The sequence below is a fragment of the Cupressus sempervirens genome, chromosome 3, assembly GCF_028749045.1.
Source record: "Cupressus sempervirens isolate cs-2001-9-10 chromosome 3, ASM2874904v1, whole genome shotgun sequence".
Classification (NCBI taxonomy): Eukaryota; Viridiplantae; Streptophyta; class Pinopsida; order Cupressales; family Cupressaceae; genus Cupressus; species Cupressus sempervirens.
In genome coordinates this window covers 792,110,873-792,182,961 of record NC_143120.1, presented here as the reverse complement: position 1 = coordinate 792,182,961, position 72,089 = coordinate 792,110,873, and the positions used below count along the sequence as shown (strand labels likewise).

Sequence of the window (72,089 nt, the reverse complement as noted above, 5' to 3'; positions counted from 1 at the left end):
TACCTGTGGACCCTTGAATATCCCCACACAATCTCATTCGAGAAATATCCTCCCTGCCCTAGAATTAGGCCTAGGACACCACTAACCATTCACTAAGCAACCTAGCATCAAAGTAACGAACCACCACTTGACTTGGCAAGAAGAATCCTTACAAGGATTTCCATGAGTTATTTTATATTTTTTTTTCCAAATGTTTATATTGATTCTATTTCCTTTTTACATTGCAGGCTTTTCCCAATTCTTCCTCCTTTAGCTCAACCATGATGGTCCTTGATACTTGGAGGGAATTTACTATTAATCATAGGAATTCATGGTCTCATATTCCTTTGTCATACATCTTGCCTATAACGGCCTATTGCATAATAAGACAAGAAATTTTAAGTTCAGATATTTTACCACATAAGAGAGAGACTTCCATATCAATGATATATCGGCTATGCCCTTGTATGGTACTCTTTGACTCAGAACAAAAGATATGAAAGGAATTTAACCCAATATCACACAAGCAAACTATATTGATGAAATGAAAAGGCATTATCAAGAATCCAAAGGTGTTTGACTATGAACTTGCAAACAATAAGTAAAACTCAATAATAATGCTCATATAATTGGTACATATAAAAGAAAGACATTGTAATTTGTAAGGGTTTCGCAATACATGACCTAAACTCTGGTAATGATCTATAGATATGGAATCACAATAGAATCTTGCACCACAACTCGAAATTAAATGATGAATAACCATTTCCCGGCCATGAACTTCAACTCCAGCAATAAATATTGGATGATATCACTACACTATGGTGTACAGACTTATTAAAGGCTCGAAAGGAAAGAGAAAAATGGTAGAAGAGAGTCGCAGTGTGTCCTTCACGACATGCATATAAGGCATTAATAAGACAAGTATCAACCAAGATGGAAATATGGCCTTCTGTGGCATGTTTCAGTTACCACGATTGAGGTGGCACGAACGTTGCAAAGATATTTTAAAAATTCAAAAGAAATATGCATGTTCAAAAATGAATGCCCAATGCCACAAGGTGGCAGATGAAATAAAGTTGATCAAGCTAAAATAATAGATGATCATGCCCTAGCAAGGAAGAATATAGAAACTAGGAAAAAAAGAAAGTGATCATCACTTATTTTGGTACAAGATTATCAGTTCCCATATATTCATGCTTTTTTGAGTCTTACAATATATATATATGTGTGTGTGTGTGTGTGTGTGTGTGTGTGTGTGTGTGTGCGCGCACGCATGTAGGTGTGTGCATTTGCATGTGATAAGTTGCATGCACACACACACACAAATATGTAGATGTATATGTCTATACACACATATTTCATACCTACACAAGTATGAGTATAGACAAGATGTTATGGTACCAAGGTAAGATAACTTACACAATGAACGGGAAATGGTATATAGAGATAAGATAAGATAAATTTATTAATGTCCAAAAAAAGACCACAACTTGGGTCTATGGGACTAGAAGCTTACAACCAAGAAGTTAGCGAACAAACGGAGCACCAAATGGTGTCCACAAAAGAACAAGCACAATAAATGAAGATGAATGCATGAGACATCATGGAAAAGATTAGGTATATGTCTTCAAAGGGAAAAAGTCCAACAACGACCGATATGGCCAGTGGCTACTAGAAGCCATGTGATGTGGTTGAGTGCCACGAGAGGAGTGTTGCTGGCAAAGAGGTCCACTGCAGGGTCTCGCTGATCTGGAATGACTCATGTTAGGGAAACTGCATGGTCACTTCACACCCTAAGCGAGAGCTAAGGGAAAGAAAAAGGTCATAATAAGTTGTGCCTAGGTCTAACTCATGGGAAATTATAGTTGTAAAGTATGGTCACGAAGCTGTAAGGACTCACTGAGATAGAGTGCAATGCAACACTAATCTGTGTACCTGAAGAAATCCGAGAGGGATCTACAATCTCCAAATAGATGATAAAATATCCCTCTAATCTCATAGTATATGGAGCATCTAAAAAGGAAATGGATCTCAGATTCTGCCTTTGCTAAAGTAAAAAGTCTACAAACCCGATCCTCTCTAGCAATATGGTGATCAACCTGGATTCAGAGTCGATGCGAGCTCATCCTAAAGGAACCAAGGGAGATACACAGGGTGCATGTCCAATATCTATGTAAGTATTCAAGGCATACAACAATCCCATCCAAATATCTAAGAAGTGTTAAGCATAGAATGCCATCCTCGGACGTAGTCCCCCTAGAAGATCAACCTAGGTCTGTATAGTATACTGCCTGTAGATATCAAGTTTGACATGCCTATTCAACTCCTACCGAGAGAGAAGGAGATGAGCAAGAGCATCCAATGAGAACTAGTAAGGAGGGAGATGGTCAATGTCAATCCCAATTGATCTCAATAGGATAGTAGCCTGAGCATACCAACAATGGGCTCTAGTGGTAGGATTGGAGTCTGCAATAGCAACTGAAGACCAGTTGGCTAAGTAAGAGGAGAAGATAATGTTCTTTCTTTTTATTTTTTTATTGAAATAGCTCATGGTCATCCTTTATTCTTCTTTCTTGTCTAGTCATTTCATCCTTGGTCATGGTGGTTTAGGAATCCCACCTATTTGCTCAATGGTAGGTGATGCCCCTTGTGCCAAACTGCTTTCTAGCAATGCTTCGCCCCCTTTGACGTGATCCTACAGGGAAGATATTCTCCATGATAATATCATATTCCTCAATATAACTATAATTATCAAAACAGTTATTATTCATAAACCATCAAAATGACTAACCACCATTTCACTTCCCATGAATCTATATTGAATAACCAACCCTCAAAGTTTTCAATATAATAAATTCATAACAATTAACTAGCAATATAATAGCTTCATAACAATTAACTAACATGTCATCTTTGTTTATCGGTAAAATCCATATTGTAGCTGACGAGTAGAATTGTAACCAAAACAATGTGTGACTTTTGAGTCACCCCTACAGGAAAGTATATGTACATCGTTCGAATGTACTATTGGATTAGCATTATCATTATAATCGTGTTTGCATATTGCTTATATGAATAAAGTATCATGTTCTATGTTACATTCTAGCTAATACCTTAATGCAATAACAATCCATTTATCCTATATGGTAAACATTTTGCGTCATTGCCTGTCAAACCTGATATACAAGAGGTGTTATGAAGATTAGCGTCAAATCTTCTTAATAAAGATAGGAATAAAATAAAAGACAAGGATGATATATGCACAACACAGGAAGCATTAATTTTAACACAACAAGCAAAGTGTAGACAAAAGTTTTAGTAGCTTACTGATAGGTACCAAAGGGGTGAAGGCGCACTGACAGAGGAAGTGCACTCACCTAGCAAATTGAGGAGTGTTGAGGACTTTATTGAAGAAATGCACTAGAGATTGAATTTGGTGGAAGAGACAAGGGAGGAGTTCCTAAACTTGTATACGCCAAGGGTAGAGAATTTGAACGGAAAGGAAGGAACACGCATGGCTCAAAGTGTCAAACAAGCACAAGTGTGGGGTGAACTCTTCATTCTCAATACACCTAATGAGCAGGTACAAGTAGAGAATTGAACAACTTTGCTTGAAGATCTCTTTACACCAAACAATGTGGTTGTTCATAGTACAATTGTTCGAAGTAACACGATTGTGCAGAACACAGGTACTTAGAACAACGTGGGTACTTAGAACAATGCGGGTACTCAAAATAGCATGGGTGTGCAACAAGAACCACAGACTCAAGAAATTAACAATGGCACGACCAAAGGAAAAATTGTTGAAGTTTAATGGTGATGGGATGGTCGATCCAGTGAGACACTATAAAACATGTGAAACAATCTAGATGATGAACGGTGTAACAAACTAGGATGACTGGATCCGACAATTTTTGATGACCCTATGGGGTGTAGTGATTGATTGGTTTTTGGATGTTGATCCTTAGAAATTAACTACACGGCCAAAAGTCAGGAAGGAATTCATAGCAAAGTTCCAACTACTGAGGGATGACAATGAAATAGTAGCGAAAATGTACAGTACAAAAAAAAAAGAGAATGAAACAATCTGTGTATATGCAAGAAGACTAAAGGAGCTAGTGGGGAAAATGAAAAGCCAACTAGCTAACAGGTTAAAGAAAAGGTGGTTTGTTGAAGGGTTGCAACCAATATTGAAGAAAAAGATGAAAATTGTACCTTTGGTGTCATACATAGATATATATAATTGGGCAATGGATCTAGAGAGTGAGCAGAAAATGAGCAAAAAGAAGAAAAACAAATCGTTGGACTCAAGGGATCCATGTTTGAGAAGCAACAGTAGTGATGAAGAGTCAAGTAAGAAGGTTTGGGCATTGCAAAAGGACATGTTACGGATGATTAAGGAGTTCAAAAATCTAAAAAATAATTTTAACTCAGAGAAAGGAGGGGAACTATGGTGTACAGATTGTAAGGAGGGCCACACAAAGGGCCCCTAATCAAAAAAAAAAATTGCAATATCTACCAAATTGCAAGAAATTTCACCAAGGAATGTTTGTTCAATATGAAAATGAAGGGACACCAACAAGTATTGCTAATACAAGAAGTTTCCACCTCAGGAGTAGTAATGAACACGAACAATGATGCAGCCTCAGGACAATACCGTAACAATAACCGGTGCAGACGAGGCAGTAACAATAATAACAATGATGGGGGCCAAAGTCGGATGCAGTACAACTCGACTGGACGGCCAATGATACAATGTCGTGCATGCAACCTTTGGGGACACTTTGCCAGAGACTATACAACGAAGGAAACACCACAACTGTTGTGTAGATGTTGTGGTCCAAGAGACAACGAGGGTTCGAAATGCCCTATGCAAAGGGTGAACTTGTTACATATAGAAACATATGAAGAGGAGACATTAGTCATCACTTGCAAGCAAGCAAAGAAGGCAACATAACCAAATGTAAAAGAGGAAAAGAAAAGGTTGCAACAAGCGTAAGCGGAGTTAGAAAAACAAATGGAAGCCAAAAATCACAAACAAAAGACATTGTCGGCACCTCAAAGAGGAACCTGGTAGAACAAAATATTATACAAGTAATGCAAATGGAAGTTCCTATGAAACTGAATGACCTTCTTCTTACATTGCCTCAGCTACGGACTACAATACTGAACATGACACCACCCTCGAAAGCAATAGAAGAGACAGGAAAAGATGGCAACGAAATGACTACAACAGACTTAATGCTACTGGCACTCACTATGGGAAGACATCTTGCAGTAATAGAGATGAGTATCCTAGAAATCATCCTTACAGACACAATTGTAGATAGAGGATAAGGAGTGAATGTACTACCAGAAGATATATGGAAGACTCACTGTCAATCAACATGGGATCAAGCCTTTAGGGACCTTGATGACACAACTTGTAACTATTGGGACATAATCATTCTTATTGGATTTCGTGTTCATACCATTAAAAAGAAAAGGGTAGGACACCATCCTCAGACAAGGCTAGTTGGTACAAAAGAAGGTGAAACATAATTGGAAATAGAATACTATAAACATGGAAGGCAAAGGCCAACGATTTGTAATCGACCTACACACACAAATGGTAGGAGAGGAGGCAACATCATTGGATTTTGAAGGCGAAGGTGGAGGCGATGATGAGGGGATGAAAAGAATGGAACCTGATGAAGAGGGAATATTGACATTGGAAGGAGGGTCTAACGATGACGACCTAGACTCAGTGAATGGCCTACTCCTTTGGTAGATGGAGCACTATGAGCTCTTCTCGAGTTGTAACATGTTAGGAGTCAAGGATGGAAATAAAGAAGAGGAGAGTGAGTTCCCAAAGGAGTATAGAGAATTAAAGGAAAGAGAAGCACAGATGGATGAAACACCTACACATACGTTTAGTGAAGACAAACCTATTAAGTACGAAGAGCCTACTGTAAAGACAATGAACTTAGGGGACGAAGCTAACCCAAAGAATATATTTGTGGGAGATGACTAGAATCTAGTCTTGAAAGTGACAGCATTTACAATATTTATGGAATATAAGGATGTGTTCACATGGACGTATAAGGATTTGAAAGGAGTAGCGCCGGAATTATGCATCCATCATATACCACTAATAGAAGGAGAAATACCCATATAAAAGTGACCATACCAGATGAACAAAAATTATGTTACATAGGTCACTGACGAGGTCAATCGAATGCTTGAAGCAAGCACTATTTTAAAGGTGCAAATGAGTGAGTGGGTATCTCTAATTGTGATATCTCTGAAGAAGGACACCACTCAAATAAAGATATGTGTGGACTTTCGATGCTTGAACGTAGTAATGATCAAGGATTTGTTCCCAATACCATTCACCGATAATATTATGGAAGAAGTTGTGGTGATATGTACGGATTCTCTGGATACAACTAGATATCCATCGCAGAAGAAGATAGGCTTAAAACAACATTCATAGTTGAAGATGGAGTATATGAATACAATAGAATTCATTCGGACTGTGCAATGTCCCAGAAACATTTCAGAAGATTATCTTGCACATCTTTGATAAGATGTCAATCAGGAACTTCAAGGCATTTTTGGACGATTGGTCAATTTTTAGTGTGGAGGACAACCATCTGATGACACTCAGAGAATGGATGGAAAGATACATACAAGTGAGACTGGCATTGAACCTAAAAAAGTGCAGATTCATGGTACCACAAGGGAAGCTATTAGGACACAGTATACAAAGCCAGATTAAAAATTGATCTTGACAAAGTCTGGATAATCTTGGAAATGCCACCATCGACGGATGTAATGGAGGTGAAATTGTTCCTTGGACACATTGGATACTATGGGAGGTTCATAAAGGGCTTTGCAAAAATATCCTACCCACTGGACAAACTAACCTACAAGGGAGAACCCTACAAATGGGATACAGAGTAGAATGAAGCCTTCAAAGGACTGCAAACAAGACCAGCTACAGTGTTTATCTTGGCTTACCCAAACTGGGATAAGGAGTTTCATGTTCATGTTGACATGTCGAACTATGCAATTGGAGCAACATTGGCACAGACAAGTGACCATGGATTGGATCATCTGGTGTACTTTGTGAGTAGGCTACTATCTAAAGCAGAGAAGAATTACAGTACAACAAAGTGAGAGGCACTTGGAATGGTATACATCGTACAAAAATTTAGACATTATCTACTAGTGACATCGTTCATATTTTATGTGGATCATCAAGCATTGTTATATCTCGTGAACAAGTTGATCATCTAGGGACGAATAAGAAGATTGCTATTACTATTACAGGAATTTACATTCAAAATTATGGTAGTCAAGAAAAAGCCATGAAAGTGTGGACCATTTGTCAAGGATCAAATCAAGAGAACCACGGGAGGAAGTTAATGATGATTTTCCTAAGGCACAACTATTCTAGATTGTCGTACTACCAGCTAGGTACACAAGTTTTGGGGAATATCTTTCCACGTGACAATTTCCTAGGGAAATGTCATTGAACAAGAGGAGGAAACTAGTGTTGAGGAGTCGAACATTTCAATTGATCAATGGGTTACTGTATAAGATGGGTCCTGGCCAAATTTTAAGATGGTGTGTTCTAGAAGAGGAAATACCAAAGGTGTTGAAGGAAGCACATGAAGCACTAGCGAAGGACACATGGGGCCGGATACAACTATGCAGAAGATACTTCTAGTAAGGTTATGATGGTCAATTGTGCATAATGATGCCAGGGAGTGGGTCGTTGCGTGTGATACATATCAGAGGGTTGGGAATCCAATAAAGAGGAATTTCATGCCTTTGAACCCTTCACATGCATAGGAATTATTTGACGATGGGGGTTGGACTTTGTCGGACCCCTCAAGGTAAGTAGAACTAGGAGATGCAAGTACATTGTGGTAGTAATGGAGTACCTTACCAAGTGGGTAGAAGCACGGGTCTTACCAAAAAACTCTGCAGTAAGCACAACGAAATTTATTTACGAGCAAATCATCACAAGGTACAGAATCTCGCTATAGTTGACAAGCAACCATAGGGGACATTTTGTCAATCACACCATCTGACTATTCACCACAAAGTTCAAGATATACCATTCCCTATCGAGCCCATACTAATCGAGAGCCAATGGGCAAGCAGAAGCTACGAATAAAATCTTAGTCGGAGTAATATATAAATCTTGCACAGTGGAAGGAGAGGATTGGGAAGAAAAGTTACCATTGGCATTACAAGTGTACTGTACTTCATACAAGGTAACCATGGGACACATCTGTTTCAGTTAATGTATGGATAGGAAGTCGTGGTACTGATGGAATTCATAGTACCAAGTTTGAGGATCACAATTGAAAAACAAATTACAAGATATGGAAAGTCTAAGGGGAAGACTATATAATTTAAATAGAATCGATGCACAATGACTGCCAACACAATAGGCCACTGAATTTACAATGTAGGCGTAAGGCATGGCATGAACAACACTTGAAGTTGAACAAGTTTCAACTGGGCCAACTAGTGTTGAAGTATAATGGGTGAAATGAGATCAAACCAAGCAAATTTAAAGTGAAATGGGTCGGGCCAAACAAGATCCGTGAAGTTGGTGATAATGGATCAATAAAACTATGGACACTCGACGAGAAGGAAGTGTCTGATGCAATGAATGGGTCAAAACTGAAAGTCTATCATGAAAGAAATGAGGTGCCTCCGCAGACGAATAACTCAGAGAGAGTATAAAAATAATAATAAATATATGTAAAATAAATAAATGTAAGTAATAAGAAGAATGTATAAGTAAACCACATTAAAAATTCTAATTATCGTACAGTCATAGAGAAACAAGCCAAAAGGGGATATCGTACAGCCTTACACCACATAAGATTTCACAGTGAATATCATGCAGCCAGTAGACTGGAAAAAGGGAGAAGTCCATATGGCATATATCGTATGGTTTAAAAGGCAAGCTCACGACCTAAAAGGTCATACAGCATAAGGGAACCACTACAAGAGAAGCAAATGATCACCGTACGGCCTTCATATAAGCAAAGTGTCAATGGATGCAAAACACCACACCAAACGGGTATAGGAGAGAGGAAGCCCATTGTATGGTAAAATGGGAGAGGAGATCACCGCACGAAAGAAGAGGGGCAACATGAGAAGTTGATACTATACAAAACTATGTATGGACATGAAGGCAAGCTAAGGTAAAAAGACCACCGTACGGCTTAGTATGGTAAGCAAGCACATAGGGAAAGCAAGTGTGGTTATATCGTACAGTATTAAAGCAATACAGTCAAAGAGTATGTACTATACAATATTGTAGGTTGATTGAAGTAGTACAAGCCCTCTTGAGCATAAAAGAAACTAAGCAGATTTTTGTATGTACACCATACGGTAGAGACAAAGAAGTATAGAGCATCACTGCATATTGTACGGTAGAAACAGGAGATATTGACCACCACCGAACATCATACGGCCAAGAGAACCAAGTTATAGAAAGGCTTAAAACCATATGGTAGAGGGAATGAGATAGAGGTTCATACCACTCATACGCAGCACAAGTAAAAGCATAACGTACGACTAGACTCGCACAAGGGATTGGTAGTTGTGAAATAGGGGCACCAATTGCAACCATCTCAACCATTTTTGACAAAGCAAAAAGGACAAAAGAAATGGCAATTATGTATTCAACCAAAAAGAGGGCTTGGAAAAAGAAGTTGGAGGAAGATACAGCAACGACTGCAACCATGAACAGAAACATGAAGACCTTGTCGTCAGGAGTATGTGTTGCAGGAGGCACAAGTACGAGAGCAAGTAAAAAGAAAGGCAAGCAAACAGCACAGCCAATTGTAACTGATCATCTCACACCATAGAATGTCTCGTTTGAGGGTTTGAATGGAGCAGGATGAAAGAAATGGTGGCAGGAGACACCTGATAACCATCTGGTGAAAACCAGCATTCGAAAGGCACAGGTTGAATGTGCAATACAAATGCCTGTATTTTGCATTCGAGACTATGAAGGGTTCATGTACACAATGATAGAGACGTATGATAGGTTCTCTTGAACCAATTAGTTCACCTATCTTAGACGCGACCTTGTAATATTATTCAGAGCACCAAACTTCACACGTGTATTCCTAATACCTAGTCATGTACAAGGTGGAAGGAAAATCGACAACAAACCGAAAAAATTGAGTCGCAAAGTGAAGGCGCAACTGGTACAGTTGGTATGTGGGGATTCGACACAAATGGAGAAAGAAGCCTCATGGACACATCAAAGGGTAGAGTGCTAAAGAAGTCCAATGTTCAAGAAGGGCACTGGGTTTGTCTTATGGACTTAGTAAAAAGTCGCCTCACAAGATCTAGCCACACTTCAAACATTTCATTCTCGCAGGTTGCGATGATGAACAAGATCATATAGGGAAGAGTGTATGATTGGGTTGCATTGTTGGCAGAAAGGATGTATGAATTTATGACACTACAGCATAAGACGTTCTACATGCCGCACTATGCAATTGAGCTATTCTTGGAGGCAACGACGCGGATGATTTCCCACAATAGACTTGAGGCCAAGCCTGGAGCACTCGCGCCAGGCGAACCCCCTATCATGCAGTGGAGACACCTCAACACACTTGGCAACAAGACCGCGATTAGACAAAAATGACCGAGACTGGATGGAGGAGACACTGACAATGGTTGGTAGGAGACTTCTTCCGATGAGAGTGAAACCGATAGGGAGGACAAAGAAGATGATGAGGAGGTGGAAGTGGTTACAACAACACCATTACTATTTCCACAGCCTACACTCTTGATGACAACACACTTGGTTCCAATGGGTACACTTGGCATGCACATTCCAGAATTTGGCCAGTTTAGACAGCTAGTGATGATGACTCCAGCTACCATTGCAATTCAACCAGCTACAAAGGCACTACCCATTCTGGAGGCCATAGTCATAGGGGGGATAGAGTCGCATCTGTCACCGACGGCAATAATCATTTTGGAGGTAACGATGGAGCTTGTTCGAGAGGTTTTTGTCAGTCGTACCAAAGGCAGGGGCTAAGGTACTTGTACCTGATGATGAGAGACACTCACGAAGGAGTGATGGAGATAGAAATGAGTGAGGCTTTGAGGACACCTCATGCCCACTTGGATGTGGTAGGTTCGAACGCAATGGTTACAATCGATGCAGCAACATTAGCAATGTCAGTGGACGAGTTGAATAGAGAAAGCAAATTTTAAAGGTTGAGCATGAACTTAAGTACGAGGTTTAGCCGCACACTAGCACCATGGGCGATAAAACATTCTCACACCTACACAGGAAGTAGCCCTTGAAGGAGATCTTGTAGGCACGTAGGTGGAGAGTCACCTGACACGAATTGATGAGATATCACACTTCTCCATGGAGAGCACTACTTGATGAGATATCACACTTCTCCATGGAGAGCACTACTGAGTGGATGGTAGAAGCAATGAAGACGGCTATGGGCACCAAGCAACCTACAATAGGGCTAGATGCATTGATGAGAGATGGTGTGGAGGTATTTATTGTTGATATGGCGACTCGTGCTCATCGAGCAATGGCCTCTACATAGACACAAGCCTTGGATTCAGTGGTAAAGGAGCTGGAGCATGACATATCCCTTATGAAAGTAGGGTGCCCAGTTGCCTTTTTAGTCTTCTTTTAGGAGCATGGGTGGCCCAAAGTCGAGACTTTAGAGATGTGTGAGGATTGGGCCACTACAAGAGAGCCGGTGGGGGAGAGTCCCATAGAGGCTCTAACTCAGGAGATAGTCTAGATATATAGGGATGCTTATTAAGCCCTTAGAAGGAGCCAGGCAGACCAAGCAACGGCAGAGAGGGCTAAGGAGGAGTCAACTACCATGTTAGCAACGATGAAGGCAGAACCAGCTACAAAGAAAGCAGCTCGAGAATCGGAGACAACAACTTGACAAGCCGAGAGGACAGCATTTTTGGCCCAGCAAAGCCAACTACAACAAGTGGCGACGGAGAAGGAGACGGAACTTGGAGAGGATACTGGGATGATGCAAACAACTTTGGAGATTCAAATGGAGGCTGAAGTAGATTTGAAGGTATGGATTGGGCAAGTGCATGAGCTACGAGCACAGATGTCTACCACACCAAGGACGCATCCCTCTTCCTAGTTGTCTAAATCTTGATGTAGTTAGTGTTTGAGTTATGTTTTGAGTTTTTTTATTTTGTCATTCGGAGACAACTTTACATTTTGGGGGGGATGATGTTGTTAGTAAAATCCATATTGTAGCCAACAAGTAGAATTGTATCTAAAAAGGTGCATGACAGTTGAGTCACCCCTTTGGGAAAGTATATGTACATCGTTCTAATGGACTATTGGATCAGCATTATCATTGTAATTGTGTTTGCATACTACTTATATGAATAAAGTATATTGTTTTGTGTTACATTCTAATACCTTAATGCGATAAGAATCTATTTACCCTGTATGGTAAACAATCTTCACACAAATCGTAACTAATTTTACTTGTCAACTAACTTCACGTAAAACTATAATAGCTATATGAAGATTTTTAAATTGCACCAAATATTGGGATGTAACAAGAAATGTGTTGCTAAAGTGGACGTCGTTGTTAGAGACAGTTTATATTATCTCCTTGTGTAGATGGGCATGGAAGAGGTGTCTGCTCACAGGATCAGAATGCAACAAGACATGGGGAACTGCCACTTTTGAGAACTTTGAGCCTGTACCCAGAATGTATAGACTTAATTTAGCTATGAATGAGGAGGATTTAGATAATCCTCTATGGTTTGCAACTGCAGGGTATCAAATTGACACTACGTTGTAAGGAGGTTAGGTAACCTTGAAACTTATGGGATGGCACCTCAATATCTTATTTATGTTGACCAAAATGCCACATATATCATCCTTGATTTTAGGGGTTGAGTTGTCAGCATGAATGCTAATGATACTACTTTGGGGAGTATCCTACGCATTGGCAAGTATTGATATGTTGCATTCATGACTGTGTTTGTCATTGATGTGAAAATAGCATAGTTTATGTAAAGACTGGTTGAGTAGCCGATAGAGATCTTGATGGTACGGATGATGGTTTGATTGTCTGGTGATGCGCAATTATGGACATGTCCAACACAGTGTTTTGATGATGTGCTCAAGTGCGCAGAGTCTAAGTCGAAGAAGTACGGAAGATGTACCTGATTTACAAAGAGCAGTTCAGAGACAGAGTATTGGGAAAGCAGTTCTTGATAGTTGTTGGCTATCTTACATCTAAGGTGTAATGAAGAGATGTGTAGTCAAGTAGTGACAGAGCACAGTCAGCTAATGATGTCAACAAGTGCACAAGCTTTAGTATCACACATGTAAAGTTTTGTATAGACTGTGAGCCAACGGTGCTATTGTAATTAATTGGGAAAGCCTCAAGGCCGACTCAAGGAATTATTGTGAAGATATGGTGTAAAGGAAAGATGTTTTCCTTGATTATAAAGCATATGATGTGTATCTATTGTCGTATGAAGTGTGAAGTGCGAAAAGGAGCCGAGTGTTTGAGGAATGCATATAAGCGATCCAAGGAATTATTGGATGCTAGATTTGTAATCTGATTACAAGATCGAAAGGAGCAGAAGTTCAGTTGACAAGACAGAGAAAGAGTAAAGAACAATACAGTACCATTCTATTATTCTGCAAGGAATAATATAGAGATTATTTGGACAATGGGTTCATTGGTCTTGCTCTTGAAGTTCTTTGTGCAATAGGTCTAGCTGTCTTCCACAACTACTAACAGGGTTGGAATCTCCTAACAAGGATTCAAAGTCTTCTAATAGGGACTCATATGTACTGAATGTTATAACAGACTACTCATAGGATCTTTCCTCTAACAAGGAATATTTATATTAGTACATCATCTTCTAGGTACCATCCCCATCAGGGTTTTCCCTTTGATCAAGAGTTTGCCTAGTTAACATATTTGGTGTTATTGTGTATGAGTATCTTGTTGTGGTTTTAGTTTATATTACTCATATGGTTAAGATTGTTTAAGGTTGATAATTGTGATATTAGTTGGATAATTGATTCTCACCCCACCCCCCGCACCCCCCACCCCCATTTATATTAGTGGACTATATATTCTAACATGAGTATGGTGAGAGACAATGATTATGTAGTTCTTTTAGCGAACAAGTTAGGGCAGGAATTTTTACAAGGTGCATACGTTCATCACGACCTTCTCAAGTCAGCAGTAATAAAGCCTTGATTATTATCTCCATTGAACATCAAATACCATTTACCCAAACATGTAATTGTAACACCAATTTCATAAAGAGGTGTTCAAAAAATGAGGCATGGCAAAAAAAGAATGAATGCCAAAAATACTATTGAAAATGATGATCACTGCAGAAGCCTAAAACAACTAATTGGTTCCCAATGCTACAAGCATTATAATTTATAAGAGAATTATGCAGAGAAAATAATTGACCTTACTGATTAGACCATCATCAATCACAACACTATTGATCTTCTTAAAGAGCTCGTACATAGTTTCAACTTCACTCAAAAAGCTTCTCTCAAAAAGTTGTGTGCAGTGTTTACTTCTATAGGAATTTAATATTGCCTCTTAAAACTGATATCAGCAATTCAGAAATGCTAGTACATGCACATTAACATTAGAAAGTTCTTCCCAAAGAAAATTTTTGACAATCATAGTGCAATGGCAGCCAAGCATAACACAGGAGTCTTATTTCACATTAAATTTCAAAAACTATGCTGGGAATATAAGCATACATATTTTCAGAATAATACTTTTTATAGGTTAAAGCACCGAGTCATGTGCAATGGAATTGAACACATCCAAGGCATAAAAGAATGTGACTTAATCAAATAAATAAGGGCACATAGGAGAAAGCGTGTGTAATGAGAAAACCGATAAAAAGTAGTTTGTCTAATTTAGAACAAGGTGCAAGATGTGTAAACCTGCAAAAACCTCTAACCAATCCATAAGAATTTTCTATCTCATGCAATTTCTCAAAAATTAGGAATAAGATTCATATATGGATACATAAGCATCCATATTTGGCAAATAAGAATTTTACAAATTGTGTGATCTGGAGGAGAAGCCTGGACATGAGAGGAATAGTATGTGAGCAGATGTCACAATACACTTGATGCATTGGTAAAGATTGATCCCTGCTAATGCTTGTAAGAAGGGTAAGATTTCACCTCCGCCCATCCCATTAATTCCTCTCAAGATGTGTGGTACATAAAGAAAATCCTCTCTAATGCAAAAGGTGGAAACATGAACAAGGCACAGTAACTGTGTGAAAACAAAGCCTCTGCAAAAGGTGGAAGCATGAACAAGGCATGTGAATTGTTTGATGGAAAGCCTTTGCAAAATGTACTTGAGCATGAACATGGACAACAACTAGTTCACAGAAATCCTCTGCAATGTTTTTAAGTGTAATAGTTTGAAAAAAAATGAATGTCCATGGCAGCCACAGGAATATATTGTGTATTCATAAGTCATATCATGCAGAAAAAATAAATGAATGCTAACTTCCTCAAATTATGGTTTCTAGTGCTTGTGCTCTATTCACATTCTCAGAATTTTATAGCGTGAATGCCCTCTCAGATCAAAGAGTAGAGGTCAATAACAGATACAATGTAAAATGCTCTAAGCATTATAACCTATACACTGATTTATAAAAATTAGAATAGACACCATTTCAGGATAAAAACAAAGTGCTTCAATTTGGAGTGCACCACTTTTAGGCTTGACCAAATTGTCAAGATAAGATTCTTTTGAGAAATTTAAACCCTAATGTTCGTAATGTTGTATTTTTTCAGTTTTCCCCAAAGATGGACACTAGGTTCTGTAAATACTGTTCATATATATAAGCTGATTACCCAGAATTCACTTCTAGTTGCATTTTTAATTAAGAAAATACATGGCACGTTCAATTTTCCATTAGCAAACAGTTCTCGCTAAAGTTTCTTCATTGCTTGGAAAGTTCTGAGCTGTGGTGTCTAGTAGTAATATGGGGTCAAGAAGTTGTTTGCATAATTGATATATCATGGTAGGCTGAAGCTAACATCCTATTGTAATTAAAATGTGACAAGTGCAGTCTTAGTCTTTTGAAGGAATTGAGGGCACATATCTAGCAAATTTGGAGATAACTAAAATAGTGCACAATGACTACATAAATTCTGACGTGGGAGAATTAATATGACAAGTGTGGTAAGATAAATGAGCATGAATTGATGTAATAAAATTCATATGGTACAACTGTGTACATTTGATTTCAGCTCCAATTCTTGACCCGCACATTTGGTTTACAATTTTCCCACCCAAGCTTCTGGTGTAATTTCAGCACTCTCATTTGAGTGCCCATTCTTCCATATAGCAAGGGGAGGATCTAGGTTAATATGAAATATGCGCCAGCTCATTCTGGGCGTAACTGGGCTATTATAACAGCCCACCTTAACTCACGGAGAAATACAACAACTGCCTGAATCTCTAAATCCCTAAATCACTTTGTAACTACCAAATCCCCAATCACATGCTCAGTCCAGCATGTACTGGAAGTTGCTAGAGCCAGGAACTTCTCTGAGTATGCCTTTCCTAAAATGTGCTGGGTTCATGTGTCTCTTTGGTTCATTTGTTTCCTACACCTACGTGTGGTGAAGGAATCATTCCTATTACCACACAAAAGATTTTCCACCTAAGGGAAACAACCTTTTTTTTTTTTGAGGAACTCCTTCCTACCTGACTCAACAACTCAGAAAATTCTAAAATAGCAATGTCATAGGTAGTTTCTCAAGACCCTCCTATGTTTTGTGTATCTCCATAGTCAAACCCCTATTTCAGAGACATGTTAATTGTTAAACTTTCTTTACACTTCTTAGACAGTTGTATAATACAAAAAACACCCCGGCTTTACTACTTTAATATTCTCACCATACTCATGTTTCATGCTAAGGCACCTAGCAGGGACTTTCACTATTTGTAGATTCAGATAATTTTACATCAAGAACTAAAATATGTAAGCCTTAATTAAATAATTAATATTAAAAACCACTAATCACAAAATTATCTTCAGAACTAAGTATGCAACCAATAAACAACTGTTATCACAACTAGGTGATAATATGATTTCACAGCCACTGATATTATGAGATTTTTTCCTAGTTTTACATCTATAAACAAAGTTCCTACAGAATTCAACTAAAATTTTACTATCCAAGATTTTACATATTTTATCAACAAATGATGGGATAGGCCCAGCACTACAACAGAACATATAAAATGTCTACGACAAAGTGTAATATAAACCTTTCAATGCCACGGGTCTCCCTCCTCCCCCAAGTGTTGTCGTATTAAACAATATATCTGCCTTCTAGTCTGCAACATATAAAAAAAGGTAAAAGGAGGTTAAAGAAAACTAAGTTTAGAACAATCTGTATGGTAAAGCCATTATCAATAATGGTGCTAGAAAATGAGGCTAGAAAGGGAATTTGTCACAGAAAGCAATTATGAACTATAAATTTATATGTTTCCTTCACTGAGTAATTTGCTAGACTAATTAGACTCCGCTATCTCTTGCTGGGTACTCTTACATCGTTTCCCAGTCAACAAATAACACTTTGAAAACAACCTGATTGGACACAGAGACTTTCGAGGACCACTACTATCAAATATATAACTCACACAATGACACCTACAATCTACTATCCCTTGTATGGGCATTTTGTTATTCGCTGATGTATAATTCTTCTTTGAGATTCATGTAACAATCAACAGAAGCCTTAGAATCTATTTATAGATCAGGCCTGTCCTTAAGCCTTGTGGATCACTACACATGTTCAACACATGCCATGCTCTAGTGTAACTAGCATTGGACCATACACATGCACCACATGACATCAACTCCATATTGCATCTTGCAGCTGGCAGATCCTGTGCAATATGTACACATCATCTAACAATGCTTATACCATACAAAATGATGCCATTGATGTTTGAAACCTGCCATTGTCCTCTTTGCAATTGCCATATGACCATACACAGGAAAACATAGGTGGGGCACTTAATTATAATCTTACTTTGACTTCAGCGATAATATTCGCACTGTACATCCTGCATATGTGTGCTGAGAGAGGGGAACATGTCATATTTACTCCATGGTATCAATCCCATCACAATCCTGGGAAATACAAAGAATGAGTCACCTCTCTTCTGGTCACAAGAGTTCATATTCTCAACCTTGTCATGCTTTTACACATTTATTTTATCTTATTCTATTCAAATTGATGCCTCTATAATGGTGGATAGCTTGAAATTCCCTATTTCCTAATGGGAAATTTGGGCCAGGTGCCAAACACACTGCAACTATTTATTTTCTATTGTAAAGGAATTTTTATGGAACTCAATTGGCAGACACAACTACCTTACTCCCACTTCAAGTGCCTTATTCCAACTAAAGAACATGAAAAACTACACTTCTGTTATTTTATCATTCATATGGATGACACGCGGTTCTTATATAAGTGCTCACACCACAGTCTTTCTCTATGCTACAATGGGAACTTAGGAGGCCCCTGAATCTCAATGGGACCTTCTGTTTGTCAGAGAAGAAACACTATTCTTTCAGGCTGAATCTATACCTCAACCATAACAAATTTTAGGAGTGGGTTGGTGGACTCTGTCAGAGACGATAATCTTAAGAAGACAACGACATAAATTTAGAGGGATTGTTAAAAAGATAGTGGCCCAAGGGTTGCAGGTGAAGGGTAATGCTGACCAAAGGTGAGAGAACATATAAAAGTAGTTCATTGGACAATGAGATCATAAAATTCAAAGAAGTGTCCTCCAACAGAGAGCCAATTCAAAGTAAAAAATGATTGATGACAACTCACCTAAGATAGTGCAAAGATTGAATCCCAAGTTATATGGATAGGAATCATAAAACGAAGGAAGTTAGCATTTGACATGGTCAGTAAGCTGGTTTTGTGGCTTGCCCAATTGATATTTTTGTTGTGTAAGAGCTGCACATATAGCCAATGTGATGTGGATAGGTGCCCAAAGGTTTGGAGCTTCCATACGCAACAGAGAGTATAATAATTTGAATTAAAAAAAGGAAGAAGGATAGTTGCACTTTTTGTGTGGAATTTGAAGAAAAGAGGAAGAGATGTTGCATGGAAAATAATGGAGCAGTAGAGAGCTGAATTTTTTATCACTGGTGAGAAAAGTTACTATCGTTGTACTATATCTGGACAAGACGGTGAACGATAGTAACCAATCCACATCATCATCAGTATTGGATATTGGCAGATGTATGAAGATTTCACTACACTCCTGCTCTTGGAGTTGGTCTTCCTGTGCAAGAAGATTAAGAGTCTTGGAGGTGGATGGTCGTCGCTTGGACTGGCAGGCCTGTATAATAATGTAAGGTCCAGATTAAGCCCCTGAATGCTAGCTCTCTCGAAGCACATGCATTTCTATAACTGTTATGGGCTTGTTCACGAGTTAAGACATGGTGGCCTGTGAATGAGGGATCAGCAGAGGATATGCTAGCTGACAATAAGAAGACAGAGGATTGTAAGGTTGAAAAATAACAAAATATATTTGGACTGTGAATGCTAAGGTTAAGAAATGGAAAATCTTGCGGAGTAGGATGAGGGGTACGAAGAAAATGCCAGAACAATGGAAGAAAGCACCAAGGATGGGAGAAGCAAAGCGAGAAAAAGCAGAAGAAAAGGAAAATGAGTTCTACAGGAGGTCGAGGTTGAAGGACAAAGACCTGTGAATGGAGGCTATGATGGTGGCTCATGGAAAACGGCTCAATTTCCAAAATGTGGGAATGTTCACAACACATTTAGCTGGAATTCTTCTTATCATCCAGACACAGAAACATGGGTACATGCATACATAGTTACTCCATTGGTACGGCAACTCTATTTTCGGAAGTATCTAAGGCACTCTATCCAGTGGTTGTTATTAAGACTAGGCAGCAGGTTTTATTGATAGATTAGTCTTGTATGAGTGTTGGGGTGATCAGTTTATGCCATGAGGATTTTACAGTCATATACAAAGTCTTAGAAATTTCACTGATGGAGACAATACTAAGCTCTCTATATAAGTGTACTTGAGATCACTAAGAGCAAAGTGGACAACACAGCTGTGTTTTTGCACTTATTAGTTTTTGATTCAGAGGATGATGTACAGGCCATGGTACAGAAAGTTTTGCTTAAAAGTGATAAAAGTGTTTGCAGCTTCAGGTATAACTGTTTAGTGTGATGTTTGGTATCATTTTTTATTTTATTTTTGATACCCTGAAGAGTTTGGTGTCACGTTGCAGTGAGAGTTTTAGCAAGAAGTTTTGTTGTCATGAGATGGTTCCCTCCATGTGATTGGAGATGTTTGTTATTGTGCCATGGTGAGCTCTTGATTCTAGACTGGAGTGTTGGCATGATATAAGTTCTCTTGACAAGTTTCGCTCTTTGGAGTAAGAGTTTCAATTTGTGGAGATCAAGTTGTCATGTTGTGTTCTCAAGTTATGCTGATGTGCAGTGGGAGTTTTGACTGTTGATCTTGTTAGTGCTCTTGGTATCGAGTACATTTGTGGATTGACCATGGAGGTGATCTTGAAAACTAAGAGGCTTGGGTGAGGCTATAATTCTCTTGGTTTAGAAAACATTTGTTAAAACGGTTTCTCTTTGGAGGTTTCAGCATGAAGTCCAAGGAGCCTACACATGTGAACGGCCATGAGTTCATTATGGACCTAGTGAAAATTGTTCTTGTTTAAGAGTCATTGTGACTTGGTGTATCCTAGAGGAGCAATCTCACTCCCCACTCTTGGTCTAATCGGCAGATCTATCTCCTTGTAAATTTGAGTTTAGGAGATGGTTGAGATGGCTCCTAGTTTTGGAATATTTTTGAGTTTGATCTTCTTATTTACAAAGAGCTTTCATCCATAGTGATTGGGTGTTGTAAATGCTCTTATTTGGGGAGGTAAAGAAGATCATACTTAGCACAAGTGAGCACTTGGTGGTGATGGTAAAAGGATAAGTTATGGTTTGCATGGGTGTTTCTTCCAAGAGTTCCTTTTTTGAGGTCATCTAGTGTTGTTGTACTTCATTGTTTGTTAACAACTATATGTGGTCTTTTCATGAGGACTTGGAAGATGTCATGTGAAATCTTGGAGCAGGTTGGCTGTGGTTAGTAGATCATCTCAAGTTAATGTCACACCTTCTATGTGCTGATTGGTAGATTGAGTCAGCTTTTAGTTGACATTGCTCACAGAATTTGGATTTTTCTATAATGGTCTTCTAGATTTTTGCACAAAAATGGTTTTTTGGTGTGTTTTGTTGGAAGAGGGTATATTTGTTATATGGTGAGTTGTTGTATGAGTTGGCTATATAGTTAGAAATCTACTAATGTTGTATGGTTTGTTGGATGCAATTAGCAACTAGCTGTGGTTGTTATTCCACTGATGGAGATTGTCTTTTGGCAATTTATTACCATGGGATTGGTAAGGGAAAGCAAACTTTAAGTGGGAGGTTGCTCAGATGTGAGGTTGCAGCATGAGTTGAACTTCAAGTGGGAGATTGTTCGATGTCTTCTTCCCTCACTCTTCATTTTATCTTCCCATATTTGTCTCTTCGTCTTCTGTTGAAGACTATTGTATAAATAGATGAGCAAAACCCTGTGTATCAAAGCTGCAATAACTAAATAAAGTTTCACTATGCTCTTCAGTGTGGATGTAGCCACAAGTTGTGGTGAACCACGATAAATATGGTGCACTCGTCTTATTTGTTTTTATCTGCTGTTTTTACTTTCAATTTTATTTCTCTTCAAGATGCACAATTTCAACTAAAGATGGTGAATAATCTGAACTCAATTCACCCTCTAAAATTGAGCTGGAGATGCCAAATACAATCAAAATAATATTCTTTCCCAGAAAATATTCTTTAAAGTAATAGTCGAGAGAACATTCCATCTTCATAAAATCTAAAAATGTAATCGGGTGTTTAGATTTCTTTGAACAGAAAAGGTGGTCTTTTCCGCCAGTATGGGTAAACTGTTTTAATGTTTAGCAGCATGAACATTGAATCAAAGTTTTATGTCCTCAGTTTAGCTTGTAAATAAGGCTCTCAGAGCTGGAGATAATATTCTGTAGGACAAAGTTAGAGGATCTAAGCCTCTTCTACAGCAGCTATCACTCCAGTTGGGTTTCTGAGGCAGTTTAGGAATGATTAGCATGGTATTCTTGGCATTTAGATGTGAAATGGGGGAAAAAGCATTTTCTAAAAAGTGGAATAGGAAGTCCATGTATAGGTAAGGCATCTTTCTAAATTATCAAGGACATGTCGAAGTTTAGCACTCAGCCCTAAGTTTTCTACAAAGTGATTCAGAAAGGGCAAACCAAGAATAAATTATTGGCTGCAGGTTTATGTTACTCTGGTGGCATCCTGGTGAATTCAGCATCCACGGAACATTGTCCATACAGAAATAAACTAGCAGTTGCATACTTTTTTCATGCAATGATGAGCCGATAGTTTGGGGTTTGCTTATGATGCTTATCAATTGGACTTGACATGATTAAGATTTGGGTTTTCTAGTGGTGTTTATCAATTGAATTTAACACTTAATGAAATTGCATTGTTGTAACAGATAAATTCAAAGTAGGCAGGCATTCAAACCAAATGTGGGGATCTCGAGTGCTAAAGAAAGCAAAGTGAAAGTGCATTGTTGTAGCAGATTAATTCAAGTAGGTAGGCATTCAAACCAAATGTGGGGAACTCAGTGCCAAAGGTGCATAGCTGTAGCAGATTGATTCAAGTAGGCAGGCATTAAAAGCAGATGTGCGGAACTCGCTGCTAAAGAAAGTAAAGTCATTAACCTCTCTATCCACACTCGTCCATGATTAAGTGATTGGTGGGCTTTGAATATTGTAAATGTAATTAATCTCTATCTCCAATCATCCATGTTCAAATGGAACATGTGAAATGTAATTATTGATGTACACTAATAAACACAAAATGATTGGACTTCAAATATGGTTAATTACTATTCAACACAAAGATTACAGTTGCAACTAAACACCAGGTCTGAATCCATCCCTCATTGTATCGTAGCTTGCTCTTTTTCTCATTTCCATGTTGACTTGCGCTTCTTTGTGTTTCTTGGACTTCAAATACCAGCGTGCTTCTTTGTGTTTTTTGGACTTCAAATATGGTTGAATGGTAAATATTATTCAACACAAAATTTACAATTGCAACTAAACGCCAGATCTGAATCCATCTGTCATCGTATCATTGCTTCTCTCTTTTTCATTTCCATGCCGACTTGTCTTTTTCAGTTATCCTCCTTTAAGCGATGCCTTTTATGTCTGTTTTTATGTCGGAATTGTTTGCATCAGGACAGATACATTTCCATTTGAAAGCTTCACACTATGAAATGCACAATGGTTCTTCCTCGCTTCTTTGCAAAAGAGCCAAACGGAAGAAAAATAATTAAAAATCTGAAATTGAGACCACCTTTGAAGATGATCTGGGGTATCACTAATCCACATAGATGTAAGATAAGACCTATTTTTGGACCAGGAGGCATTTTGGGTGTGAAGGAAACAGGGAGGTCATAGTCTCCATTTGGACTCTGTCATGAATGTTGTCCCTTCCTCTTTTGTTCTCTGTAATTAGAAACCAGTAAACAGTTGCCAAAAATGATTGTTCATTCCACCCCTCGAATTGCAAGCAGAAAAATGCATCTACAAATTCATCTGAATAGCATATCATTTGAATGCATTATGTGCAGATTCAGTGGAATACGTGTCGACTTATATTTTTTTCATATTGCTTTCAGCTCTGTTTTAGAGCAGAAATAACATGTTGACAATGTCCACGTCGATTTGTTTAAGGTTATCCTAAAACTGCCAGCGAAAATTTGAATTGGTAGTTGTACAATCATGAAAACGAAAATTGTAGTTTGTTGTCTTTATGTTGTTTTATCATTAAAGGAACTGGAAATTTTGCGCCTCCGGACTGTTTGGTCTTTGAAGTTCATTAAAATTTCTACATCTGAAACAGTATATTGGAGCTCCCACTCTGAATTAATACTCGATCCATACAAAAACTTCATAACATCAGTTCTGCAGACAAAATACTTTAACGCTAAAGAATAACTCTGAAACTGGAATTCAGCAAACAGTTGCCAAGAATGGTTGTTCATTCCACCCCTGCAGTCACAAGAAGAAAACTGAATCCTGTGAAAGCATCTGAATAGGCATATCAATTCAATGCCTTATGTGCACATTCACTCTGGGGAAGAATTCTTTCTGCAAGAAGTGATTCTACAAATTCTTGTGTATTGAAAATAGATCATCACTGGGTGTTAGTCAACCATTGTAAGTTTGTTCTTCTTTTCCCAATTTACACATTTTAGGAGACGACATTGGACACATTCATGTAGCTACCACACTTCATTAAATTCTTCAAGGAGACGACAATGGTCACATTCATGCAGCTCTAGCAACCATAATTCTTGCATTTATTCTTGATGCTTCCTTTTCACAGATCCTGGAGCAGATGTTAAAGGATCAAAGTGAACACATCCGAATAGGCACATGCCTCAAGTCATTGTGCTCTCATGGCAGTATGATTACCAGGTTACCAACCAAATGAAATTGATGGGAAGGCTTCAAAAGATTTTATGCAAATGCAAATGGAATGAACAAGTGCCCATGCAGTTTCTAAAATCCGGAATAGGTAGTCTGTGAAAATACAGCATGTTCACCATCGAGAATGTTCAGAGAGCTTATGAAGTAATGATAGAGAAAGCACCCCATCTTTCTAATGGATGGTAGAAGAACAGGTCGATGACAATTTAAATCTCTAATTTCATTGACAGAAGATCTAAATGTGACAACATCTCCTATGCTATCTAAAGAATCTTTTCAGAAGAAGGTGCTTCTTGGTGTAGGAGCACCTAGGACACAAGGGTTACCATGAGGCCTTTTTTTTTTTTTTCTAAAAAGAGGGGTAAACGCTTTGACCTGGAGCTATGAACCAGTGAGGCCACAAATGGGGACCTCATCCCATGAGATTTGAACCTTGATGGCAAGGATATCAACACAACAACTTAACCATCACAACATGCCACTATTGGCAGGGTTACCATGAGGCCTTAATGAAGAAGCTATAGAGGAATTGAGTCTACAAGGTGTATATGACCATTTGATGATGATTTGAGGTTATTAAAGCCATAGTTCCTAATGTTGAACCAGTTGTGATCAAATTGTTGAAAGGTGCCATGATAGGCAAACTAGGCCTAAGGGATCATGTAAAGGGTTTAATGGTTTGTTTAGGAGTTTGATAAGTATTTTGATTTTCATAAGGTCTCATAATTGATTATAGCATATCCTTTTAATAGGGAATATGGATAAAGCTCATAAAGATTGGAGATTTCAAAAGTTGTTAAATTAACAATGCATGTAATAGTCTAGTTAAAGGCTAACTGACCAAAGTTGGTTCAAAAGAGGTTTAAGGGTGGTTGTTGGGAGTTATTTTTGGTTCCTAGTGATGGAGTATGTCCATATATATTGTCTATTCCCAAAAATATGGAGCATTGGTCAATGTAACAAGTCTGGTTTTTATAAGAGATAAGTTTCTGTACTTTTCATAATTCTGTCAGAACATTTCAGTCTGATTACAGACATTTTTCATGTCACAAATCTTAGTATATTGACCTGAAACCTATTGGATTTCATGGAGGCGTAAATCCACTTCAGTTTGGCTTTTGAATCACCTGATTCCACTATATATTGGAAAGTTATTCAATTTTTGGTGCAGGATGTCCAAACTCTTATTCTGTCAAGATTTTGAGCGTCTGATTTTGTGTTTTTCATGGTGAAAATGATCCCCTATCTGGTGAGCCATCAAATGTGGATGATAAATTACTGAACCTTCTTCATCTTGGTTTTTAGGGCACCCGATTTCATGCATTATTAACAAAGATATAAGACTTTTTCTATAGACTATCAAAACCCTCATCTAGGATATCTCGTGAACAATAAAGTGTAGTTCCTTTGTATTGCACCTGGATCAGAGCCCCACAATTGGTCATAAGGAAAAGAAAAAAATGTATATTATGTTTCCATATTATTTGTAGGAGGTCATGCAAATCTGATTTTCTGTCTTGGACTGGCAGCACCATTGAAGGTTGGTCTGGTTTGAGAGTCCGAAAAATAAAAGCCATTTGTATAAGAAGTAATGGATTAGGAATGTGTAGGTACGAGTAATGAAGATGTCTAAGTGATTGGGAACAAGGGGGCCCAAGTTTAAGTACATGTTGGTGGTTGTTATTAAAAGGAAGTGGCAGGCATAACTATTTGTCTAAATGTTGGACGAGTTAAAGTTTGAATGCTTGATAGTTGGGCAATATATGGTCAAGGAATTGAGTATTGTGTTGAATATAAAGAGAGGAGAGTCCTTTGTAATTATGAGAGATCAGAGGCATAAGGTGTAAAGGTTGAACCAAGACAAAGGTTTGAGTGAAGGTGTTATTGGAATAATGAATAGGGAGAGTCACATTTGTCACATTGTGTGACAGAGTTGGAATGTTGCTAGTGAGCATTGAGTTGTCTTAAAGAAGATAAAAGGATCAAAATATCCATGTGTATGACCAGAGAGGCATGTTATCATCCAAGGGATTGATTTACTTCTGTCATGTATAGTAAGAAGAGCATGTGATTAGTCAAAAAAAAGTGTGCAATCAGACTCGGAGCAACTTCAATTAGAATTTGTTAAGATAAGTGGGATGTCAGTAGTTGAGATTTTATGTGTGCTAAGAAATGAAGTATTGGAATGCTGTGTTGCTGCAAATAGAGCAAAAAATGAATGGTTTTGTAGAGATTGTGGATGGGTACATAAATCTCCACATCACTTCTGCCTGAGCCAAATCAAATGAAGATGTCTAAAAACAAGCTGTGAATGGGAAAGATATGCTTCACATGCAGACAACCGTGGGAAACTGGAAAGAGGTGTTTGGGAAAGGGACATAGACACACTGTATAGAGGTGGTTTCCGATTAGAACACAGATAAGGCAATGGGTAAAGAAGTGGATTTGAATCTGCAGTTGCTTGAGAGCAAGCAACAACAGAAACAGGCAGACTGCAATGAGCGCAACTAGACCCTAGGTTGACCAGGTCATCCATTTGCAATTTCATAGATAAATAAATAAAAACATTATAAAATTAATGAATAAACCATAAATGCAATTAATTTTACCTTTACGCTGACTAGTTTTGTGTATGTCAGTTAACCTTTTGGGCGTAGCTGGGAATGAATTAATAATTTGATATCTAAAAAGGTTTAGTGGTGCGAGAAAGGCATCAGTTATTTGGAAATCAAACATATCTGTCTGCTCTTCTAAGACAGAACCCTTAGGAGACTGCTTGGAGTAGGACGTCACTCCAGCTCGCAAAGGAAATCTCAGCCCGTTAAGCATCACTAATGCCTGGGGCACACATTATCTCTTCTCGAAGGTGAGTTTTAAAGAGCTGACCTTGCGCAGTGCCTGTCAACATCAGCAAAGGCATCTGGTGTCATTTTTAGTACTGCTTGTCAGTACCAGAAGAATGTGACATAAGGGCCACACCTCAAAATAGTTCACAGAGCTGACCTTGCTCGGTGCCTGTCAACATCAGAAAAGACACCTTGAGTCATTTGTACGACTGCTGAAGAGTATCAGGAGGATGTACCATATGGGCCACACCTCAAGATAGTCCACGCAACAGCATTTATATGCCTGATCGTTTTGTAATAAGAATCATATGATTTAGTATTAGTTTATATCATAAATTTTTCTGTCATCTGCTGTTAGCTTAGCTGCTTATGTACTGAGTGTGAACAGTCATCTGCAATTCATAATAACTTATTATTGATAAGTTTTGTTTAAAGTTTGACCATATGAAATTCGTCTCTGAACTGGAATGTTTAAGAACACTACTGCAGAAAATGTCATTTGCAATTCTGAGTTAAAGATGTGAATTTATTTGTGGAGTTCTGGAATTGCAAATTCTTTTGTAACTGATTATTTATCTGAGCATTCTAAATTTAATTTTTTTAAGGAGGATATTTCATGTGTGGGATTATAGTTTGGGCCACATCAGCACAAGCACAGGGATTTCCCTGTATTGACATCTCATTTTGCTTTTTTGCTTGCATTTCATTTGAGAATCAGTTTATTAAAATTTCTCAGCTTTGAAATTGACTAGCTGATGAGTTGTTCATCCTCATGATCTATAGCATAGTTTGCCAGGTATTGGAAAGGTTGTTGCTTCCCTGTAGTGGTCCATTATTGAGCATGACTTTAAAGATGATAAATTAGGCCTCATTTTCTCCACGATGCCTTTTATTGCCCAGATGGTGAGCTTGTTTTTTATGGCATTTATTGTAACAACCACTTTTCCCAGATCTTAACTAACAACTAGCATATCAAAGAAATACAGATATTACTTCATATTCATAGGAAGACAGTTATATCAGTTATGTTCCTGGAATGAGATTAATGGTTACAATCGGTTAAATAGAAATTTCATAACTAACAATTGAAGATACCATCAATGATTTAACACGGAATTCAAAATCTACATACTGTAGAATTCAAAACCGAAATCCGTCTAGAGATGCTTCTACAAAAACCAGGTTAGTTCATAAATACCATTTAGGAACAAATAGCTAAACCACTTTATCAAAATGACAAATACCATCAAATACCACTATATCATTTAGGGCATCAAATACCAATGTATCAATTAGGGCATCAAATACAATTGTATCAATTAGGGCATTGTTGATGCCAATTTTTTTACCACTACATAACATATTAGTAATTGAATATCTGATATGGAGTATCAAACACAATTCCTCTCTTGAAAAGTTAATGCTCATGGGATATGAGAATAACTCCAATGTTCCTTACACTTGTGGATATTGACTCAGTTATCGATGTGATTTGTTGGTAATCACGTAGGCATCCTTACGTTGTTCATTGACGGATGACTTGGGTTTTTGGTGAGATGGTGATGATTTTGTATGAGTGTCAGGTGATGTTGATGGCGACAGTGATGGAGGAGGATGTAGAGCAGATAATGTTGATTGCACGAGGAGGAGGCAATAATGCTTCTAATGATTTCTACCTTCCTACTTTCTTAGAGTTAAATTCAACTACTCCACTACTCGCTATTCTACTCCTACTCCTATGAATGGAAAGATTAGCAAATGGACGGGGATCGAATATAATGAAAGTTTACCAATGGCTCGACCTCCATAGATGCAATGATTCAAAGGAAAAGAGAACTAGTTTACCACACAGGGCTACCTAACCAGTGGCTAAGATGCTAGTGGCCTGATTGTAGATCCCTATCAAACATTCACTAACATCACCATACAATTAGCCATCTACTTCTACTCTAACAACATGAAATGAAATCCTACTTTAATTTGAGAAATGAGAAGAACCATGCAATACACCAAAATTATCATGTATATCCACAATGCAAGCCACAACAATGAATAGAGAACAATTTTGATAGTATTTTGGCAACAATTCTCCAACATAACTCCCTCACAAATGAGAGCAAAATGGCCTTATATAGAGGCCAAAATTACAACCGATGGTAGAGATCAAAAGGCAAAATCGACGATCCAAATTGAATCTTAGAAACCCTAATTAGGGTTGCCACCCCATCGGCCAATGAGAAGATGCCACCTCGTCAATGGACCAATGAAAAAAGTGGAAAAGTGGCAACCAATGAGAAGGCACCAAAATGGTGGCCAATCAAAATTAGATACTTGTCCTATTCTAGAAGAAAGAGAAATTGCTACTTGGGCTTACATCAAATGATCTTCTAATATAACTCTCCCCTTTTCTTTCATTCTTTTAGCTAAGACAATGAACTTAGCTAGCCTTTCGTCGACTTCTTCCATGGGAGGGCAAGGTGTATGCTTTATCTTGAGCTCAACCAATTTCATCACGCTGCTTGCTGCTTGTAGTGTCTTCTCATGATCCTTCTCATACTCTTTTGCAAATCTGATAAAGGCATTGAGGGAGGAAAGGGTGTTCAAATGTTTCTTCCTGATAGCAACCTTTCCTAACTCATCCAATCTTGATCCAAATCTTGTCTCATTGATATCCTCTTCTCTGATGTTTTCAAAATCAAGTGTCACCCCAACGTCACTCATCATGGTTGAAATGGAAGTGTCGACACTTGGGCTGTGATGTGCAACTGCCTTCTGTATATCTTCTTTGCCAAGGGGGATTGTCCTTCCTTTAGTCTGTCCTTTACCTATATCATGTTTACTATACCGACATTGATATCAGTTATTCGCCTCATTTTCGAGAAGAAAGTTGTTTTGGGCATCATATCCTCTTTGTCTTTCTTAGTGTTTGTTCCCTTAAGGTTCTTGCTTGCACTAACATCTACCATCTTGTCAACCTATGATGGGATAGTGAAGTGGTGGATGATGAATGCAAGAAGAATCAAGGGAGACAATATCTAGACAAAAACAAAAGAGAGAAATCAGCTTAAGGATCCCTTTCAACTGTAAATGATTTGAAGTTACCTTTACCAATAGCCAGATCTTCTTTTTGGAATTTAGGATCAGACTTCGAAAATTTCAAACCCCTTGCAATTCTTGAGGCCCTAGCTAGAAAAATTAGAATTTAGTGCTCTCGTAATTGTCCACCATTTGCCTCGAAAAAATCAGACCTTTGATCATAATAACCTCTTCCAAATAAAATTGCCCAAATTAGGGCAAAAATCACAACTCCTTGGCAAAAATCAGGATTTGCAAAAATCGCCTAGCAAAGAGAAGTTTTAGATCTACCCTAGAGAAGCTGCCATGCATGAGAACTTTGCCCTCTAATCATGAAAAATCACCAATATAAAGTGCAGATCTACTCCACAATGAAAATCGCCAAGCATAGGAGATCTCTACCATGAAGAAAAATCACCAAAAGAATGCCAATCTGCCCTTTCACAATCGCTTAAAGGAGATGAAATCTGCTCCAAGTTAAAAATCACCGAAGCACCCAAGAGGAGTGAGGAATGAGGAAATGAGGGGAAAGAGTTTCCTCTTATACCCCACTTGCCTCTCCTTCCTAGCTGGCCAACTGGGACCTTGGGAGCAAGAAAATATTAATTAGAACACCAAAATTGGCCCCCAATTAAATGCTTAGCTAAAACTTAACTTTGCCAAGATGAAATTTACTTTTCTAAATTGCCAATTAGACCAAGATTGTAAAAATAAAATAAATAATGCCTTGGAGATGCTAAAGGTTTCCATTTAATGACGATTTAGCAATTAATATATCATTAAAATTGGATTTTGGCTAGCCAAATGCCATTTTCAATATTAAATTACCAATTTCATTAAAGGCTTAAAAAAATTTCAAGACAATTTTAATCCATTAAAGCCAATTTTTGCAATTCAATTCAAATCGATTTTTTCAAGCAATTTAAATTTTGACAAAAATAAAATCATTGCTAGAGTCTAAAATCGATTTTGCAATTTGACTTCATCTTTACAAAAAAAAAATCACCGAAGAAAAATTCAAGATTTTCCAAAAAGCTTTAAATTTAACAAAATTTCATTTTTTGAAAATCATCCAAATTTGCACAATTATATCCAAAAAAAAATTTAAAAATCGTCTAAGTACAAAATTTACAATTTTATCCTGCCAAGTGTTGCTTTTTGAAATTTTGTCCCGCCTAAGGATGAAATTGGTTGTTTTGGAAAATCAAGTTGAAACCAGGTGAAAATAAGTCTAACCCTCTCCCCAATGGTCCTAAAGGTGTCGAAGGCTTAAAGGTTTCAAAAATCAAATCAAAAATTTTTGGACAACTTCAAAAAAATTTGCCAAGGCGATTTAAAAAAAGGGGGTCCCCAAAATTTTTGGGACGATGGTGTGAAAATCTCACAACAGGCATCAAATACCACTGTATCATTTAGGGCATCAAATACGTCATTGTATCATTTAGGGCATCGAATACCATTGTATCATTTAGGGCATCAAATACCATTGTATCAATTAGGGCATCAAATATCACTATATCATTTAGAGCATCAAATACCATTGTATCATTTAGGACATCAAATACTACTGTATAATTCCCTTTGTTTCTATTGCTAACCATGGCAATGACATACAGTTAAAAGATATGTTCATTTTCATAATTCACATAAATGAAAGATAGAACTAACAATCCATCAAATAAACCTATCCCTTGCATGTAGCTATACTTCATGTTTAGTTGGAAGATCAACCAATCTAATTGGTTACCAATTACATCGATGAGAAAGATTGCTTTCATCAAAGGAATTAACTGATTCAATAATATAAATAAGTCCATCATATCTTCTACTTACAAAACATCATAAAAATAAAATACCTGTTACAAGCAAATGTTTGAATGCATAACTCATCTTTGTCTGGTGCATGTCTTGGCATCTTGTGGAGAAGGGAAACATTGTCAAGGGCTTAACCTCCCAACCGTTGACCTTAACTTATCCCCACACAATCTCATCTGAGAAAGGCCCTCCCTACCTAGAAATACATGGGGAACACCATATCCTACAAATGAGCATCCTGGTATTAGAGTGTCAACTCACCCTTCAACTTGGCAAGTGAGTATACTTGGACAATCATGAGCTAACGCTTAAGTAATTTGCCTTTAAAGATTCTTATCATTTATGGAATGACTGATCAATTGTTTCTTTCTTTCAGGGGAACCACTCCTCTTCACCCATTATCTAAGGCTTCTCTGCCTTGGTGAATCCTTGGAGTTTACCAGACTTCTTGAGATCCTTTCACACAATCTTATTAAATGTATTCACATATCAAAAGTACAACATACACTAACACACACTTTAGTTTACTGCTCATAAAAAAATAGAGCTTTCTAACAAGGATAAAGTTCACAAGATATGGATCATATCATAACTTAAAGATCATTTCTGGCCTTGAGTTCGGCCCTCTGATAAAAAACCCAATCAGACATTTATAGACTTGTTGGCCGCTCATACAAAGGTATAACAAACATAAACTATTGTAACAGAGAAAACATCACCTATCAAAAGAATTGTATAATTGAGTTCTTCCCAAATATTCTCGCATGAGCCAAAGGACTAGCTGCGGGACTGTATGGAGAGGGAAAAAGATATGAGGAAATAGAAAGAATGGGAGGAAAGTATTGCCCACTCTGCAAAAATATCAGATTTGTCTGGAAATATCAGAAGTACTACTCTGCAGATTTAGCAAATGAAATAAGAGAGATATATCGCCAAACCCACATTCGTGGTGATATATAATAGGAACTCTCGATCGGTTTTAAACAAGAACATCGGTTATCAAGAAGATGTGATGTGCATGGCCAATATCGGCCTCAAGAAACTCTTCAGATGCTAATTTAAAATTTAAAAGAAGAAATACCCTGATACAAAGGTGGCATATGCTCAATGACATGGAGCCAAAATAAGGACTTAGAGATTATATTTCTCAAGATTTACAAAACAAAAATATATTGGCATTATGATATTGTGCCATCTTTGTTTGTACTTACATGTTTACGTACATGTGCATATATTTTAATTCTATATTTATTTAATATCATCATATTGATATATTCACATATACATATACATGTATGTGCAAGTATGGATGTCAAAATAATATGTTGTCAATATACTCAGGAGACTCCACAACAACCAAAGGTAACAATTTAAATTATTAAACAAAATGCTTAATGTTTTCTTTTTCTGTCTTATCACTAGTACATTTGCACTTGTTCTTCTACCAATATTTTCGACCAAAGCTGTGATTTCATCTTATTTTTGGTTTTCATCCTTGGTTGGTTGAAAATGTCCTAAGTTTTCCCAAGTTGGTAAAAATTTCGACCAACTTGGGTCAACAAAAAAAGAACAAAATATATGCTTGTACTCGTATGTTATTATTTGCACGTCAGGCTTAGAGTCGTATGTTATTATTCTTATTATGCAAGGGCTTCATTCCATGCGGGTTGAAATTGGTGAGTAATATTGCAAATTTTTGGAGACTCAAAGTTTTCTTTAATGGTGTCATTTATTTCGTTGTTAGAGTCAATAGCAAAGATGCCCAGGAATTGGAAGGATTTAGTAATTTAGAGGGCTTGTACAAAGATGGGGATAACTTTTTACACATGATTATAGGTTATGATGTGAATCAAGATCAATGGGGCTTTACTCTTTTCGTTCCTGCCTCAGTAGGCTTTGTATATCACCTTATTGAATGGGAGGGAAATCTATTAGTTTGTGGATCGGAAGTGGGTCTTCGGCATTTTGTGTTCTGGATACTGGATAGAGAACATAAGTTTTGGATTCGAGAACGAGAAATAGATTTATCACATGGGCTTTACACTTCCTGGGAGGTATCTGCAAGCGGTGGCTTGATATGGTTTACATGCGGTTACAATTGTGTCATAGTTTACCATATGAAGGACAGTTATTGGTCACTTACGGAGAAGATGATGCCTTTGGTTTACAGCACCCAAGAGGTATACCATCTGTAACTTTTGAGCCTACCCTTTTGTCATTTTGAAACCCTCCTATGGAAATCGGATTACAATTCTAGTGTTGTTTGTATTCTTGTAAATTTAAATTTTTGTATTTCTGAGAGTGAAGTTATTTGATATGAATATTATTTTTGGGTATAGTTTGTGGTCTGATTTGGTTGGGAATAGTTGCCAATGTTGTTGAAGTGCAACAGAGGATAACTAATTGGCTATCTTTCTACCATTCACAGTTGCCATTTTTTTCTTAAACAATTTGTTGTTTCATGTTTTTTTGTATTACAATCACTCACTGGTTTATGAACGCGATGAAGTTTTACTCACAAATCCAACAATAGTGTCATAATTTGTGTGTTGATATTTTAAGCATGGTGTTACTCACAAATCCAACAATAGTGTCATAATTTGTGTTGATATTTTAAGCATGGTGTTACTCACAAATCCAACAATAGTGTCCATGTCCAGATTTGATACCATTTAGTACCTGAAAAGGAAGGGACTGACGTGTTTCCAAGGAGATGCCTGTCTAAATCCAGCCAATGGATTGATTCCCAAGATAGGGTAGAGATCAGCATCCCTTTAAAACCTTGAGGGAATAGTCTGAAGACAGGATAAGGGTTTGGATCTCTAAACTTTGAGGGAACCTATTGTGATTGATATCTAAGAAACTTGGTTACAGCCTAATCTTCTTCTTCTTGAACTAAAATGGTGTTAGAGGTAGTATCAACACTAAGGATCATTAATAGTAAGTTTGCTTAATATGGTTGGTGATTGTATAACTCTCCTTACTTTGAATAATCAAATAACATAGATTTGATTCAAGGGAACTTAGTCCATTCAGTTTAGGCCAAAAGCATATTAGATAAGGCTTAATTCTGGTTATAACATGCCTAAGCGTAGAAGGGAACATTACATGCTTGGATGTACTGCTGGGTACACTGAGTCTGCAGATTACAGATGCAACAAACTAATGATGAGGAGATAAGGAGATCCTCAATTTTCACTTGTGTTCTAAATCACTTCCATATTTATTCTTGAAAACCCTATCGATGACTAGTAAACTACATGTTTTGTGATTAGGAACATAGTTATTCATTTAGATATAACATTGTGACCAATGTCTCAAAGAAATACAAGCATATAAAAGTGTAAAATGGGATCAACTTTATGTCTTGAGGCAGTATAAAGAGCATATAAGTGTCCTAGTAAGGAAGATGAGTAAGGGTCAAGGCCTTATAACCATAGGTTAAGTTCCTAGGAGCCTAGTGAACCCAAAGTGACGAAAAAGCATCCAAGTACCTAGGCAAACTTGCATAGCCCGAAAACAATGACCATTCAACTTTTTGTATTTTTACTCTAATTTAGTATATGTTTTCAGGTTGTATTTACTATTTTGTCCATTTCTAGTTTCTAGCTTACTGGTTGTGACAGTTTCCTTTTTATGGATCAGACACTGACTTGACCATTAGAAATCCTATGGAAGCTCACTTTGGACAACAATTGGTGCTTCATGTGTTAGACTGGGGCCCTTGCCCTTCTCTAAAGTTGTCATTTTTTGCTTTAAACAGCGTTGTCTTGTGTGGAACCACCACTAAGGATGTGACACTTAGTTTGTTGTGTCCTTAGATATCCCTAATGCCTGCATCATGGATCTTTTGTTGATTACATGCTAGACTAGCTTAACCATTCACATGAAGATTTCAGACATTTATATAATATTAGCTAGGGCCCACATGACTAGCCTTTCTTCTTATTATGTTGTGTATTTCAAGCGAGAAGCTGGGCTTTGTTGTCTGTGGGTTTGACTACCAGTTACCCATGAAAGATGTCTACTTCGTTTGCTATTCCTCGTGGGATTATGGGTGGAGCCTTTGGTAGTGTTAGGTGGATATTTTGCAACCGACAGTTTTGGATAAAAATCCAGTCGCAAAATAGGATGACCAGCCACAGTGTGTGAGACAAAGTCTCTCCTACCTTAAAGGGAAGGCTCCCCCTTCTCACCGTTCTTTGGATCAACTCAAGGTAAGTAAGAAGTCGAGAGATCTCGTAAATAGGTTGTTACTAATATCCTTTCTTCTTAACTTTCAAAAAAGGATCCACTTACTCGTAGAACGAATAATGGGCAAGGTAAATCTCTAACTATATTTCTATCAAGAGCTGGAAACAGTGATACCGATAAACCTTCACTAACTCAAAGGCTAGCTAAAAATGTATTGGTTTGGCTCTAAGTCTGATTGTACTTTTATATGGAAAAAAATTACAATTAGGGCACAAAGACTCCTAAAAGTAAGAATACTACTATTTTGCGAATTAAGAAGAAAATATAAGCTACAGACAAAGCTTTTAGCTATACACTTTCACAATTGCTCCTGGTCAAAACTCTGGTTTCAATTGTTTCTTAACTCTTTTCAATTCAATTCACTAGAACAATTACCAATAACACAAGACAATATGAATCAAAGACAACTTGGATGAATCATAGACAAAACTTACAACTCACTCAAATCACAATCTTACTTAATCAAAGTTAAGTCTCAAATGCTCCTTTGTATTCACTTTCTCTCAAAATAGTGCTTACACAAATAAAGTTATGCTGGCACAATTTCTCCAAAGTTTTCTTGCATAAAGATAATGATGATTTTACAATGAGAGGGCACTCCTTTATATAGGCAAAGAAATTGAGAAAAAGGTGGAGGAAAAAGTGGGAGCAACTCAACCAACTTTGACCAAGTCTAACTATAGAAAATAAAGAGTTACATGCAACTGCACATACAACTCGCATTACATCCTTTACATACACATGCAACTCGCATTACATGTAATTACACATCTTCATGTAATATATCCTCTTCAATTACAAACATGAAAGAAGAAGAAGACGGAAGAGAGTTGAAACAATCTTGAAGGACCTTGCACTTGATGATGCAATTCCCGATGATCACAAGATTGGGAGTTCTTGTACTTTGTACTGTTGCATTCACCTTGATAACCATGGTCTTGCATCTTTTGATAACCTCTGACTCTCTTTGATGAATTGTTTGTGGTCATTGAAAACTTGATGTGATCAAGCTTTTCTCATTCAAGTTGTCGCGAATTCTCCTTTGTAGATCAGCACAAACTGAAGTCTTTGACACTTTGAAAACCTTCTTGATGATGTCTGAATGTACACTCGAAACAACTTCCCATCAGCACCTTTAACTTCTTTTTTTTGAAGTAAAGTGCTTGGCGCATGGGAATGCGTACAAATGAAGATTGGTAGTTTTCAAAAAGTGACTTGGACTTTCAAGATGTCATTGCATGGAAAATGGATTATATGTAAATGTAACATGCAACAAGGGATAAAGGATGAGATAGAAAGCATGGAATTATGCGAAAACATGTATTTGCTCATGAAGGCGCAAATGCATATGTAGAGGCGAAAATGAACTTTATAGATGTCTTTGAGGAAAAGTAAGGTCAAAGTACATGGGAAAAGATGCATATGACATCTTTTTGACTTTTAATCAAAATCAGACCTTTTAGATGTAATTACACATTAGACATTTCATCTAATCGTGTCATGCGAATGGAAGCGAAAGGTGAGATGGGTGAAAATGGAAGTGGAAAATGGGATTATATGCATGTGCGAATGGCGAATGAGAGGAAAAACATGTAATCGCATTTGTTGGATGAGATGTGAGATGGAATGACATGGAAATGGAAAGTGAAAGATGACAAGGCTTTCGCATGTAATGAAGGAAAAACAAGTTTTTGGGAAAAAACTTGCAACTTCTCCAAATGGAGAAAAACCGGCAAACAAGCACACAAAACCAAAACAAAAGAAAAAACATACCTTTGAAAACAACTCAAAACATGCCAAGATGCAATGCACTCCAAAGTTTAAATTCGAATTTGGAACTTGGGGAGAACCAAAAATATAAAAATGAAAAAAAACTTCATATTTAAAAGAAAAATGCACATTCTAGGGCAAAGATTTTTACAAATGGCAACCATTCAACGATTTCATGCATAAAATCAGCAAAGATAGACATGAATTAAATTGCAAGAAGGAAGAAGTCCACTTACATGAAGAATAAGTGCCGAAAATGAAGGAAAAAGATGCTCTTTGTTTGAAATTTTGTTCAAAAATGGTAAGAACTTTTTCAATCTTGAAACTTCGAATGATGAAGGGCAGCAAACAAGGAGATCAATTTGCAAGATGCCAAAACGTGCCCTAAATCCTCTCCTTTTTCCAAGGTTTTGAAAATTTCAAGTTCTTGAGACATTTTTGGAAAAAACATGTTTCCTGAAGATTTCCAAGCAAATCGATTTGGTGTTTAAACACCAAAATAATAATCACAATGCAGTGTAATCAGCTAATAAGGCCAAAACGACTTGATTCCAATCAAAAATGTTTTCAAAATTCGAAGATTTATGAAGTTTTTTACAAAAACGTGCCCTAGCTTGGGAGATTTAAAAACGTTTTTTGGCTCATTAAACTAATTTTTTATGGAGGCAAAATGATCACCAATCCAAAACGCCTTGAATGCAAGAGATTTCATTCAAATCCATGGAGAAAGTCTTGAGTTATAGCCAAAATTGGATTCTTTGAGAGCAAGAACACATTTTCTTCACAAAATAGGACATTTTCATGACCATTGCATATTTTAAAACATGTATTCATGCAAAATCGGACCTTTTGGAGTCTACTACATGTTTTAAAATGTCTTTATGCATAATCTCACTTTTTGAAGTGCATTGCATATTTTAAAATGTGTTGATAGGCAAAATCAGACCTTTTGAGGCCACTTACATGTTTTAAAATGTCTCACCTTTTTTATGCTTAAGCACAAAAACTCTACTTTTCGTGTCATTGCATCAAAAAAATCCACTTTCATAAGCTTTTGATGTAATAGCATGAAAAAAATCCTCAAAAGTGAGTTTTACATGTAATAACATGAAAAGTTTCCACTTTTCAAAGTTTTTACATGCAAATGCACATAAAAAGTCCACTTTTGCGGCCTTTAAGTCATGTATTTCACTTAAAATTATAAAAATGTCCTCAATATGGGTCAAAAATAATATTTATGTATCATATTATTCAATATAACACATAAACATTAGTTTAAAGTGACATTTAAATAAGTATTTGATTTTAAAATCAAAAATTTAAAATGTAACTATATAATTTTATAGTCACCTTAAGTGAAAAATTAAAAAATAACTCAACTTAAAATTATAACATAAAGTGCACTATAGTCACTTTAAATTATAAATTAAAAGATAAAGTAACTTAAAAGCATAACAAAAAGTGAGTAAAATGTTATATTTTTGAAAAAGTGAATGTCAAATTGAAAATATAACATCATTTTTTTAATTCGTGTTGTTACACCTAAAATGTCCACTTTTGAGGCACTAAAACGGACATAACTTTTGACTGACAACTCCGATTGACCTCTAGGTTAGACCGAAACGAAGGGGAAATTGAAAGGCATGACATGAGCAAAACCAAAGGACTAAAAACAGGCAAACGCAAACTCAAAAACAAAGAACAGACTATGAAGGCTTCAAAAATCAAGCAAAGGCTCGACAAAGAGCAAAATGAAAAAGACTTGATGAAGGCCTTCAGTAAAATAATTCATTATATCAATTGAAACTGATTGGTTGATCAATACTAACCAATTAAATAACGAACTAAACTCAGAGAAATGCGAAACTAAGCTTGAAAATGTTTCGTACTGTTACCTACATTTTGTGCTGACAAAATGCAAGACAACAAGTAGCTATCAATAGATTACTTTTTTTGGGTGGATGCCTACTATAAAAATAAACATATTAAGATTGCAAGAGGTTAAGGGGGGTCAAGGGAGTAAAGGAACCCAAACACTTTCTTGCCTGAATTGTAATCTTTCTTGATCCATTAATTATGAGTTAAATGTTATGTCCACACTGCATTTGTAATCTGTTTTCTAAGAAGCTGCTATGGTTGGCTGCCATGCACGGGAAAGGAGGAAAAAGGTGAGACATGACTCATATTTTTTCTCTTGTCAACCTCATCCTGCTTATGTCTTGTGTCCTTCATTCCTTGTTCTTATGCGATGCTTGTGAGCTTAAAGAAAAGGGTACTCCTCTTCACCCAATTTCTAGAATTAAAGTTGAAGCAATATCTGCAAACATTGAATAGAGTGTGAATGGTATAAATCTAGATGGAATTTCATTCATGATTTACATTGTGGAAAAAGATCTTAGTCCAAGAATTGGGCATGATAATCCTCCTACAACCCCTTAGTGCTCAATCTCGTACTATTTTTCATATGTTTCTTCTCAATTACATTACAGTACTTTGTGTTCCTCCTAGTGTTTTTCCATGTATCCAACTAATTTGTGGACAAAGTGTATTTAATTTAAATATGTCATCTATTACACGATGATCCAACCCAAAATGCCTCCTTCCACAGCACCTTCCATATGGCTATTTTAGCCACAGGGGCTACATAAATAAATGTTTATTTTGTTTGTAGGGCTTCTCGATTAAATGTTATTCAACATTTAGTTTTTGGATACATGGAAGGCATTTTTGTTTGATATTTGACAAGCAATATAATTTAGAGTTTATTGGTTAGTTAGAACACTTAACAATGAACAACTTACATTGACTCTTTCAAATATGCCATGATTTTTATATAACCCAAAAAAATATTATATTTTCTATCTATCTATATAGATATAGAGAGATCATTAATCTTTTTCCAATAACTAACTCAATATGTAAAACGTTTTAACATATACATTGATCCCAAGTGAAACATTTAATATTTTATTATGTAAACGATGTTCTTCTATAGTTAATATTGTTGAAATCATGTGTACTCAATATGGGCAGCCACGAGAATGGTATTTTCTATGTGATTTTTTCCATTATAATGGTATATAATTTGATTGATTGGAATATCTTCTCTTCAAATACTTATTTGTTCAATTATAATCATTTCCACATTTCTCTGAAACAAGTGACAATTTATGGACTTCATTGATTATAGTATCAGAACCAGAATTGGTTTCTTCTTGGCTATCACTATTGTTTGAAATATCACCATGCCATCTAGAGTTTGCATACTCACACATATCCTCAAAGAGATAATTGGCTATGTACTAATAAGGAATTAATTTCTGTAGAAAGCATCTTCATACAAAAGTTCAATGATTTGGTCTGGTGAGGATCAGGCAATACGTCAATTATATTTGCATCTGAATACTTTGAACAGACCTGATGCTTATTAGATTTTAGTTGATATATTTCCAGAACTATATACATCATCTTTTTTATGCTCCATAAGACTGATCCTAACGGATCCAAGCTCCATCATGTGATAGGAATGGATGAGTGGCATCTCTTCATCGCAGTCTTAATGTGAAGCTCTTCATTGCACCTATTGATTGATCAAATAACTAATCCGCTTTAGACTTAATTAATGAATTAACCATTCTTTACAAAGTGATTTGTGATCTGTTCTCTTGCTGATTGAAACCAAATAATCATTATTTTAAAAGTGATGATAATAAATGGATATTATAGTAATTATGACGATCACTCTACCTTAATATACAGTCCACCTAGTATTCTCCTTGCTTATAGTAATCATTAATAATATCTAATACTATTCAAAATTATATTCGTTGATCATTGCTAAAGTAATATTTTAAATCTGCGTCATACTTCCTTCGATACCATATTTGTCTTTAGAATATTAATGAAAGGAACTTTACAATCAATATGTGGAATGCCATATAATGGACATGTCAGAACATGAAATCTCTGTTTATTATGTGAACCTTACTGGTTTGATTTAATCAAGGGCAATATCATGGTCTTAATGTTGATGAGGTTGGCCACTAATAAGATCATTGAACCCAAATCATACTTTGGATAAGCTTAAGTACAGATTTTTCACTGGCACCACTTGGGGGCCACTTCTTGAGATTTAGGACCTAGTCGTCTCAAATTTTAGTAAGCTCTTTGTTCGTTCATTGGCATCATTTCAGAGTTTATCTTTAAAAGTTTAATGTGTTTTTTATCCTGTTAAGGAGATGATTGAAGAAGCAGTTTCAGAGGTGAAGTATCCCCCCTAGTCTCCTGGTTTCTCCAATAAGATGAAGTGTGGTAGTGTGGTAGTGTATTTCTGTTTTGACAAAGTATTTTCTCTTTTTTTATTGTTACAAGATTAATCTAAGTTAATGTTGTATGTATAAAGAGTGGGTAATTTCCAATAAGGAATTTCTATGCCAATGATTTGTAGCTTTCAATCTCTTAGACTTTTCCTTGTGCATTCCTACTGGATAGTCATTACATTTGGTAGTCACTCTAACTGCTTAAACTTTACATTTACATAAATGAACAGGGGAGTGGTGGAACAATGATCCCATTGAAGTTGAAGCTGAAGCAAATGAAACTGGAGGTGTGCCCAATATTTCAAACGCTTTCACTATAAATGGACAACCAAGAGACCTCTATTCATGCTCAACATCAGGTACCCATTTTCTTTTTGTTAGAAAAGGCATTGGATTCAACTGGGTATAGCTCAATAGATCAAAAACAGTTAATTCTAAACAATTTGTCCATTTCTAACTAAACAAAATCAACATAGTGAGCAATAAAATTTGATGTAAATCAAAATAGTTCACTGCGTTTTCGTTTTTTCCTATTTTGACATGATTTAGCCTTTTTAGATATGATTCTATCTTTAATTAGTGCTCCCTTTTGAATCTAACATACCAAGTATGACACTTTATTTTCAAATATTTTGGTGTGGCACTTGTTGTAACAAGGATTACATCTTGATGGGATACTTTAAATCTGGGAAATCTGATGAAACATTGAAATATTTTTGAGCCTATGGGTTGCATATAACGAAAGCGACTTTCTAGATTATGGGTTGGCTCCCCTTGAGATCACCTAAAAACTTTGATAGAGAAAAGGGGAAGGACTGCTTTGGAATGAAATGTTAAATGACTTAAAGGTGATACAACAAACTACTAGATTTCAGAATCCCTAACAGCTGATTTGACTTACAGTATCTTCAAATGAAGCTGTATTTGTTCACAACTCAATCATAACATTCCATGCATGTGTTTTTTCAAATGAAAGTACATTTTTTCAACACTTGTCTAAAGGAAAATTTGAGATTTTCACAATTTCAATTAATTGAAAACCAATAACATAGCTTAAGATTTGTATAATTGTGAAATTTCTTGCAGTGAACTGAAGCCTTGAATGAGATAAAACTATAGAGCTTGCATGTTAACCACAAAAGACTAATGCAAGATTGGATGAAGCTCCTTGATATCTAGAGAAGAGAAGGAAAGAAACCCAATTTTTTTACAAATGCTCAAAGTATCTTCGAAGGCCATGCATGAACAAAAACCTTCAAAGACATCAAGTCAAATTGTAGGAACCTTACTATTTTCAGTTTTTGAAGCTTCCTAGATTGGTGGCTAAATGTTGAGTCCTTAACTGATTGTTGAATTGCTGCATTTTCCTTTAAACCTCCACTTTTTAAGCACTTGAACTGATCTTGAACTGCTTACATGATCCTTGAAAAGTGGCTTGTCTACAGGTGATGCAAGATGCAGGAATCTATTTGAACTTGAAGCTCATATTAACCTTCTCAGGGTGGGATAACTTTTTAAGAATTACAATGTATCCTCCATTGACACTATGACTGTGATTTTACTATCCAGTCTTCAGTCCATTATTCCATGATGCCTTCGAATGTCTGAAGGCTATTTTCTGATTGTTTATTGGTCACATCTCTTTTTCTCATAAATTTCTTGCATTTATGTGTTCATGACTGACCAATACTGTCATTTCACCTTATAATTACTGTTTACCTTGATGTCATGAGGATATTCTCTGCTGCAACTTTAATGTAACTTTTCTTTGATCTTCATTCTCACTGACATTGATAAATTTTATCACATCGATATTGTAGCATGATGCATGGTTGATCACTGATATAAACAACATTATCATTGTACACAAGGCATTGGATATTATTATTTATTATCTTTCCTGTTGAAAAAGAATTGTCCATTTGCTGTCCTATCATGACCATGGAGATCACTCTTGCTTTCAATACACTTTAACATCTTGTTGCTCACGCTTTGTTTTATAACTTTGCTGTTGACAGTCATGCCTGCCCAAAACTTTGTTGTGCATCTTTTTGTTCCCCTCATAAGAGTGATCTCCAGTCTTGTCCTTTTTATGCCATCTCCACTGTCATCCAACCTTAAAAATCGCATTTCTCCACTAATCTTGATCTTATGTCAAGCTATCTCTTCAACTGACAGGCACCATATCATTATGTGTGATTCTTTTCACTGTTGCTTATATCAGAAATAACCACATCACTGTTTACAACTTTTACTATCCCCTTCCACTGTCTTAGGCTTTCTTCCTGAACTGTTATGATCATGGTAGCAGTGCTCTTAATCTGTTAAGATGGTGATTTATTTTCCTATGATTCTCCACATAATCATGGTTTAATCTTTCACTTAATCATTGCACTTTGATCTACTGCAACACTGATCATTACATCTTATGTCAACATTTTCTTAGATCGGTGCTATGGCATCATTCGAAATAATTGTCCTTATGGTAGCCATGGCTGTTCTCCACTGTTCTGATCACATTTTGACCACTGTTTTCTTTTTTCATTTCTTCCACTGTTCACCCCTCACCGTGGCAATGCATACCACAGTTATTTAGTGCCTTTTCTCATTATTTACCATTTCCATGACACAATGCTGTTGGGTTTCGAACCCTTTCTATGTTCTTGTCATACACGTGTTTTTCTTTTTCCATCATTGGCTGTTTGTACAAGAAAATGACTATATTTTGATGTATAAACTATAAAAGAGTCACTGTCATGTAGTCACTGCAATTGAGTCTTTCAAATCATTCTAAGAATTCGCTTTCATGCATTCATTGTCACTTTATGTATGGCTGCTGCTTTAACGGTGATTATCACTATGTTTTGAACTTCCATGATCTTGTCACTATGTAAACATTGATTCCTTTCTTACTGTGCAAATATTGATTCATTGCTTGCCACTGTTTTTTTTTCACTTCAACAGGGACATTACCGCTCTGGTCTTTTTCCCTATTCACAACCTTGCATATTGTTGAAACAGTCCCTCGTAATCTTTCACTGCTTTGTCTTTGGGAGTCACCAACTTGTTACTTTTGATATTGCTCACTTTTAGAAAGCCATTGACCTTGATGGATACTCATCATTGTCTCACTGCTTTTGGTTCAGCATCATTGCCCTTTATGACATATTGATCACTGTAATGACGGAGTCCTCTTGATTTCATTGGAATGATAGTAGCTTCTTGATATTGGATCTCCCTGCTTTTCCTATCATTGTCACACTACTTTTTCCTTTCTTGCAACAGCAGACACACAACATTAAGACTTAAATAAACTGCAACCATCCCCATTGAAAAAGAACTTTGACTTGAAAAAGTATGAAAACCTTAGAAAGAAATAGTCAAATCTTTTTCAGCAATATCATTGTTTTTTTATCTATTTAGTCACTGTTTTGCAATTCTTATCAGTGCCTTTTGTTGTTCATTGTGTTCTTTTATTCTGTGTCACATGGGGACACGTTTCCTGTACAAAGGGGACTCAATTCCATCCCGAAAATGTTTCGGGGACTGGGACGAAAAGGGGACATCCCCCAGCTGTTTGGGAATGGATAGGCACCCCCAAAACATAGAACAGATGAATTATGAAAACCTTATTAATTTGAGTGTTTATTATATTGCTACCCACTCCTATAACTTTACATTTACAAAAATGAACAGGGGAGTGGTGGAACAGTGATCCCATTGAAGTTGAAGCTGAAGCAAATGAAATTGGAGGTGCACCCAATATTTCAAACGCTTTCACCATAAATGGACAACCAAGAGACCTCTATTCATGCTCAATGTCAGGTACCCATTTTCTTTTTGTTACAAAAGGCTTTGGATTCAATTGGGTATAGCTCAATAGATCAAAAACAGTTAATTCTAAACAATTTGTCCATTTCTAACTAAACAAAATCAACATAGTGAGCAATGAAATTTGATGTATGCAGGAACAGCAAGGTTCACTATACAACAGGGCAAAACATATCTTCTTCATATTGTCAATGCTGCAGTCAATAGTCACCTCTTCTTCAAGGTTGCATCACACAATCTCACGGTGGTATTGGTGGATGCCTCCTACACAAAGCCATACACAACAGACACTCTCATGTTAACATCTGGTTAGACACTGCTTCTAGGTCTCTTCGATCTTTTCTTGGCAAGAGGATGATCATCAGTCTTTGATTTGTTACTGCTCATGTCAACATCGTCTTGTTCTTTAATATATGTCATTATTAGATCATGTGTCAGCTCTTTCTCATCTAGCTCAGGATAAGCTTTTATTCCATGTCCAGGAAAGGTACATAAGTAAGCTTGCACTCAAATAATAGGAGCTCATATACTCTTTGCTGCAATGGTCAGACCACCAAAGAAAACTCCATACACCATACATTTGTTTAATCATTGTTGTATAACACCAAAGAGACAAGATATCAATTCTTAAAGGACTCTCTTCAATTTGCATGTGTATAATTAGCATGATTGAATGAACAAAAACATGGTATAGGGTAAAATCAAATTACAGAATAGATCTATTAAAAAATTGAAATATGAATCCATACTCGGCTCATAACTATTTAATTTACTCTTCTGTTTCTTGCCAACGAAGAAACTGTGAACCATAATGCCCAACAATCTCCAAAATAACAGTAGTTAGAATGACTCTCTAGTGTATATTGATTCTGAGATTATGCAAAAGATTGAAAATGAAATTAAATGAGACACTCAAAGAGAGGATGGAAAAATTACAAAACCAGTGAGAAAGTATCTTGTTTTTCAATAAAAAACATGTAAAAAATAATTACAATTCAAGACGTTGAAAGTCAATAAAAACATGTAGAAAATAAACAGAATTTAAGACTTGAAAGTCTTGTTTTTGAATAAAAACATGAAGGCCCATCTCTTCACTGCTTGCTTATTTCCATTTCAAGAAGGTCAACGAAAAATGAAAGATCTTCATCCATTTGCATGTCTTTAATTACACTGCTTGCTGGATTTGCCTCCTAGAGCATCTGAGTATGTTCATATTTATTAATTCATATGTGTCTGCATAGGAAAGGTCTCCTGGCAGAAGGAAGACATCATGCTCCATCTCTTTAACGTGTGCTAATGTGGATTTTGTAAAATCTGTTTGTCCTGGATCACCTGCAAATCCAAACAATACCCAATTGTCTGTCTTGTTATAATTGAAGGATGTATGGATATAACTTGGCAGTTTATTGGTAAGTTGTCAAACAATAGAATCATAGATACGCCATTTTAGCTTCAAATTCCTGGCTGACTTCTTAAAAAGTCCATCATGATATCAGATCGCCACATCCAAAATAAATAAATATTAGAAAGCCATATACACAAGTGTTGAAAATTGAACCAGCTGAATAGTTTATAAAGCAATCACCAAATAGACTCGTAGATCTAAAACCCTACATTCATTCCTAAATAATCCATTCTAATAACAGTTTTGATCACAGAAAACCTTAAGTTAAAATTTAAATAAACACACTCTGAGTGTATTTGATTGAATGTTAAAACTTGAAATCTGAAGCTGATTAAGAGGAATACGTACCCACAATTGCAAAGGTGATGGGGAACTGCAAAGGTGGAGTCTTGAAATTGAATTCAGCCCCTGTTCCTCCACAACGGTAATAATAAACTGTGTTTGCAATTTGAAGTAATGGTGATAAGAATTGAGGGGTAAATACCAAGCTTACTGGAATCAGGTTTATACTAAAAGTAAATGCTATAGATTTTAGAGAAATCCAACTGTGAAAACTTCCTCGTACCTAACCATCAAGATGAGCCTTTAAGCTTGTATCTCGAATGTAGATCGCTTTCTGTCAAATCTGTTCATTGTATTGTCATTCCACCTAATTTCAACCAGGATGTGCTGTCTTGGTAGACTTAGATGGCTATCTTTTTCATTCTGCATGCATCTTTTTCCAGAATAGTCTTTGTCAATCTGGAGTCTCTTAAGTGAGGAGGCTGAAATCTGGTTTTGTTTTGACAAAGGGCGATAAATCTGGAACTAGCAAAGAAATCTGCCTGAGTCGAATTTCTAGCTTTGTGCAGTTAGCTTCAAGCCTTCTCTTATTTATGGTTGCCCTCTCTACATTTCCTACTTTGCTTTGGAGCCACAGATTGTGATAATGAGCATATTATAAGACCTCACAATATAATTGCATGTTACACTCTTTTGTGGGCCCTTCTTTGATAGCCATGACCAAACCAATGCTTTGATCACACTGCAATACAAATAGCACTGTAAATACTATGGGCTTGCAGCAGACACAATGGTCCATAACCTATGTCAGCTTGTGTTTGTCATTGTTGTCAAGCTATTGGCATGTGATAAAGTTGTGACCTAATAACATTCTCATCAGGATTGCAAAATGTGAGATTTGAACATTAGAACTCTGTCATTTGTCTGATCGGACACTTTGCAGCTCAGGAGATATCCAATTTCTTCTTATCTTGAAGCAAAACAACTAAGACTTGGTGTGTGTATCAATACAAGATATAGTCCTTTGTGAAACAAGATGAGTTTAGATCTGGCTGGGATTGTTGTGTGGGATCTGTAGTTGGAAGTCTTTGTGAATGAAGAAGGTTGATAGCATTAATATCTGCAGATCGAAGGAGAGTTTGAATTGTCAACCTGGGAATAGCTGAGTGTCTCCCACTGAGTTATTTGCTGGTGAGTACATTTGTCATTCTGAAGCTGCATTTTGGAGGCTTGTGACCTCAAGTCTGGAGGTTGGAAGGTGCACATACAGTGCCTGCGATTTGTTGTATGAAGTCTGCAAGCCATTCTATTGCACTGCTTGACAAATCCTTGGTCTGTGATCTGTCATTAAGGATCTGGATTTATATCTTTGACCTGTGATTCCCATGTTGGAATCCACAAGCAGTAATATTGGTTGTGATTAAAAAATAGAGCGACAGCTGTGAGTAATCTGGCCTGCGTGCAGTGTTTAGAGGCAGCTGGAACCTTCACCAGGTAGCTGCGATCTGGTATGGATGCCTGGAACTAATGTCTAATGACCTGCGGACTTCATTAAGCTGTGCATTTCGAGGTTATTGGTCCAGTTCAGAAGTTTGTTTTTAGAGCTGGAGATGTCCATGACAACTGGATATTTGGTGCAATTACAATTTGAATAAGTATGTTGGCATTTGTTAACAGAATAAACAGGTTCATTTGAATTCAGGTTGTTATAGAAATCACTACATTCTCTATAGAGGTTGGAACGGCAATAACAGTTTCTTTCTGATTTGCATAAATTAGTTGTTGCTTGTAGTCGCATTGATATATGAACGAACTGTTTTAAAGACAGAACTAGTACTAGAAAAATATGTTTGGCATTAGTATTTCTAAATTTGAAGCAAAGAAGCAAAGAAGTCCTGATCATCTTATTAATAGTAGTAACAAAGTTGCTAGACAAGTGTTTAATGTAATGTCTAACCAATGAATCAAGGAAGAAATGACTCTCTAATTGGCCAACCAGACTAGGATTACAGTCCAGATTGTTTAACATCTTGTTCCCAGATAAGTTGAAGTGTTATTAAATGTCATGTTTGTCATTCTTGTGTTCCCACGGGAGTTGGAGTGCTACAATATATTATTTTTTTATCATACTTGTGTTCTTAGCCAAGGTGGAGTGGTTTTTAATCTTATTCGTTTATCATTCTTGTGTCTCATATACCAACTCTGTGTGCATGTGCATAATAATTTCTGTATATAATTTGACGCATGAGCAACTTAAGAAATCTGGTGGAAAATGCAGCAATGAAGATTGAGTATGCTTATAATTTCTAAGCTGAGCTTGAAAATGTGAATATATAGTTTTTTTTTTCCATGTAATAGGCAATCGAAATAACCTCTCTGTTATTTTTATTAACTATGAAACATAAAGGTCAGTTACTGTCCTTCATGAGGTGTGCTCACATTTCTGAAGGTTTGTGAAATAATGTGCAGGTTGTGGCACCCAACATCTTTGTGCTTTTTGACCAGATCCTTTTCTGGTTAGGGCAACTCTTCTGTTCTAGCTGTCACAGAGGGATCTCATGTATGTCAGAACAATTTCAAATTATACCAATTTATAAGTGACGTGTAAAGTTTTTGGGAAGGAAAAGTTATTGTATGTTAGGAAACTTTAGTTTCTTGCCTAACTTCAAACCTCATGATTTGTGCCTTCTGTCTGCGTTTAATCCTTTTTTTGAAAACAATTGCAGGTGAGCATCTGGGATTTGAGAACAAATCAACAAGGAGGCTGTGTACAACAAGTGTCAGGATCTTCTGGGGTTCCCCTCTATGCGGTCTGTAGTTCCTCTAATGCAATTCTAGGAACTGGTGGAGCTGAGCGATCTGCTATTATCTTTGTTCACCGTAGGTTGGTATTTTGACTTAATGTAACTGAATATACTTCTGTGTCCCATTGATTTACTTTGTTCTTTTGTGACCATTAATATAATCTCCCATTCTTAAGCTCATTAGTATAGTTGGTCTGTACTGCTTTTTTGATGTTGGCATGGATTTTAAAAATTGAAAATTAGATAGTTATATGAATGCTTAGATGATATGATGCTGTCACCAATAATCATTTTCTCAGTAACTGAGGTGGGGATGAATGAGACTATATGGATGATACACAGAGAATGATCTCCACCTTGATCCAAGAAGGGAGAGAGTGAACAAACAGTTGAGTGCACAGATGCCCTCTATCTTGTAGATTTCAAGGAATTTTTGTTAATCATGAGAAGCATACTGTGACTGAGATGAGGATCTATTCCCATCATGTTTAAATGCTGGTAATCATCTCACATGCAGTCAATCTTTCTAATTATTACAATATTCACCAGTTTCCTGTAAGGTTCTCGAGTCCTGTCTTGTTATTGCCAAGATGTATTTTGTGTAAATCTGCCAAAGCAAATGTTACAAGTAAGATGACAAAAATTTATTGAATTAATGTTACGTATGACTGATATATTAGAATATATGTATTTAATATCTTAAAAATAAGTAATCCTTTTTCAAGTACTGTCGATCCTGTGTCAAGGTAATTCCCTCATAAGTAAGTGAGGCATTAAACATGTAATCAGCAAGATTCCAGGCTTATTCAAGGTATTTTCAGAGCGTTATTTTCTAGCGTAAAGGGTTTTCCACTCATAAATCCATGTGTCATGGTGCACATATATGTTTCTATTGTTTTGCAGATTGGTACATGTTTTATGCTGATTTAGTATATTATTTTAATACTTCACAAGTCTTTTTTTTTTACACAAAGGAAGCCTTGTCTCTATAGACCACTGATTCACAGCCCCCCCATCTCAGTGGTCAGTATATTCCAACAAACTATGGGGAAGAGATATGTCGGTTTCCTCGATAATTTCTTCTGAATGACTGATGTTTCTTCTATGACTTCATGAGAAGATACAATTGAATCCTGTTCCCAAGTTCAGATGTCGGACTTTCTTGAGCTTTATCAATAATAAATATTTCTCTTTTAATCAACTCCGTGATATTTGAGATAGTACAGATGATATTTCTGTGTTTTAATAGAAACAAAAGAAATGAAACAAAATATGCTGTTTGAGTTAGTTTGTATCCTTTGTCTTCAGAATCTGCAAAATTCTGCAACAAATTCCAGATTTTAGTGTGCAGTGTTCAATTTCTTAACTGTGTTATATGCATTCCCTTGATCACACTTGTTTATGTATTTCATTTTTGGTTAAATGCCAAAGACTTGAGTCATCTATATTTTACACTGAGAAAAATCAACATATTTCAATTTTGGCATATACTGTTAATATTTCCATGTCTCGTTGTAGTAAAACTGCTTGTCTTGTCATTTTGCTTGACCTTTTTATCTCAAGATGAATGTGAATGGCTTACTAATATTCTGTCAATTCCTGTTTGAGCATGCTCATAAGCTCGCTATATTGAGGAATATATTTTTGGGTTGGCTTTTACCACCCTTGTAAAATGTTGGGCTCAATCATTCTGTTATGGTTGTCCAAACACCTTGAGAAAGGTTCTAGTGGGTATACTTTGTCCCTTCTCCTAAGATTGTGCAGGCTGACCCTCTCAGCCATGGGCATCCTGCCTGACAATGGTATTTCATTGATTTCATTTGGAATCCGGTACTGCATTCATCCTTTCCTCATTCTTGAAAATGGCTCCCTCGTCACTCGTGATATGCAGCACAATTGCTAGACAACGGCTCACCCTTCAAATCACTTTCCAAGCAACCACAACAACCACCGCTATCGAACCATTCCGCAAATTTTGCTAATGAAGTTGCATAGAGACGACTTTGGGGAGCCCCTGTATAGCAATCGGGATGCTTCACAGCCCTCCAATAGAAAGGATGCCAATGCCAATATTCGAAATCCGAAAAATGTGTCTTTCTTGAACACCAGCACTGATTCCATTGGAGGGTCGTTGGGAGCTTTCATTATCAAATCTCCCATTAGCCAGGATAGGTTCATAATAAATTGCTAGAGTGCCAAGTAGCCACCTAATGCTAGATGAGGGCTCACCATTAGATCAACTTCAAAATCGCTGAACAGATGCGCTATACAATGGCAACCGCTCCCAAGCCTCTTCCGAAATTGCGCTGGTCCAAGAAGATGATCTAAGAGAGAGTGCACGGGCAGACATTTGTTGGGGGATTCACCCGCTCTATTTTTTTTAAAACCTCATAGTTTGGTCAAAATTTCCACCAATTCTTGAAAGCTTTTTACCAAACATTGGTGGAAATTTCGACCAATTCTTGAAAGTTCTCAACCAAACATTGGTGGAAATTTCCACCAATTCTTGAAAGTTTTCCACCAAGAATTGGTCAAAATTTTGACCATTTCTTGACATTTTTCGACCAATATTTGGTCGAAATTCTGACCAAAAATGGCAAATCAGAGTTAGCAGAGACAAAAACTTTTCGAGGAATGTATTTGTCAAAATTTCGACCAACCTGCAAGTTGGTCGAAATTTCGATGAGAAAATTTGCCACGAACTGCTTGGTCGAAATTTCAACCAACTTGGGTCAAAATTTTGACCAAAATTTGTCAAAATTTGAGTCCAAATTTACTAGTATGAATCGACCAAGTAGCTCATGGTTGTCCCACGTACACTCTTGCTTGCCTAGCCATTTACCCATAGCCAGGGTGGTTCAGGGCTCGTACCCATTTGCCCAATGATGGTGGTGCCCCCGATGCCCAATTCCTTTCTGGCAATGCTTCCCGCCCACTTCGACATGCTCCTGTAAGGAAATTCCCCACGATTATACCATATTCCTCAACAAGTTGGTATTCATAAACTATCATAATGGCTAACCACCAATTCAGTTCCATGATGAATAACCAATTTTCCAAAATTTCAAGATAACAATATAATGGCATCATAACGATTAACTAACATGTCATCTTCATATGAAATTATAGCGATTACCCATCTTAACATTTCACAAGATCATAACTAATTTTACCTGTCAACTGACTTCACATGAAACCTCAATGGCTATATGGACATTTTAACTTGACTAGCTAATGAGTTGTTCATCCTCGTGATCTATAGCATAGTTTGCCAATTATTGGCAAGGCTGTTGGTTCCCTGTAGTGGTGCATTATTGAGCATGACTTTAAAGATGATAAATTAGGCCTCATTTTCTCCACAATGCCTTTTATTTTACAGATGGTGAACTTGGTTTTTATGGCATTTATAAAGATCATAGAATCCCTTTGATAATGATAGCCCAAATGTCTTAGTAACTGCTATTTGGGGGCCCAATGGAGTGCTTGTACCTCCACTTCATTGTTAGCACCCAAGACCAGCTTTTCAGATGCAACCTCCATCAAAATACAATTTCAGCTTTCCCTTGAGGGAAGGGGATCCACCTGACATTGCCTCAGTTATTATTTTGGTTTTTCACGCAAGAAACATGAGCAGGGGGTGGGTGGGTGAGGGGCAGGGCAAATGAACGCAATATTCAACTGTGTTCTTCTTTCATAGTAACACTAACATAGGACGTTTTACCAAAGTGCAATATGGAATTCGTTACCATAACTTATTCAACTTCTCTTCCACTTTACTAATCTTTAAACAACATGTCACAGGTCCCAATGTCTCTCCCTAGGATTTCTCTCATCTTTTACACACTAACCTTCTCTTCAAAGCTATGCAACAAACTTATTTGCTTTTTTTATATTTTAATTGGTGATAGATTGGTTTTACTTTAAAGTAATTTAAGATCATTCATTCTTTCAAGAATGTTGCATTTGCTATTTGTCTGCTGATTGTATTGAAAAGGGAAAATCAGGGTAGGGCTTTGGGATGCCCTTTACAGGTCTGAAACATTTAGACAGTTAGTATTCCAACAGTTAGAGACAAAAAAATACAGTCAGCATTCAAAATTTGGCCCCTAATGTTTTGTCACAAAACTTATGGGATATGGAGACAGGATATATGGCTCACCTTTCCATTAACATCATATTGCAGACAACAGAACTCTCAAAAATCCCCTAAGTAATGAAAGGGAACACGTCATATATTTTTCATGGTTGCAGAGTTTCATAAACCTCTCAAAACATAGAAATGAAATGTCCCATTCCAAGCATGCCCAGTTTAGGTGATTCTTTAGCAAAAAGGACAATTCAAGAAGTGAGAAAAAACACAGAAAGCCTGTGGAAGGTAGGAAAGGTAATAAATCTTGATCAATGTGCTAATGCTTTAAACAGGAGTATTACAACTACAAATTGGTCTTCGTACTATTACCTATGAAGAAAACAAACTAGAAATCATTATGAAAATAAGGACTACGAGAGTTGAACACTGCAAAATTGCTAGAAGACATGAAGAATAATGGACCAAAAAAGATTAATTGCAAAAAATGAAATGCCACATTATCTACAGTCCGTAACATAGAAAGTAGAAACAAAAACGATTTTGGTAAACTAAATGCTTTAACCATGAGATTTCCTCCTGTAATTAAATATGATTATTTATAGAAATGTAATCTATAGCAGGTTGAATTCTGGGCAGTACACAGAAAAGATCTAAAAACTTGTCAAATAAGATTGCCTGTACAAAAGAGTAAGCTGGTTATTTCGTCTCCACAATCAGCCCAGAAGAATTTAGTAACACACACCTGTGTCTGAAACGATCTCTTGTAAGTTATCCATAGGCTGATACATCTCGAATTACCTTTCTCACTCAATTAAAGTATTCCATAACATAACTGGAAACAGGAATCACCATCTTTCTCTGGGTTTCTCATCAGATGTTACAGTTGAAAGCTCCTTATGAACAACAGGTAATGTAATTTTTCTGTACGTTTCTCGTCGTGCAGCTTTAAGAAGGACTTTTGCCTTATCCTGAGGAGAGGAACGTCTCCTAGAAAATGTGGATTTCCTCTCTTCATCATTGTCCAAGTCGCTCCATTCATCATCGCCATCAATATCATCACCTTCTGCATCAGACCAGTCCTCGTCTTCATCTTCCTCTGAGAACTCACCATTTTCTTTCTCACCTCCCTCATCAAATTGCCCTTCAGTTCTCTGTTGCTTTTGAAAACGACCAACTGAAACAAGGGCCTGAAGCCTTTCCCTAGCAATCACAAGAGGGTCCTTCTCAATCAACTCGGAGTCACGGTAAGCTTCTCTAAGGAAGACAGAATCGCGTGATCCTTTTAAAGACACATAGAACATATCTGGATGCCTGATTAGCATTGCCCTTATCCTCTGAGAGAACTTGTAATAATCTCTGAAATGTGTAAGATGGTCTATGAGTGTTCTCTTTTCTATTGTCAGGCTAAGAAGCTCATGTACCACAGCACAAGCATGTTTCTCTGCCTCCTTTGAAGCTCGGTCCAAGTCTTTAATATCCGCATAAGGCGAAAAGAAGGGCAATGCCTTGAAGGCGCTTAGCCTCTCGCGATCGTTCCTTTTGAGGTTAAGCCCTTTTGGCAATAGCACCCTGTTGAACTTGGGTTTCCTATCAACAATCAAATTTCTCTCGGCAATCTCTCTCTCGCGTAATTCTTCCTCGGCTAATTCCGCAGCAGAGACAGCTAGTGCAGGATCCCAACTAGTCAGTTCCAATGCAGGGCCATCGGGAGAAGCAACAACCTTAAAATATTGTGGATAATTAGTGCAAATGGTGGTCCTAAAATCATCAGGAAGCCCAAGATCCTGCTTAAGGTGACTTATTCGTTCCAAGGAGACCCTTTTATCAATAGACATCATCACAATTTTCCTCAACTTAGTAACCAAGCGCTCCTCCATCTCCTGCCTTATGGCCACTTCCTCCATATAAATCTTATCAGCTGGTGGGGTCAATCTAAAATAAAGCGAATAAACCCCTTCTTCCACAATTTCAAAAACTGCAGGATATTTCTTAAGCAATTGAATGACCCTTCGCTTTCGAGTGAGACCAAGTTCTCTCCTGTACTTGCCAAGCTCCCTAAGAGACATCATCCTATTGGGCTGCTTCACAAGAATATCCCTTATCTTGGAAACCAATTTTAGCTTTTTCTGGCGCTGTATCACATTATCCAATGGCATTTCCTTTCTTCTTTTAATCACTGCAACTATTACACTACCACCATAACGTTTCAAGCAAGACTCCGTTCTATATTGAAGTGGATTCAACTCTAATCTCCCATCATTTCCGAAGAAGGAAGTCATGGCTGGTTCCAATGCTCTACGTCTAGAAGAACAAGAAGGTCTTCTCCTTAAAGAAAGAGAAGTAGAAGGTGAAAATCTGGAAGTAAGAATGGGCATGGGCATACTCACCCAGCATGTCTTTGACTCCATTGGCATCTCTAAGAATGCTGTTAACAACCAAATCCTCACAGTTGCCCTCAAAGAATTTAGGTTTACTGAACAGCCTCACAACATCAAAATATATATGTGAATATCGGTCTAGATTGAAGAATAAATAGATGCATTTCTCACCTCGCACTGTTGCAAAATCTAGAGCAAACTCGACAAGTGCCTGAAGATATTTTGCCTTCCCTTCACCAAAACCGCTGGAACAAATCCAAAGGGATAATGCTTGCCTGAGCACTGGATATTTTCCTATTCTTGAATTCTCTCTTTTCTTTTCTTTTTAATTAGCATTATTTATTTCAACCAAAACTTCAACAGCATTGAATCGGTTTTTTGGGTGCATTTTGGATTTCGTTGTTTAAAGTTAGGGAAGCTGTAAGAATATAAATATTATGTGACTAAAAATTAATAATGTTTTTTTTATAGGTTACATTTTTTTTTAAATTTTGGAGAATATTAAATATCTCATTTTTCTTTATTTATATTGGTTCATTTGAAAGGTCATAGCAAAAAAAATTCCTTGCAAAATGTTATATTATGTTTAAATTTTTCAATCACAACTCTATTATTGAATATGTCATAGGTTTTGACAAATGAGTTAGTCCACTTTAATAGACTAGATTTTAAGTAGGAGGTATTTTCCATAGCAAGTCAAATTGTGATATTGCTATCAGGATTCATGTGTGAATCACTATTCATGATACATGGGACATCGAATTTGACTCTGAAACTACACAATTAAATCCTAATAGCAATATCACAATTTGAATTGTTGTCGAAAATACCTCCTACTTATCAATTAATGAGCTTAAGGGGCTTTCTGATGATTGGTTCATAAGGCACAACTCGTGGTGAAGGTTTCGCAAATGGGGTTGCAAGCAAAGTGGACCATGGAGGAAACTCTGTAGTTAAGCGTGCTCGAGCTAGAGTAGTACTGGGATGGGTGACCTCCTGGGAAGTCCCAATGCTTCACCTCTATGAGCATCATCTAGATCCATTGAGTGCTAAGTGTTCCATTTTTTCTTATGAGAGATGGATTCATGTGTAAATTACTACTAATGATACATGGGTCATCAAGTTTGACTCAAAAACTACACAGTTAAATTATGATAGCAATATCACAATTTGACTTGCTGTGGAAAATACCTCCTACTTATCAATTGATGAGCTTAAGGGACTTTCTAATGAATGGTTCATGAGGCACAACACTTGGTGAAGGTTTTGCAAATGGGGTTGCAAGTAGAGTGGGTTTGAAACTCTATAGTTAACTGTGCTCGAGCTTGAGTAGTATTGGAATGGGTGACCTCCCGGGAAGTCCCAGTGCTTCACCTCTATGAGCATCACCCATATCCAATGAGTGCTAAGTGTTCCATGTATTCTGATGTAGATACGCTCTGATACCACTGACGAAGGGCCACACCACCCTTACCAACTCACAACCAATAATGCAACAATATGAAGACAATTTTATTATACCTAAAAATTCAATAGCAATTACAATAACATTTTTCCAAGATCTCTCAAGATCCAATCCAAACCCAAGCTAGTCCAGATCCACACTCTGGTAGAAACCTCTAAGATCTCAACTTGTGCTCGCAAGCCACCAAGCAACCTCCTTGTTTCTAAATCGCAATCACTAGCTCTTCTCACAAACTTAATCCAAGATCCAAGTGTAAACTGCCTCACATTCGGCGCTCTGTCTACACTCACAATTCCACCACAATCCTGCTGTAAACTGCCTCACATTCGGCGCTCTGTCCACAGACTTAGGAAAACTCCCTCTTCACTTCCTCCTTCTCTTTCACACCTTGAAGCCTCCCAAGCTTTCCAAGCTTCTCCTTGAGCTTCCCCTTGAGCTTCATTTAGAAATGCTCATATGCCTTGCTTAAATAGGCACTTACCACCCCATGCATGACTTATCCACAACCTTCTACAACTTCCATAACCTTCTAGAATTACAACTAAGCACCACCATGTGGCCCAATTAGAAAATTACATTTCCTTTATGGATCACAACAAATATTAAATGCAAGATTTAAGAAACTTTCCACAAGCTTCTAAGATGCCACCTACACACCTCGAAAATAGAAATCCCCTTTTCCTTTATTTTCTCCTTTTTCCCCTTTTTAATTTTTTATTATTTCTCCTCTAATTTTCGTCACTTTCTCTCTCCTCCACAATTTTTTTTTTTTTCAATTTTCCCATGCAAGATGCTCCTGCATCCTCATGAGAGATGGATTCATGTGTGAATCACTACTCATGATAAATGGGTCATCAAGTTTGACTCAAAAACTACACAATTAAATCTTGATAGCAATATCAGAATTTGACTTGTTGTGGAAAATACCTTCTACTTATCAATTGATGAGCTTAAGGGGCTTTCTAATGAATGGTTCATGAGGTACAACACTTGGTGAAGGTTTTGCAAATGGGGTTGCAAGCAGAGTGGGTTTAAGCATGGAGGAAACTTCGTAGTTAAGCACGCTCAAGCTGGAGTAGTATTAGGATGGGTGACCTCCTGAGAAATCTTAGTGCTTCACCTTTGTGAGCATCACCTAGATCCAATGAGTGCTAAGTCTTCCATTTATTCTCGTGAGAGATGAATTCATGTTTGAATCACTACTCATGATACATGAGTCATTGAGTTTGACTCAAAAACTACACAATTAAATCCTGATAGTAATATCACAATTTGACTTGTAGAAAATACCTCCTACTTATCAATTGATGAGCTTAAGGGGATTTCTAATGAATGGTTCATGAGACACAACACTTGGTGGAGGTTTTGCAAATGGGGTTGCAAGAAGAGTGGGTTTAACTGTAATGTCCCCCATCTTTTAGACCCTCAATGGAGTTCTTAGCATTTTGTTCTCTGAAGGCTAAGTGGAGAAATAATGATAAATAAATAAAATTAAAGTCAATAAATAAATATATCTAAAGGTAACTTTATATTTAATTAATTTAATTTTCTAGAAGCATAACTAATTATTGTATTGAAAAGGGGGAAGCTTCTAAAGAGTGCATTTTCTAGAAGCACAACTAATTATTGTATTGGAAAGGGGGAAGCTTCTAGAGAGTGCAATTAAATAATATTTTATTTCCTTCTAGAAGGATGAAGGAAAAGAATAATAGAGGTGAGAGCTTCATTGTTAGGCATCTGATTATTGTCAATTGCATTTGATATGAACTTGGGAGAAGAAACTCAGGGTTTCTGATTTCAGTGAGCCATTGGAGAGCATCAATTCTTTAGTGTTGCAACCATTTTAGGTGGTGAAATATTCACTAAATTTGGCATTCGGTAGAGCTTCATTATGGAGTTCTATTTGTGCTTAAAGTTAAGGAATAACCAAAGGGTTTGAAGAATATTGAAGGACTATCAAGTGTAGACCTGAAGATTCATCTTTGGCAGCCACTAGTAATCATTTTTTTCCTTGCTGCTACAGTATGTGTAAATAATTTCATGCTACAATACTTATGCAACTTTCATCTCCATCTGTGGGCGTCACTATTATCAAGTTCCTCTTGCAACTATTAGTAGTTAGCATTGTAATCTTAGGCATATAATTTTGTTGTTGTAAGTGATAACTCAGTAGCAGATTTGTCATTGTTGTAGTCATTATTGTAAACCCATTTGTCTTGGCAAATTCATAGCAACATTGTACATGGGAATGAATTCAATAAAGGAGATATATGTTGCATACCATTTGTTTGACGAAATCTCCATCTAATAGCATATATGATCAACATAATAGTTGTATGCCAATTGTTTGTCAAAATGTCAGTTGACTATAGGTATGCATTCTATATCTAGTTTCCATGTATATGCATTGAAAATACCAAAAAGAACTGCACTTACATATTAGTTAATTGTAAGACCTGTATTGTAATATCATTTGCAATTTATTAGCATCATTCAAACTATATCAAACAATCTGAAACACAAAAAAAAAAAATAGAAAAGAGAAAGGCATCATACAAGTGTTTGCCAATATTCCTTGAGCTAAAATCGGTAAGTTTGGGCCAGGGATATTATATTGGTATTAGAGCTACATTGGTATCAGAGCTTTCTTGCAAAGTGTTTGATGAAATGTCAAACAACTAAATTAGAGAAGAATTTTGTGTTTCACAAAGTTATAATCGGTTGGGGTTATTACATTGGTATCAGAGCTTGCTTGTAAAGTGTTTGATGAAATGTGAAACAACTAAATTAGAGAATAATTTGGTGTTTCACGAAGTTATAACCAGTTGGGGTTATTACAGTGGTATCCGAGTGGTTTCTTGCCATCTTATGGGGTAAGAAATTTATAGTATTATCAAATTTGTTGTTGCATTTGGAGTGACAAACACTCTAGCATTTTCTAGCCATGGACAGACATAGGAGGACTGACAGTTCTAGAAATCAATGGAGTAATGACAAAGTTAGTGTGAGGATGAATGCTTTGCGGGAGAATATGGATTGACTTAAGCTTCATCAACAAAGATTGACAGAGAGCTTGTCAAATTTAGAGACAATTGAAAGGTGTATGGTTTCTGCCTTTAGAAGGTCGGCATCAAGGTTGCAAGGTAGGAAGCTTGAGTTTTTCCCAATCGGAGTCCTTGATGTAGATGTACCTATATTTAGTATGGCACCTGCTAGTCCTATTTGCAATGTTGACGATGGACTTAGCGGCACTGAGCTTCAGCAGGTTAAGGCTCCTAGAGTTATTGCTACAGTTAGTGTAGAGACAGTTGATGTAGTTGTTACCACTGATACTTTCGGCTCTCTCAAGGATAGTATTATTATTGGAGATTTGTATATGAGATCTCATGTGGTATTGCTATAGTGCAGGAGGTTGTTGCTTCCTCAAGTGGGACCGAGACACGTATATAGTCACCTAACTATGATGTTGGTGATGTGGGTGTTTCAGTGGAGTTAGTAGATGTGGGCTTATGCTCTAGTATTACTAATTTGCAACCTAGTGTTGAGTCGTGTGTGCAGAGTCAAGAGTCTGTAGTTGAGGCTTTGTCAGGAGATGTTGATACAAATAGTATGGACACATCTGATGATCCATTTGATGATGACATGAGATGTATTGGATATGACACCCCTTGTTAGATATTGGGTGATGACTTTGAGGAGGTTTTGGATGTGTCTCAAGATCAATGCTTACAGGATCTTACTATTGAGGTGGAAGTTGAGACATGTGAGGAGATTGATACGACAAGGGCTTCTATTTCTTCAGATGAGGAGTTGGTTGAGGTACATGGTAGTTGTATGTTGGATACAAAATTGTGCGAGGAAGATAGCACACGTATGAGCAATCTTGTGGTGGAGAGTTCTGATTCAGTTTCCTATCTCAATACAATTAGTGAGACAGAGAGCTTGCATGGGAGTCAGGGATTACAGAGGCGTCTTGTGGCTTGTCAGCTGAAGGTGAGTGATAGTAACATTTCTTTAGCTCTTGAGCATTATGATGCTATTTTTTAGATGTTAGCTACATCTAGTTGGGGTGCTCCTATGTTTGATGAGCATGGTGATAGTACTCTTTCTCTAGCAGAGGATCATGCGCTTCAAGAGGTTGTTGTGATCTTGAAGCATAGTTACTCTTAGTTAGTTGCTGATAGGGATTACCTTATGGAGTGGGGTAGCACCTCCTATGAGATGTTTTTAGGGAAAGAGGAGGAGGTGGTTGAGCTCATCGAGGAGCTTGAGGTGACAGTGGACTCTCTTTAGTATACTCAATTAGCTCTTCAAGAGTCATAGTCACGGTTGGATAAGGTTACCATGGAGTTAGAACGGGTATAGTCGACACCAACCCTAGACCCTATTCAGTTATTGTGGTTGGTGGTGAGTTTTCTTCTATGGTTGAGGATGAGGGATGTGATGATGTGGTGAACACATTCATCCAAGATATGAGTGTAATATGTACAAAGGAGTTGAGAGCATAATTGGAGACTGGCTCTCATGGTGATTTTATTCCTTCTATTGGAAGTGAATCTATTTCTTCTTTTCATACAACTGGTAGCATTGGACAATTGGCATTGTCATATTTTCATAGGGATTAGCTATGGATTGTGAGGGATCAAGTTGATGCTTCCACATATTATTTCTATTGTACTGAGTCATTCAAGGAGTATTTGCTTGAGAGCTCAGATTTGTGAGATGTTTCATACAGGATATCTGAGGGTACTCTTGTTTGAGGCTCTCGTGCTATATGATGATTGGTGAGGAAGATTGTAGAGACCTTGGCTACAATGATTCCCAATAGGATTTTGTGTTTGGGTTTGCTAAGAGGGTTTCCCAAGATCCTACCCGACCAATAGTTCAAAGTCAGAGATTGGAGCCATCTTTTGATTCCCAATTTGATAATGATGAGCCCTTGATAGGGATTGGGATTTTTTATCGACATTACACTGTGAGGAGTTCTCATCACTTTTCTTTTGACCCACAAGTAGAGGACTTGGTTTTCACAATTTTGGATGGTGACAGAAGGTTTGGTATTCATTATACCCATACAGGGCATACTTCTCTGCCAAGGGATGGAGATTATGAGATACAGGGTATTGTGAAACAATTGGATGTTCTAGTAAATGAGATGAATCAAAATCATAGATGAATGACCTAATTGATTTCGAATCTGAGATTTGAGCAGAGCATGATATCACTTTTTCAAAGAGTGAAATGTGATGATACAATTATGTCTTTAGATTTGTAGGACATTTCTTATGAGACATTGCATGAGTTAGGCACAATTGAGATGGAATGTGATGAGAATTCATGTCAGATCAAATTAGATGATGTAGTTGTTGGCATGAGCTCCCTGGATCATGTATTTGATGGCAATGCAACAATAGTAGGAGTAGGAGCATGTGAGGATTTAGTCATATTAGCAACCACTTATGTGTTGGTTGAGCCATCCAATGAGGAGTTTAGTAGTATACATGAAGTTGTAAATGTGTGCTCTGATGATAGTACACTTGTTATTATTGATGAGGTGAGTGATGTAGTGATAGAGTCATGTTATACTATCAATCAACAAAGTGTGGATGTTCACTTCATGGGCAGTCCTATGTTCAACATGGATGCAACATTGTCTGATGATAATTTGTTGTTTGAGGTTGATGTTGATCACTCGCCTAAGAGGAGTTGGGCTTAGTTTTCACCATCTGTAAAGATTCAATTTTGTGTTGCGGTAGTTGGTAATGTTCTCATGTACATAAATTTTGATGTGGCTACACCTATTGTTGATACAGTTGGCATGAGTGCATATGGGTCTCATGTAGCTACATCTCTTCAAGGGATTGTTGATCAAGATTCCAGTCTAGTATATATTATATGGGGGGGACCAGGATGAAGATGTTTCTTGTGGGGTTTTCTTCTAGTGATATTCTAACTCCTACATCATTACCATAGGTTTTGAATGCTACACTGCAAGTTATGTTGTTGGTCCTAGTGGTATGCAGTTGGTTCAATGTTAACAGGGGTGTCACGTACTACTTTATTTAGGATCCAAGTGGAGGCTGGAGTTCATTGTGTTGTTGGATTGCTTGAGGACAAGCTATTTTAGGGAGGCCGGATTGTAATGTCCCCCAGCTTATTAGACTCTCAATGGAGTTCTTAGCTTTTCGTTCTCCGAAGGTTAAGTGGAGAAATAAATTAAATTAAAGTCTATAAATAAATAAATCTAAAGGTGACTTTATATTTAATTCATTTAATTTTCTAGAAGCACAGCTAATTATTGTATTGGAAAGGGGGAAGCTTCTAGAGAGTGCAATTAAATAATATTTTATTTCCTTCTAGAAGGGTGAAGGAAAATAATAAATAAAGGCGAGAGCTTCATTGTTAGGCATCTAATTATTGTCAATTACATTTGATATGAACTTGGGAAAAGAAACTCAGGGTTTCTGATTTTAGTTAGCCATTGGAGAGTGTTAATTCTTTGGTGTTGCAACCATTTGAGGTGGTGAAATATCCATTGAATTTGGCATTTAGGAGAGCTTCATTCTGGAGTTCTATTTGTGCTTAAAGTTAAGGAATAACCAAAGGGTTTGAAGAATATTGAAGGACTATCAAGTGCAGACCCAAAGATTCATCTTTGGCAGCCATTAGTAATCATTTTTTTCCTTGTTGCTATAATACGCATGAACAATGCCACGCTATAGTACATGTGCTACAATATTTATGCAACTTTCATCTCCATCTGTGGGCATCACTATTATCAAGTTCCTCTTGTAACTATTAGTAGTTAGCATTATAATCTTAGGCATATAATTTTGTTGTTGTAAGTGATAACTCACTATTAGATTTGGCATTGTTGTAGTCATTATTGTAAGCCCATTTGTCTTGGCAAATTCATAGCAACATTGTACATGGGAATGAATTCAATAAAGGAGGTATATGTTGCATACCATTTGTTTGACGAAATGTCCATCTAATAGCATATATGATCAGTATAATAATTGTATGCCAATTGTTTGTCAAAATGTCAATTGGTTGTAGGCATGCATTCCATATCTAGTTTCCATGTATATGAACTAAAAATACCAAAAAGAATTGCACTTACATATTAGTTCATTGTAATAGGTATTGTAATATCATTTGCAATTTTTTAGCATCATTCAAACTATATCAAACAATCTAAAACACAAAAAAATAGATAAGAGAAAGGCAACATACAAGTGTTTGACAATATTCCTTGAGCTAAAATCAATAAGTTTGTGCAAGGGAAATTATGTTGGTATCAAAGCTTGCTTACAAAGTGTTTGATGAAATGTCAAACAATTGAATTAGAGAAGAATTTGGTGTTTCACGAAGTTATAACCGGTTGGGGTTATTACATTGGTATCAGAGCTTGCTTGCAAAGTGTTTGACGAAATGTCAAACAACTAAATTAGAGAAGAATTTGGTGTTTCATGAAGTTATAACTAGTTGGGGTTATTACATTAACCATGGAGGAAACTATGTAGCTAAGTGTGCTCGACCTAGAGTAATATTGGGATGGGTGACCTCCCATGAAGTCTTGGTCCTTCATCTCTTTGAGCATCACCTGGATCTAATGAGTGCTAAGTGTTTCATTTATTCTCATGAGAGATGGATTCATGTGTGAATCATTATTCATGATACATGGGTCATCGAGTTTGACTCAAAAACTACATAGTTAAATCCTAATAGCAATATCACAAACTAGATTTTAGCTAATTATTAAAAGTGTGTCATTCAATTGAAGTGAGACACTTTGGTGTTTCTTCCACTGAGTGCAATATAGTTTTATGTTACCCTAATCATATGTAGACCTAAAAATAGATGGTATCATGGTACATTTATATTAACATATTTCTTATTTCTTACTAGTACTTGCGAGTATGCTAAGTACTATTGTGATGTTTTTTTATTTCATGCCTTAACTAGTGATTAAAAATTTTCATTTTTACGGTTAGAATTAATCATTTCTAAATTATATTCTAAAATTAATAGATTATGCACAGTATAGATGAAAGATTTTTAACTTATAATTTATATATTAAAAAATCTATTATTTGATTGGTTGTATTCAATTAACTCTTGTATGGAGCAAATTTCATGGATTGTAAAACTAATACTTTATAAGAATTATTTTTTATTAATCTAATGTAATTTAGTAATATTTAATATTGTTAAATGTAAATAAGTTAGCTTAGATTTTTATACTTTTAATCTATTATACTTTTTAGAATGTTTTTTTGTCATTCAATTTAAAATGTTAATATTATACAATCTTTTAAGAAATATTAGTATTAAAATATATTTTTTAATTTTCTATCAGTAAACAACCAAAGCCTTTCATTATATTATTAATTAAATAAAAGAAATTACAAGCCCTCTGTTCAAACGAGCACTAGTAAGAAAGAACGGGCATAGAAAACCTTCAGTCTTGCCCGGGACATAGTCCTTTATTATACAAAATTTAAAGGGGCATCCCCCAGTTTATTGCTTACAACTTAGAATATCTCAGTGAGCTTGGGCTCATCAATATGTTAATGTTTTACATTTATTACATTATGCATTTCCACAAGTAACACAAATACAGTATTGAGGCCAATCAAAGCGAAGAAAGGGGAGAGAAGATCATAGCCTCCATTTTGTTCCATTGAAAAATCTCTGCCTTGTATAACACCAAGTTTCTAAATAGAACTAGAACAAATCTTTTGCTTCCAGTAGGGTTAGTAACATAAGACTAAAACCGTAGGAATTAGAATCAAAAAAGCATCGTAGACTTCCACTAGAATGTATCTTGATTAGGTCACCCAATCAACAACTAAGACTATTAATATATAATGCATAGTATGAACAAAAAAGAAGAAAAAAAGAAGGAAAAAAGATATAAGATTGACATAGCTTATGAAATACTAAGAGTATAATCCAATGTTTAACCATTTAAGCACTGAAAGTTAGAAGTGACTTAAATTAAAATTAGTCTACCTTGTGTAAATTAGATTACTCCTAACTGAAAGGACCCTCAGACTTTGAACCGAGAGCATTAAGAAATTAAAATTATTATCATTGAAAGAGGTGTATTTGCCACTCACAAGAAAGGGGACAATAAACCACATTTACCTATCTAACCATAATAAAAGGAACATGACAACTATGTAAAGAAACTGGCACACATGCCAATATAGATAGGACTTGCAACCATAAATTATAGATTAGAGATAATTACTAAAACACCCATTCAACACATGCAAACCTATAGTAATAAACAAAAAAAATTCCAAATGAGAGTTCTGAAAACATGTGTATAAAACTATATGTGTGTGTGTGTGTGTGTGTGTGTACATGAATAAGTATGTAAATACACACACACACACACACATACATGAGTAAATATGTAGACATGTGTGTGTGTGTGTATAGAATCTAAAAGTTATGATGTAGCTACAAGGGATAATTGATAAACCTCTTATTGGGTAAATTATTTGTCAAATCTAATTAATTTATTACGAACAAGAGTTTAATTATCTAGTTTCGGTTAATACTTAGACTCTTCAATTTATGCTTAAGTTAATTATGATTATAGATTAGGATATTTTCACCATCAACACCTAAATTTGCTAACTCATCTATCACTTTATTACCTTCCCAAAAAATATGGAGAATCTAAATATCTTCAAAGAGGTCCATGAGTTTTAGGATTTCTTCTAGTTTAGAATTTAAAACCTAGTTTGGTGTTTCCCTTTTTCTAATGGCATTTAGGATGATCTGTGAATCTCCTTCAATGATAAGTTTACAGATACTTAAATTTTGGCACATTTGGAGGCCTTCTTGAAGAGCTTCTAGTTCATCAAGGTTATTAGTGGTTGATCCAATAAAGTTGGCTCTTTTAGCTATCCACTTTCCAATGTCATTATTAATGATGCATCATATTCCCACAATACCAAGATTTCCTTTGGAGGCCCCATCAAAATTTAATTTGGCCCACCCATTAGGGGGAGGAATCCATCTACACTTGTCCCTTGCATCTTTATTCTTTTTTTATACATAAGCGGAGGATTAATTAGATTTTCCCAGCTCTTTTTCATTAGACCATCTTATTCTGAAAATGTTCCTTCCTCTTTCAGAGTTTTCCTAAGGTGAGAGTTTAAGGTTTCCACAATGCAAGCCTCAATTTTATTAGTAAGCTCAAGAGCACTCATGTCTTGATCATTAAATATTATTCTATTTCTTTCTTTCCATATTTCCCAGACAAGGATGGATGGATAGATATTCTAGAGTTTCTCATATATACTTCCATAATTAATAGTTGGCCAACCCCTAAGAAGGTCATCTAAAGATTCTAGTAGAGGAGTTGTCCAACCTAGCATATGACGGAGCCATTCCCAACAATATTGAAAATATGGGCATTTAAATAAGAGATGACCAACATCTTCACTATCATGTTTATAAAGCACGCATCTAGAAGGAGCCTCAATGCCAAACTTTGAGTCTATCAGCAGATAAAATCCTACTTTGTGAGGCAATCCATAGAAAGAATCTTGACTTTGGGATACAGGAAGAGTCCCAACAAAGTTTAAGGGGGATATTTACTTCTTCCCACCTTTGGGAGTTAGTGATTACTCTATATCCAGATTTAACAATATATTTGTCATCTTTTGATGCTGCCCATATGAGTTTGTCATGTCTCTCTAATTGCTTAATTTTCCTCTTATGAATTATTTTTTCATAAACCTTTTTTACTATTGGATCAAGTTCAATCTTGTGCAGGGTTTTCCATTCCAAGCTAATAATGTCATTAATGTTTTTTTTAGTTTTATAATTACTAACCTTATACCCCCAAAGTTTGACTAATTGTTCCTTAAGGATATAAGGAATATCCATGCTATCAATTGGGGGTTTTCCCATCCCATGAATCTTCCTAGAAGAGAGCTTCATCACCATTGCCAACATCCCAAGTGAGATAATTACTGATCAGGGTCCTGCTTTTAACTATAAAATTATAGCTTTCAGATCCTTTAGGAAGGGTCCACATTCTAAACAAGGAGTAAGGGTTGACAACATTTAGATATTTGTTATACATAATTTTTCCCATTTTTTTTTCTCTTTCTAAAAAAAGTCGCCATGTCAATTTGGCCCCTAGAGCTTCGTTTTGCCAGCTTAAGTTTTTGATACCTAGGCCTCCTAATTCCTCTAGTTTACATACATTATCCCATTTTATGAGAGCTAGTTTTTTCTTATCATCAAAGTTATTCCAAAGGAAGCTTCTAAGTTTTGCCTCAAGTTTCTTATTGATATGTTTAGATAAAGGTAGGCAGGAAAGAGGGTATGTTGGAAGAGCATGTTACAAGCTAGAGTTGTCGTTGCACCAAAAGATCAACTTGTTAATGCCCGATACAACCACCAGACTTATAGAACACAGGAGGCAGTTAAGCCATGTCACAAATCTTGAAGGGGAAGGTTGGAAGTTAGTCCAACAATTCCCCCCTCGGCGTTACCCGAGGGGATTCAAATCTATGACCAAGCTTTGATACCACTTGTTAAAAGCTAGAGTTGTCGTTGCACTAAAAGATCAACCTGTTAATGCCCAATACAACCACTAGAATTATAGAACACAGGAGGCGGTTAAGTCATGTCATGAATCCCAAAGGGGAAGGCTGGCAATTAGTCCAACAAAGTGGACAACACTGCTTTGATCTTGGTAACTTTACCAGCTTTTGTAAGCCATTTATCTTTCCAACCTCCTATCCTAGTATCCATTCTATCAAGAATACTATGCCAACCCTTGTTAGTTTTACTACCTTTTTCTAACTCTATTCCTAAGTATTTACACAAGAATGTACCACTTTTATATCCCATAATATTACATATCTATTTTTCAATTTTAGGTTTGGTGTTAATGAAAAAGATTTCTAATTTTTTAGCATTCACCTTTGACCAAAAGCTTCCATATACTATTGAATGATAGACTTGATGTTTAGAGCCTCTTTTGTTGTGCTTTCACTTGGAAGAATGGTATCATCTACATATTGTTGGTGGGTAATATTGGGGATATTTTCAATTACAATAATTCCACTTATTTTAACTTCATTGTGAGCTTTGGTAATTGCTCTCCCAAAGGCTTCTTCCATGATAATGTATAGGAAAAGAGATAGGGGATCTCCTTGTCTTATACCTCTTGATGAGTCAAAGAAGCCTTCGGGAGACCCATTAATAAGAACTAAAATTTTAGTTGTTGAAATGCATTGATATATAAAATTAATCCATTGGTGAGAGAATCTAAATGCTTACCTCTAGTCAACCATATCATATGCTTTTTGAATGTCCAATTTCATGAGCATGCTTGCCATTTTATTCTTATTGGCTGAGTGTAATGTTTCTTGTATAATGAGTATCCCATCTAGAATCAATCTTCTTGGTACAAAACTAGTTTGTTCTTCTGATATAAGCTTAGAAAGAAGTGGTTTCATTCAATTAGCTAAAATTTTGGATATGATTTTATATATGGTGTTGCAAAGAGCTGTCAGTCTAAAATCCCCCGAATTTTCAAGATCATCTTTTTTGGGGATTAATGTAAGAAAGGTATTATTAATTTTTGACAGTAAGGACCCTCCATTTCTAGATGCTCCAATGGCTTTCCAAAGACCAATTCCAATAATATCCCAACATTTTTGGTAGAAGAAAGCCTGGAATTTTTTTGGACCTGGAGAGCTATCAGGGATCATGTTGAATACCATAGATTTGACTTCTTCCAAAGATATAGGCAACTTTAATGCTTTATTATCTTCTCTAGAAACCACATTTAGTATGCCTTCAAGCATTTTTGCTTGCGCAATTAAATTCGAGCTATCAAAATTATTTAATAAGTTATTAAAATGATCTACAAAAGTCTTTTCTATACTGTCAAGATTTTCAGTGATAGAGCCTGAGGCATCTTTAATTTTAATAATTTTGCTTTTAGCTATATTATAAAGAGTGCTTTATGAAAAAAAAATTGTATTACAATCACCCTCTTCTAGCCATTTTCTCTCAATTTTTGCCTCCAAAAAACTT

At 36.6% G+C, this 72,089-nt stretch overlaps 1 protein-coding gene across 4 annotated transcripts; it reads right to left on the bottom strand.

The window, feature by feature from the left end:
* Nucleotides 1-17,014: 17,014 nt before the first annotated feature.
* LOC149569175 (protein WHAT'S THIS FACTOR 1, chloroplastic-like) lies at nucleotides 17,015-57,941 on the bottom strand. 4 transcript variants are annotated; one of them, XM_089821942.1, is made up of 3 exons: nucleotides 48,553-57,941; nucleotides 48,336-48,422; nucleotides 47,527-47,914 (listed from the first exon to the last, which is right to left on the bottom strand). In XM_089821942.1, exon 1 carries the CDS (start codon nucleotides 57,575-57,577, stop codon nucleotides 56,009-56,011), a length of 1,569 nt encoding a protein of 522 aa, XP_089678068.1. In that variant the 5' UTR covers nucleotides 57,578-57,941; the 3' UTR covers nucleotides 47,527-47,914; nucleotides 48,336-48,422; nucleotides 48,553-56,008. The 4 variants fall into 4 exon arrangements, with proteins under 4 accessions (XP_089678069.1, XP_089678068.1, XP_089678067.1 ...); XM_089821943.1 differs by lacking the exons at nucleotides 47,527-47,914; nucleotides 48,336-48,422 and adding an exon at nucleotides 17,015-17,396 and having other exon boundaries at nucleotides 55,906-57,941; XM_089821941.1 differs by having other exon boundaries at nucleotides 48,336-57,941.
* Between the last annotated feature and the right edge of the window lie 14,148 nt (nucleotides 57,942-72,089).

Coding starts and splice junctions, on each gene's coding strand:
- LOC149569175 (XM_089821943.1), bottom strand. CDS start 57,577: ATGCCAATGGAGTCAAAGACATGCTGGGTGAGTATGCCCATGCCCATT.